Source organism: Primulina tabacum, chromosome 18, assembly GCF_025594145.1.
Source record: "Primulina tabacum isolate GXHZ01 chromosome 18, ASM2559414v2, whole genome shotgun sequence".
Lineage (NCBI taxonomy): Eukaryota > Viridiplantae > Streptophyta > Magnoliopsida > Lamiales > Gesneriaceae > Primulina > Primulina tabacum.
In genome coordinates this window covers 26,782,969-26,844,212 of record NC_134567.1, presented here as the reverse complement: position 1 = coordinate 26,844,212, position 61,244 = coordinate 26,782,969, and the positions used below count along the sequence as shown (strand labels likewise).

General features: G+C 34.2%; 7 protein-coding genes across 10 annotated transcripts; 5 read left to right on the top strand and 2 right to left on the bottom strand.

Moving 5' to 3' along the window:
- Positions 1 to 15,898: 15,898 nt before the first annotated feature.
- LOC142532652 (uncharacterized protein At2g33490-like) lies at positions 15,899 to 22,136 on the top strand. 2 transcript variants are annotated; one of them, XM_075638992.1, is made up of 10 exons: positions 15,899 to 16,212; positions 17,098 to 17,170; positions 17,923 to 17,988; positions 18,564 to 18,625; positions 18,709 to 18,777; positions 19,242 to 19,270; positions 19,362 to 19,569; positions 19,684 to 19,968; positions 20,779 to 21,756; positions 21,908 to 22,136. In XM_075638992.1, the coding sequence occupies exons 1-9, from the start codon at positions 16,102 to 16,104 to the stop codon at positions 21,727 to 21,729; spliced, it is 1,854 nt and encodes a 617-aa protein (XP_075495107.1). In that variant the 5' UTR covers positions 15,899 to 16,101; the 3' UTR covers positions 21,730 to 21,756; positions 21,908 to 22,136. The 2 variants fall into 2 exon arrangements, with proteins under 2 accessions (XP_075495107.1, XP_075495106.1); XM_075638991.1 differs by having other exon boundaries at positions 15,900 to 16,212; positions 17,914 to 17,988.
- Positions 22,137 to 24,178: 2,042 nt separating this feature from the next.
- LOC142533652 (GSH-induced LITAF domain protein) lies at positions 24,179 to 25,787 on the bottom strand. Its single transcript, XM_075640491.1, has 3 exons — positions 25,497 to 25,787; positions 24,641 to 24,767; positions 24,179 to 24,544 (listed from the first exon to the last, which is right to left on the bottom strand). Exons 1-3 carry the CDS (start codon positions 25,733 to 25,735, stop codon positions 24,461 to 24,463), a joined length of 450 nt encoding a protein of 149 aa, XP_075496606.1. The 5' UTR covers positions 25,736 to 25,787; the 3' UTR covers positions 24,179 to 24,460.
- Positions 25,788 to 31,348: 5,561 nt separating this feature from the next.
- Positions 31,349 to 32,639, top strand: LOC142532875 (protein CURLY FLAG LEAF 1). The gene is made up of 2 exons (XM_075639400.1): positions 31,349 to 31,738; positions 32,123 to 32,639. The coding sequence occupies exons 1-2, from the start codon at positions 31,502 to 31,504 to the stop codon at positions 32,504 to 32,506; spliced, it is 621 nt and encodes a 206-aa protein (XP_075495515.1). The 5' UTR covers positions 31,349 to 31,501; the 3' UTR covers positions 32,507 to 32,639.
- Positions 32,640 to 37,032: 4,393 nt separating this feature from the next.
- On the bottom strand, positions 37,033 to 38,646 carry LOC142532706 (GEM-like protein 5). Its single transcript, XM_075639082.1, is given in 3 exon segments — positions 37,033 to 37,568; positions 37,570 to 37,745; positions 37,896 to 38,646. Coding segments are annotated over 3 exon segments (1,035 nt in total). The 5' UTR covers positions 38,431 to 38,646; the 3' UTR covers positions 37,033 to 37,244.
- A 203-nt stretch (positions 38,647 to 38,849) lies between these two features.
- Positions 38,850 to 40,036, top strand: LOC142532707 (uncharacterized). Of its 2 annotated transcripts, none has more exons than XM_075639084.1 (3): positions 38,850 to 39,016; positions 39,107 to 39,314; positions 39,677 to 39,768. In XM_075639084.1, exons 1-3 carry the CDS (start codon positions 38,974 to 38,976, stop codon positions 39,714 to 39,716), a joined length of 291 nt encoding a protein of 96 aa, XP_075495199.1. In that variant the 5' UTR covers positions 38,850 to 38,973; the 3' UTR covers positions 39,717 to 39,768. The 2 variants fall into 2 exon arrangements, with proteins under 2 accessions (XP_075495199.1, XP_075495198.1); XM_075639083.1 differs by lacking the exon at positions 39,677 to 39,768 and adding an exon at positions 39,855 to 40,036 and having other exon boundaries at positions 38,858 to 39,016.
- An 11,391-nt stretch (positions 40,037 to 51,427) lies between these two features.
- LOC142532977 (protein TIFY 9-like) lies at positions 51,428 to 54,319 on the top strand. Of its 2 annotated transcripts, XM_075639547.1 has the most exons (7): positions 51,428 to 51,626; positions 51,723 to 51,891; positions 52,009 to 52,102; positions 52,176 to 52,281; positions 52,382 to 52,439; positions 52,681 to 52,722; positions 53,936 to 54,319. In XM_075639547.1, the coding sequence occupies exons 1-6, from the start codon at positions 51,539 to 51,541 to the stop codon at positions 52,694 to 52,696; spliced, it is 531 nt and encodes a 176-aa protein (XP_075495662.1). In that variant the 5' UTR covers positions 51,428 to 51,538; the 3' UTR covers positions 52,697 to 52,722; positions 53,936 to 54,319. The 2 variants fall into 2 exon arrangements, with proteins under 2 accessions (XP_075495662.1, XP_075495661.1); XM_075639546.1 differs by lacking the exon at positions 52,681 to 52,722 and having other exon boundaries at positions 52,382 to 52,440; positions 53,936 to 54,312.
- A 2,723-nt stretch (positions 54,320 to 57,042) lies between these two features.
- Positions 57,043 to 60,311, top strand: LOC142533095 (protein TIFY 9-like). The gene is made up of 6 exons (XM_075639717.1): positions 57,043 to 57,282; positions 57,381 to 57,534; positions 57,629 to 57,722; positions 57,815 to 57,920; positions 57,991 to 58,048; positions 60,023 to 60,311. The coding sequence occupies exons 1-6, from the start codon at positions 57,195 to 57,197 to the stop codon at positions 60,102 to 60,104; spliced, it is 582 nt and encodes a 193-aa protein (XP_075495832.1). The 5' UTR covers positions 57,043 to 57,194; the 3' UTR covers positions 60,105 to 60,311.
- The last annotated feature ends 933 nt before the right edge of the window (positions 60,312 to 61,244 follow it).

Here is a 61,244-nt window from a genome sequence, read left to right as displayed (position 1 = left end):
ACAAGGTATAGTAATCTAGTATGTGATTTGTGGGAAACTCAAACCAGATCTGATTCGAGTTATATCTCCCCAATCAAACATTGAATTATACCTTTCGTCGTACAGTCTTTGTTGTAGTCGTAGTCTCTATGTTGAAGCTTGTCAAGACTAATCTGAAATGACAATGTTGAGATGCATTCTATCAATCTTCAACTCAATTCAATACATGTACGTATCAATATTCAATCTCGATATATTTTGACGGCATAACGGCATAGTTTCTCGATACCAATCAACTCAAATATCAATACTCATAATTCTCATCAACATCAATCCACAAGACTCAAAATCTGTATAATTTCATACACACATATGCTGCAAAATCGTAGTATTCGCATACGATATCATTTCTTCGATCCGATTTCAAATATACGTTCACAATACTCATAAGAACACATAATCTCAATCATATCAGAATTTCTCCAATCTCTCAACTTCAAAACATGAAAGAAATTACTGAAACTTACACCCTTTCGTAACCCTCGATGAAAGGAGCATAAACCCGAAATCGGAATGAAAATATAGTGTCTAAATCTTGAGTAATCCCAATTCAAAGCTATGAAGAACTTGAAGACTTTCTGAAATTCTTCTCGGTGGTCTGGTGTTGAAACAATGAAGAATGAAGGAGAATACATGTTATATGCATGAGGAAGACATGTGGCTTAATTCTCATTCTGCACGTCGCATTGCAGGTGCGCTGGTTTTTCACCGCGGTTGCGCTAAGCTAACGGCATCCCATCCAATTTTCCATAATAAGCGACCGTGGGTGCGCTCTATTTTGTACCGCGGGTACGCTGGCCCTACTGTAGCATCAATGACCCTACTGCCCAACCACCGCAGGTGCGGTACAGATTGCAGTGCGGGTGCGGTGGCTTTTGCATTTCGGAATCTAACTTACTGCCACTACACCACGGGTGCAGTAGAAGCTAGGGTGCGGGTGCGGTCTCCCTTCTATGCAACACTTCATAATTTCATTTAACCAACCTACAATCTCGGGCATTACAGGGGAATTGTGATTTGACTGGTATTATGTGTTCTGGGTATACTGATCAGTATATAATTGAAGTCAGATCAGAGAACGGACTGTTTATGTAATTGTTATGATTTTCGGAAGTGATATGATTGAGATTGCGCAGATTTGATGTTATGACCTGTTATTATTGAAGATTATGATTCGTATTGCTATCGATTATGCGTTGTGGTATTATATCTGTGATGTTGAGATTGACGGGGCAATCAAGACTGTATTGTTATGCCGTCGAAACATCAGTAGATTGATTGTGATCAGATTCAGTATTGATTGAGATTGTATCATGATATCGTTGATATGGATCAGATTATGTTTGATTTGAGTATTGATCAAAACAGGTTTTGAATAGAGTTATACATTGATACAGTGTATTCGATATTGTTATTTCAGATTTGATATGGACGGGTTTGAATTCGAGACTTCGACTTCGTCAGACCGAGAAGAGAAAGGTATAAATTGATGTTGATGCGGGATTGCACAACTCGAGTTCGATTCGACTTGAGTTTCCCAAAATCACATACTTCATCTTATTGCATTGATTATTTGCAATTGATGTGATTGTTATTTTTGGTATATTGATTTATGCATTGAGTCATGGGCTGATACGCCTAGTCGTAGACGATTGATCTCGTGACAGAGGTACCCGATAGTGATGGAATCGTCACTGGGCCATTGCACATTGTCATAGAGGTTTGGCCGATATGCCAGGGCTGATGTGCCTAGTTTGTGGCTGATTCGTCAAGACACCGGACGTTTGGTTATATCGAAGTGGATAGAATTGGAGTTTCTTCTATTACTGATGTTCGATATGCAAAGAGCCAAAGTCCGTGAATAAGAACGTGCCACCACCCCAATCGGGAGTGTAGGTGGGTGTATGTTCTTATTCAGATCGGGATCCCTAGATTAGGATGAGTCGAGTCAGAGTCTGTGAGTCACGGAGTGTGATTCAGAGTTTGTATTGATTTATGTTTCTGATTTGATACATGTTATGAATATCGATTTCATGCTTGTATATATGTTTATATGAAATGCATGTATACATGATTTATACTGGGAATGTAATTCTCACCGGAGTTATCCAGCTGTTGTCTTGTTTGTATGTGTGCATGACAACAGGTGGGACAAGATCAGGATCAGAAAGAGGATGGGAGATGATAGTTAGCGTGGAGATCCGGGCCCAGAAGCAGAATAGGATTCAGCACTTGATGTATAGATGTTGAACCTAGTTGAAATAGAGACATGTAGTACATGACTTATACTTTTATACTGAAATGTATATTAGATAGATTATTATTACGTTTCCGCATTTATATTTAAAAAGAAAAAAAAATTTAGTCTCACTTTTCTTAATTGTTATATTTAACATTAATAATAATTAAGACATGAATTAGCGTCCGGGTCCCCACAGTTTGCGTGTGTACAATGTTTGAACATTGAATCTCTTCTAAAAATTATAAACCATAATTAAATTACATTTCAAATTTCAAATTCGAAAATTAAAATCCCTTATGAGATTTATAATTGTTATTCAAAATTTAATTATGAATTCTCGAAATTACTCACATTATTAAAAAAAAATTGCTTCGTTTAATTCACTATTAAATTAAAGTTAATGTTTTTGTATCTATATATACATAATTTGCATAATATATTATCACAATATATAACCTTCAGATATTAGTCTCCAGATTCTAAATACTCTGCTGCACATATAGCAAATAAATATTTCATACATTAATGATACTTTATTCAGTTATGTTCGTGCAGTTGAACCTTCAACTTGAAAGTGAGCATTGAAACTATGGTTGGTTTATTGTTACGGTGTACCCTCGTATGGAAACAATGGGCCTACTTTCGAATGCATTTTTCATGATTTGAAGGTAATAAATTTTCTTATATCTGATATTGAAATCATCTAATACATTAGACTACCAATTATTCTTACATATTCCAATTGAGGAACAAGTTCTCCTCGATTTTTGGTAAGTGTATGCCTAATTTTATAGGTGTTCTAGTGGACAGACTATTATAGACATTAAATCTTTTAATAACTTTTTAGATATATCGAGTTTGTGATAAGACAATTACATCACATATCCTAGAGATTTTAATCCCTAGTGTGACATCACATGACCCTATATCTTTCTTGTTAAAATCTTTTTTCAACATTTTTTTAAGTATTCATGATTACTTTTTCTAATTAGCATTTAATGTACATAAAGACAAAACAATTACATAAGCCCTAATTGTACCTTTGATGTAGAAATTTTTCACATTCGTTGATTTTTACATCATTTGACAACATTGTAGTGCCAAGTTTTACTCTCATTTTTTGGGTGTTTGTTTGACTACGTATATTGACTTGACAAGTTTACACATTTTTTATCTTGTTCTGGTGCAACAAATCCATCGGATTGTTCCACGTATATTTCTTTTTATAACTTTCCATTCAAGAAGGGTTTTTTTATATTCATTTACTGAATCTAAAGGTCATGTGATGTAGCAATAGCTATGAGAATACAAATGAATGTAATCTTAGTAATTGGATAATATCTATCGAATAAATCGTATCATTTTTTTGTTCGAATCATTTAGCTTCCAATCATTCTTTGTATATATCTATGAATCAATCTTCTTTATAATTCTTTTTAAAAATCCACTTGCTTCCTAAACCTCGGAGGGAAATCAATCAACTTTCAAGTATTAGTATACATGATGTATGCTATTTCATTGTTGATAGATTCTTTCTAGAGACGTGCTTATGGATTAGACAAAGTTTCTCGAATAGTTTTTGGTTCATTATCTAATATGTATATTAGAAAATCAGGATCAAAAGATTTTTTTACTCTCTCTTTTACTATGCATTGGTTCTTCATTTCTTAAAGGAGAACCGATTGTAGTCCCATAGGTTCTTCTGTTTGAAATTGATTCTTCGTTTCTTTAAAAAGAAATATGTTTTTAAATAAGCATTCCTTGATTCTATGGTCATTCCTTCATTTATATCAAAAATTGCTACCTTATGCACTAAGAAGTGATGTGCACTACTATGATATGCATATCCAGTGAAATGCAATCAATTATTTTATATCCAATTTTGATTTGTTTTGATTTAAGTATTTATATTTTAACCAAACACTCCCACACTTTGAATATTTGTAAGATTTTTTAGACACTTTTGATAGTTCATATGTAGTTTCATCTTTTTTTTTGTGTGGTATAGCGGTCCATTCGGGTGAAGTCGGGTCGGGTTGCCCCATGATAGTATTAAAAAATTGCTCAACCTGAATCCAACTTAAACCTGAACCAACCCGAAAACTCCCAACCTGAACTCGAACCCGACTAACTCCGATCAACTCGACTTAACCCGGTTTTTATTTTTAAATTTTTTTAAAAAATAATTAAATTAAAATTAAAAAATATTTTAATTTAGACACATAATAACAAAACATCTCTTATATATGATAAAAATTTGAAAGTCTAATTACATAAAAATAAACGTATATTTACAAAATCAAGTAAATAATGTTTAAAAAAATATATAAAATAAATATTAAAAGATGAAATTTTATTATATAAATATATAATAAAATTTTTCAAACATATTAAAAATAAAATTTTTGGGTCAACTCAAGTTACCCAAACTCGTTTATATTTTCGGGTCAAATATAGGGTCTAACACTATTTGACCCCACAGATTTCTGATCCGAGCCAAAAAAAACCCAAAACCTATTTTTCGTGCCGAACGAAGTTGGGTCCGATTTTGGCATCCCTATTATGATATTTTATTAAGAATTTAATTCACATAAAGGATTGTTTCCCCACATGTTTTGGGGTAAGCGTAGTTTGACGAATTATGCCAGAATTCAAGCATAATTCTTCAAATGAAGTAACATACTCTCCATCTTGATCAGTTCTAATCAATTTGACATTTGGTCTGAGTTGATTTTCGATCTCGTACTTATAAGTTTAGAAATCTTCTAAAACTTCATATTTGTTTTTCAATAAATAGACATAACTGAACCTTATTCAGTCATCGATAAATGTTGTGAAATATTTTTTTCCACCTCGAGTTTGCAGGATTTTAAATCAAATATATATGTCTTAATTAATTCAAGTGGTGATGTAATAGCCAAGCCTGGTGAACGGTACGGTTTAAGATTTCGTATGATTATTGATTATTTGGTTGAGTTTAGTATAGTTTTGATGTTAAGAGTTGTGTTTATGGGTTATAGTATTGCTGGTTATAATTGTTTTGTGGTGTTGTTGATATTAGTTTATGTGTAGTTGTATTGTATCAGCGTTGCGATTCGATCTTTGTTGCGTAGAGTTCGTTGTTGACTGCAGAGGTGACCGCACCCGCGGTCAAGAAGGCACCGCACCCGCGGTCTCATGCTTCAGAATTTCGGTTATTTTCCAGTAGCCTCAGCGCACCCGCGGTACAAGGTGTAGCGCACCTGCGGTGTTCGGGCAGAGACCAGAGCGCACCCGCGGTGAGATTTGTACCGCACCTGCGGTCGTCATTTTTGGATTTCTGGATAAGATGCCGAAGGCATAGCGCACCCGCGGTAGAAGAGGTACCGCACCCGCGGTCGATGAATAGTGAAAGCGTGTTTTCGAGATTTAAGTGATATAATACATGAGTTGGCTTCATTTTTCCTCATTTCTTTCCCATTCTTCTCGGTTTGCAGCTCAAGGGGAGGTTAGGGTTTCAATTCCTTTCATTTCCTTTCTTTGATTCAAGCTTGTGGTTGGATTGTTGGAGTGAGAGCAAGGTCATTATTGGTTCTAGGAGCTAAAGTAAGCTTTTGGTTTAGTTTATTCTTGGTTTTGGTGTTGGGAGAAATCATGGGTTTGGTGATTGTGTTGGTTTTATGGATTTAATGGTATGGGTTTATGATTATTGAGATGTTGATGGTTCAATATATGGTTTATTGTTGTAGGTTGTGTACCAAGAGATATATTCAATGGTTCTATTGGTTGTAAGTGGAATTTCATTCCTTGTGCTCACATGATAATATATGTATGGTGTTTCAATGGTTTTAACATGTTATTCCCTTCCATTTGATTCATATTATGTATTGATATACTTGGTTGCATATTAGAGACAATTGAACGTCTCAATTGTGAAAAAGGGAATACAAGAGAAAGAGTCTTCAAAGTGTTTGATGAAACGCCAAAGAGAGAGTTTGAAATGATTTATTGGATTGATAGATACAAAGTCAGAGATTGCATGCAATTAGTTGATCAACGACCATAGGCTTATATCCCTCAGAGTTATCGATTTATATCGATGGGATATAGGTACAGAGACAGAGATACTATACAGATATCAATCCAACAGAGAAATACCATCTTATTGTTATATTATGCTATGTTATTCATGTTTCAAGAGTTGATGGTATTTAATGATTTCAAAGCCATGTTTTCAGACTATGCTATGTATTCATTGTTATGTAAGAGTTCCACTTGCTGAGTTTTATACTCATTCCAGTTATTTCATGTGATGCAGATAAGAGCGACGAGCCGAGACGTTGATTGTGGGCCGGAGTCATATGCATATAGAGAAGGAAGGAAGAAGACTATTTTGTTAGCATTTTGGACATGATCACAAAAATGATATTTTGTATTTTGTTGTATCATTTGATTGATCATGTATATACATTTGTTTGTAAAGGTTTTATGTCAAGAATTTTAATCCTTCCTCCCTTCAAAAAAATTTTTAATTTCCGCTGCTTATTTATCAAAACCGGTAGTCAGAGGTGTCACATTTAGTGGTATCAGAGCACCGTTCTTCGGACCAATGCATATGACTTCGTCTACTTTCAACAGTCCGGGTATGTCTTCTTCTACATCTATTCATTGTTATCTATTGATATGTATTGTGTGAGCACATTGTAGGAGTTATGCCTCCTAAGAGAAAGGCTGCAGAAGGTGAGGATAGTTCTTCCTCTAGAGTTGTCGACGAGTTCGGCAAGTTGTTGAAAGAGCAAGCTAAGGTCCACAGTGAGCAGATCCAACAGTTGCTACGTTTGCAAGGTACAGGCCAAGGTAGAGGTCAAGGGAGAGGACAAGTGGTTCAAGCAGTTGGTACTGATGGGATCTTTACTGCTTTCAAAAGGATGGATCCGCCTGAATTTGCAGGAAGCACTGATCCGTTGGTGGCAGTAGAGTGGATCAAGGCACTTGAGGCTATTCTTGATCATCTCAACTATGCAGACAAAGACAGAGTGGGATGTGCAGTGTTCATGTTAGTCAAGGCTGCACGCATTTGGTGGAATGCTACCAAGGTTAGTGTTGATGTTCCAGCATTGAAGTGGCAAGAGTTCACTGATCTTTTCTATGACAAGTACTTCCCAGACGCACTTCGAGCTAGGAAGGTGACTGAGTTCTTGGAGCTTCGACATGGAGGTATGAATGTCGATGAGTATATTCTGAAGTTCGAGGAGGTCTGTCTGTTTGCCCCTTATATTGCTTCCAATGACAAAGATAAAGGTGCTCATTTCATTAGAGGCCTTAGAGCAGAAATCAAAAGGGACATTAACATGTCGAAGGCTGTAACATTCAAAGAGATTGTGGCTAAGGCTCTGTTGGCCGAGCAAGATGAGAAAGACATTGCTAGGGAAAGACAGGCGAGACAGCAGGCCATTGCTCAGAGAGGCCAGAGTTCAAGTCAAAGAGGAAAGGACAGTTTCAAAGGAAAAGGCAAGTTAGAGGCGAGTCCTAAACCACCGGCAGTTCCATTTGATCCCGAGAAACCATTGTGTCCCAAGTGCAGTAGACATCATCGGGGAGAGTGCAGATTTGGTACTCATACTTGTTATCGATGTGGCACTGCAGGCCATATTGCCAAGGATTATCCAAGAGGATCGGGTAAAGAGAAGGTGCAGGGACGCATCTTCACCATGACGAAGGAATGTATAAACCATGATTCTTCTGTGATCTCTAGCACTATTTTAATTTCAGGCAGAGTAGCTACGACATTGATTGATACAGGTGCTACTCATTCTTTTATGTCTGAACTATTTTTGAGATCTTTGGGTATAGTTCCTTCTGTTATTCCCCTCCAGTTTAATGTTGTTTTGCCTTCGGGGGATGTGTTATGCCCGACATCTATTGTGTATGCGTGCTCTGTTCAAATTGATGAGCGAGTGGTTTTTGCCGACTTGATTGTTATCCCGATGGTTGCATTTGATATTATACTTGGCATGGATTGGCTATCAACCTATCGTGCAGTGATTGATTGCGTTGCTAAGACGGTGATATTTGCAGATGATGGCAACAAGGAAGGTATGCTCGCCAGTGCATGTACTTCGCTGGTCCTTCCTTTTATTTCGTGTCTTGAGGCTAAGAAGTTGTTGTTTAGAGGTTGTGATGGGTTTTTGGCTTCGATTGTGGATGTGGATAGAATGGTTAAATTGAATGTGGATGATATTAATGTGGTGAGAGAGTTCCCTGATGTTTTTGAGGATGATGTGTCGGGTTTACCGCCGGACAGAGATGTAGAGTTTGTGATTGATCTAGTTCCAGGTACGGTTCCTATTTCTAAGGCTCCGTATAGAATGGCCCCAACAGAGATGAAAGAGTTGAAGACGCAGTTGCAGGATCTTTTGGATAAAGGTTTTATTCGACCGAGTTCTTCGCCTTGGGGAGCTCCGATTCTTTTCGTCAAGAAGAAAGATGGGTCTTTGCGGCTTTGCATTGATTACAGAGCGATCAACAAAGTGACTATCAAAAATAAGTATCCGTTGCCACGAATAGACGATCTTTTTGACCAACTGCAGGGGGCTACAGTGTTCTCGAAGATTGATCTGCGATCTGGCTATTATCAGTTGAAAGTTAGGGAGTCTGATATCCCTAAGACATCGTTCCGGACCAGGTACGGTCATTATGAATTTCTTGTTATGTCGTTTGGTCTGACTAATACTCCTTCAGTCTTCATGGATCTGATGAACCGGGTGTTCAAGCCGTATTTGGATAGCTTTGTCATTGTTTTCATCGATGACATTTTAATTTATTCCAAGACCAGAGAGCTTCATGCAGAGCATCTCAGAGTTGTTCTTCAGTTGTTGAGAGAGAAGAGGTTGTATGCTAAGTTGAAGAAATGTGATTTCTGGTTGGAGCAAATTTCTTTCTTAGGCCATGTTGTCTCGAAGGATGGTATAGCTGTTGATCCTGTGAAAATCGAGGTGATTCAGAAATGGCCTATCCCTACCACTGTATCAGAGGTACGCAGTTTTCTTGGTTTGACGGGTTATTATCGTCGTTTTATTTCAGATTTTTCCAAGATTGCCCTGCTGTTAACCAATTTGACGAGGAAGACTGTGAAGTTTGAGTGATCCAATGATTGCCAAAGTGGATTTCAAGAGTTGAAAGATAAGTTGACGACGGCTCCAGTACTTGCATTGCCCAGTGGTTCAGAGGATTTTGTTGTTTTTATCGATGCGTCGAAGAAGGGTCTTGGTGCAGTGCTGATGCAACGTGGAAAAGTTATAGCTTATGCTTCTCACCAGTTGAAGGACTACGAGAAGAATTATCCTACGCATGATCTGGAGCTGACAGCTGTGGTTTTCGCCCTGAAAATCTGGAGACATTACTTATATGGCAAAAAGTGTGAAATTTTCACGGACCACAAGAGTTTGAAGTATTTGATTTCTCAGAAAGAACTCAATATGTGTCAGAGACGGTGGTTAGAGCTTGTCAAAGACTATGATGTGACTATTAGTTACCACCCAGGGAAAGCGAATGTTGTAGCAGATGCATTGAGCCGTAAGTCGAGTTCTTCTTTGAGTTCTTTGATTCAGAAGCCGTTGTTGTTGGACTTGCAACGAGAGGAGATAGCTTTGGTTGTTCCGGGGACCATTGCTCGTTTTTCAGCGTTGGTTATTCGTGCTACATTGATGGACAGGATCCGTATAGAGCAGGCTGATGATGTTCAGTTGTCAGAGATGAGAGCTAGAGCCGAGGAGAGAGGTAATTCAGAGTTTGGGATGAACGGAGATGGTTTGGTGACCTTCAGAGGCCGTATTTGCGTTCCTGTTGGTGATGATATTCGGCAAGACATCTTGACAGAGGCATATACCGCGCCATATTCGATACATCCAGGTAGTACCAAGATGTATCAGGATCTTCGTAGACTCTACTGGTGGCCAGGTATGAAGAAGGATATTGCCATGTTCATTTCTCAGTGCCTAACTTGTCAGCAGGTAAAGATCGAGCACCAGAGACCTGCTGGGACATTGCTTTCATTGCCGATTCCTCAATGAAAATGGGAGCACATTACGATGGACTTCGTGACTGGTCTTCCCAGAACGCAGAAAGGTTTTAACTCTATTTGGGTTATTGTTGATCGGTTGACCAAGTCAGCGCATTTTCTTCCAGTCAAGACGACGTACTCTATGAACCAGTATGCCGAAGAGTACATAGCTGAGATTGTTAGACCTCATGGTGTTCCTGTGTCGATTGTGTCTGATCGTGACCCTAGATTTATTTCAGAGTTTTGGAAGAGTTTGCACAGAGCTGTGGGTACACGGTTAGCATTCAGTACAGCATATCACCCCCAGAGTGACGGTCAATCAGAGAGAGTTATTCAGATTCTAGAGGATATGCTCAGAGCTTGTACTATTGATTATCATGGTAGCTGGGATTCCAAATTGCCTTTGGTTGAGTTCACGTACAATAATAACTACCAAGCGACGATTGGCATGGCACCGTATGAAGCACTTTATGGCAGAAAGTGTAGATCTCCTTTGTATTGGGATGAGATTGGTGAGAGAAAGATGTTGGGTCCAGAGTTGGTCCAACAGACAGCTGAAGTTGTTGCTGTTATTCGAGAAAGGATGAAGACAGCACAGTCGAGACAGAAGAGCTATGCTGATGTGCGTCGTAGGCCGTTGCAGTTTGAGGTTGGCGACCATGTGTTCTTGAAGATATCACCTCTCAAGGGTGTAATGCGGTTTGGCAAGAAGGGAAAGTTGAGTCCGAGATTTATTGGCCCATTTGAGATTTTGGACAGAGTTGGTGATCGAGCTTACAGGTTAGCCCTACCGCCAGATCTTGACAGAGTTCATAATGTTTTTCATGTTTCAATGCTCAGGAAGTATATTGCGAATCCTTCCCATGTTCTTCGCCACGAGCCATTGGATTTGACGCCGAATTTAACGTACCAAGAGATTCCGGTCCAGATTCTGGATCGCAAAGTTAGAGTGTTGAGAAACAAAGAGATCGGCATTGTTAAAGTCCTTTGGAGGAACCATTTAATTGAAGAAGCCACGTGGGAACCAGATGATGAGATGAAAGAGAAGTATCCTGAGTTGTTTGCGCAGTGACGTCAATTTCGAGGACGAAATTCCCTTAAGGAGGGGAGATTGTAATAGCCAAGCTTGGTGAACGGTACGGTTTAAGATTTCGTATGATAATTGATTATTTGGTTGAGTTTAGTATAGTTTTGATGTTAAGAGTTGTGTTTATGGGTTATAGTATTGCTGGTTATAATTGTTTTGTGGTGTTGTTGATATTAGTTTATGTGTAGTTGTATTGTATCAGCGTTGCGATTCGATCTTTGTTGCGTAGAGTTCGTTGTTGACTGCAGAGGTGACCGCACCCGCGGTCAAGTAGCCTCAGCGCACCCGCGGTACAAGGTGTAGCGCACCTGCGGTGTTCGGGCAGAGACCAGAGCGCACCCGCGGTGAGATTTGTACCGCACCTGCGGTCGTCATTTTTGGATTTCTGGATAAGATGCCGAAGGCATAGCGCACCCGCGGTAGAAGAGGTACCGCACCCGCGGTCGATGAATAGTGAAAGCGTGTTTTCGAGATTTAAGTGATATAATACATGAGTTGGCTTCATTTTTCCTCATTTCTTTCCCATTCTTCTCGGTTTGCAGCTCAAGGGGAGGTTAGGGTTTCAATTCCTTTCATTTCCTTTCTTTGATTCAAGCTTGTGGTTGGATTGTTGGAGTGAGAGCAAGGTCATTATTGGTTCTAGGAGCTAAGGTAAGCTTTTGGTTTAGTTTATTCTTGGTTTTGGTGTTGGGAGAAATCATGGGTTTGGTGATTGTGTTGGTTTTATGGATTTAATGGTATGAGTTTATGATTATTGAGATGTTGATGGTTCAATATATGGTTTATTGTTGTAGGTTGTGTACCAAGAGATATATTCAAGGGTTCTATTGGTTGTAAGTGGAATTTCATTCCTTGTGCTCACATGATAATATATGTATGGTGTTTCAATGGTTTTAACATGTTATTCCCTTCCATTTGATTCATATTATGTATTGATATACTTGGTTGCATATTAGAGAATTGAATGTCTCAATTGTGAAAAAGGGAATACAAGAGAAAGAGTCTTCAAAGTGTTTGATGAAATGCCAAAGAGAGAGTTTGAAATGATTTATTGGATTGATAGATACAAAGTCAGAGATTGCATGCAATTAGTTGATCAACGACCATAGGCTTATATCCCTCAGAGTTATCGATTTATATCGATGGGATATAGGTACAGAGACAGAGATACTATACAGATATCAATCCAACAGAGAAAAGAGAAATACCATCTTTTTGTTATATTATGCTATGTTATTCATGTTTCAAGAGTTGATGATATTTAATGATTTCAAAGCCATGTTTTCAGACTATGCTATGTATTCATTGTTATGTAAGAGTTCCACTTGCTGAGTTTTATACTCATTCCAGTTATTTCATGTGATGCAGATAAGAGCGACGAGCCGGGACGTTGATTGTGGGCCGGAGTCATATGCATATAGAGAAGGAAGGAAGAAGACTATTTTGTTAGCATTTTGGACATGATCACAAAAATGATATTTTGTATTTTGTTGTATCATTTGATTGATCATGTATATACATTTGTTTGTAAAGGTTTTATGTCAAGAATTTTAATCCTTCCTCACTTCAAAGAAAATTTTTAATTTCCGCTGCTTATTTATCAAAACCGGTAGTCAGAGGTGTCACAAGTGAAGTACTTATTGTTACAAAATGGAAATATGTTTTGGTCATCTCTGACACAAATTTCACACTTGTCTTATGGATTTTTTAAAAATTAGGTATTATATTAAATTTACAAGTCTTTTTAATGTGTTGAAATTAATATATCCTAGTCTTTCATGCCACATATTAGAACATTAAATCAAATAAGCAAAATTAATTATTTTATTCTTCACTTCTTGACGAATAATATTAATTACATTCATTTTAAATAACTCGTTATTTTGATAACCTTTGCCTATACACACATGTAGTCGCTGAAGTACGTTCCACGCATAAATGCACATATTATATACGCATGAATTAATTTTTGTGTTTCATATTTTATATATAAAAAAATTAAATATTATAATTAATTAAATAAATTTATAGATTGTTTTTCTAATTTTTTTAAATTTAATTACTACTGTCATTTAAAGTAATATAATTTAGTTATCTGTAAAATTTATGTCGATTCATATCAACTTTTTAAATTAGAATTGGGTATTATCATTTAAATTTCTACGTCATTGATTCGTTTTATTTTGTGACTGAGGAATCAAATTTTGTTTATTTGAAATCTTATTAAGTCTATATACGAATTATATCCATAGTTTTACGTTGAAATTTGGAGTTTTTAATAGTCATTAAATTGATGGTTTTCTAATACTTCGCGGTCAAATACGAAGAGCCGACTATGAATTTTCACCGGACCAACCCAGAAGCCGTCAATGCGATATACTGTATGTTTCCTTACAACCGGCGGACACTTACTCTCCACGAAACACGTCTTTTATTTGTCATCTCATTGTGCATGTCCGATCCATTCTTTTGTGTGAAAAAATATTTTAAATTAAAATCGAAAAATAAGGAAACTTAAAAAAAATAAAAAAAATTGGAGCTTCCACAAAATTAAACCATAACTTTGTTTTGTCTTGTTATCCAATATATATTTCTGTCCTAATTATATAGGTATGTTTTTTATTTCACAAACTGAAAATAAATTCATTATGAATATCAATATCAAAAACTTGTGTGAGACGGTCTCACGGATCGTATTTTGTGACACGAATCTCTTATTCGGGTCATCAATGAAAAAGTATTATTTTTTATGGTAAGAATATTATTTTTTATTGTGAATATCGGTAGGGTTAACCCGTCTCACAAATAAAGATTCGTGAGACCGTCTCACAAGAGACCTACTCAATATCGATTAACAAAAAAAATCAGAAATAATTTCATTTAATGAGTGTTTATATAAACATTTTGTTATTTTTTCAATAGTTATTTAAATATAAGACTCCAAATTAAATAGAGATATATTAGTGCTAAATAAGATATATGTTTATATATTCGAAATAAAAAAATGATCTATATAATTATATATTATTCATTTGTTTAAAAATTTAGATAATGCGTGTAATAGTTTCCCATGGTGGTCAAACATCAAATTTGATAATCTTTCATGCACAGTCAACTCCGTGTTTATTTCAAAACGCATAACTAATTAATCACGTCCCTATTCCCTAAGACCTATATATTATTATCATCATCATTACTTTTTTTTAAAAAGAAACTATTGTCGACATACATGACATTTGAACTTGTAAAATTGAAGACCCGTTGATTATTCTTGATGGGAGCTTTAACTTTAGATTCGATTTATTATACCTCAATTTAATTTTTTAAATTGAAATAAATGAAGCCTAAACCTTTGTAAAGACATGATGATGTCGAGTAAATTGGGAGAGTTGAGTAGATAATTTACGGAGATGAGTCGTGTTCCTTCCTTGTGAATACTAGTGACCGGATAGAGGGAGTCTGTGCTGGATGATATTCACACTTAAAAAAAAAACGTTAGTGTGAAGTCAGAAGGGTTTTCGACGTAAGCACTTGACCCTCAAGTTAGTTGAATAATTTACCTGGAGGAAAGGAAAATGCTATATATAGTGAGTATATATGAAAATGTCAAGTGAACTTGAGTATCTATAGGGAAAAAAGTAATGATGACATTGTTTTCAGTGTTTTGTCAATTATTCGTGATCAGACAGAACTGCTCATGATTTGCTTCCTAACACTATTGCGACTGACAACTCATACCGCTTTTATTCTAGTTACATCATCCATACTTACGTTTGATTGATGTACTAATGATTTTGAAGCCTGACGACATGTGGGCATAAAATCGATAAATGTTCTGAGATGTTCGCGCAGTGGTCATGATGCGAGGACACAAAAGGGATCCCGGTCCCTGGACTATCCGTGTACAAGATCCCTTATCCATTATCTTGGCCTTCTTGGTCTTTCTTACTCTGCACAAGTTCAAGGAACACTGGAACTCTTTCTGGGGCATCAAGACATATACAAGATCGAGAAATGAGACATATAATATCATGAATTCTTGAACAAATAAACATGTATAGAGTTACACACATTCATTTCCTTACGTCGCATGAGAAAGATAAATGTAAGTGAATGCAAGAGAAAATATACATTACATCATGCATGTACAACATAATTTCCAAACATGTTTGAATATGTATATGTATGCTACATATCTACGTGCTCTTTCGTGTAATATCAATTTTCGACTGTGTATTTTTAAATCTGCCGTCAGTTTCTATACATTAATTTTGAAGGTTAAACAAAATAAATACAAATACTCTAATGGGATTGGGCTATAATCTAAGTTAATTAAGTGTTTATGGGCAAAAATAAAATTTATCTTAAACTCATTATCACAATTTTATCAAATAAACTATATAAATTATTATTATTCACAAAAAAATTATAAAATAATCTCACGGATAAATTTTGCATAAAATCGACGGGACTTGCGAACCTTTGACGCGACCACTACGGCCACCTTCGTTTGAACCAATTCAGGTCTTTTTTTTTTTTTTTTATCATTTCCCCCTCTCTCTCTTCAATTAATTGATCTAGGGCTTCATAATTACCCATTGAATCCACTAACAAAATCCTGTGTCCCTTAGATAAGCTTTCTGGCGTGATCAGACTTGTTATTTTTACAATCATAATTTTTTATTGAAAGAGATGAAGACGTCGCTGAAGAAATTGCAGAAATTTGCGGCCCTGAGGCATGAAAAAAGAGCGCAAAAGAAACATCAATCTCTAGCCGGCGACGAGCTCGCTCGAGCTACCCAGGTATATGTTTTTTGAGTTTTTTCGGAAGCAATTGGTTGGTTTCGTTTCAAATCTTCTTGCTTGATGTGTGATATTGTTTGGAGTTTGACAAGTTTACGGAACCCGAAGATTTATATTTTACATTTTTCGTGCTGGGTGTGGGTTCGATCGTTGTATATTTCAATATGGGACAAACTGAATGCGATGAAAAAAATGATCATGTATCATGTTTTTTTTTTACGATATATGCTTCGATTTAGACAGATTTGGGTTTCAAGTGAAATTGGTGATGGGTGATCTAATTTGCGACGTGATTGTAATTATATCAGTATGGGCAGCACGCTCGTTCATTTGATGATCGAACCACCTAAGAGAAACAGTTAAACTCGCGACAGAATGACAGAAGTTTGTTAATAAAATTGTTCTTTTGGTTCAAGACCCACGCATACACAAACGAGTAGCTCTTTAAATGGTAAATCTTAGTTTGCAATGGTTGTGGTTTTTAGAGGATAAGTTCATAAAACATTGTGAAAATATGCATGGAAATGCCATTATAACATCCTAAAGACTACATATGATCCCTGTTAGTTGCATCACAATACATGCAGAAAGTGTTGTCGGAAAGTTTATTTCTGGTGTAAGAGGTCGTGTTTTCAGTGGGAACAGGCGATGATAAATTTTATTGTATACATATAAGGGATCAGCTGGGAGGGATGGTTGGAAGATGCATCGTAATGAATATTGTGGTCACAGATCAATAGATACTTTTTGATAGCCAATTTTAATTTCTCGTTTACAATTTTGTTTGTGTCATAATATTTATGTTTTATCCATTAGTTCTGTTCTTTTGCTTTTTTACTTTCTGAGATGCTAACATATTGTTAAGCCAATTTTTCCCATTTTCAGGACATGATTGACATGAGAGAGTGCTATGATAGGTTACTTTCTGCAGCGGCAGCAACCGCAAACAGTGTATATGGTATACCATATACAAGAAGTAGTTTTTGTATTCTTCACCTTCCTTTTTGAAACTTCACTCTGAATGACGTATGCAATTTTTTTGACAGCTGAATAGCTTTGGCTAATCAAAGTATAATCTTTAATTATGAAAGCATGTTTCTTTGATTGGTGTTATTGGTGTCTACTGTGCTTGTTCTGATTAAGATTTTGTTGGTGGAGTTTTTTTCTTCATGAAAATAAGTGTTAGGAAGTTTTATTTTTATTTTTATCAATTTTAAACATAACCATAGCGAAGTCTATGTTTTTTAATTTTTCTCACCTCACTGTTTTTTGACGAATCAACTGAAGAACACTGATGCTTTGGCAAGACATTATCTTCGTCATATTAAAAGGAGCCATATATTTTCTACTAATCCTTTTTAATTTAATTTACTATTACCTTGTTCTTGACTGCTTGATGTTGTCTCACCTACAGCGAGCAAGAAGGTGCATCATCTACAGATAGTTATCCTAACATGACTATTAGTTTATTGGAACATGTCCCGTAAAACCTGTTAATTCTCTCTGCACACTTGCCTTGGTCTCAGTATGCAAGTGTAAGCTTGCTTTAAGAGCTGAACATATCAATATCTTACATTTCTTCCTTCTATTTTATTTTCCTAATTTGAATATTTTGCTTCTCCTCACATTTTGGAATGAATGTTATATTATTTTATTTCATGGAATACAATGGCACGCCCTCATAAATCCTTTCATTTTTAGAATTTTCAGAATCGTTAAGGGAAATGGGTGATTGTCTTTTGGAGAAAACAGCGTTAAGTGATGACGAAGAAAGCGGTAAGATGAAATATGGTTATGTATATGATTGTTTAAAATTATTCTTATAATGGACAGTTATACCCAGTCAAAAGTTAGAATTTATATAGCAATAACGCAGGTGATAATCTGTTCAGTGATCGTTACATTGAAGGTATTTGAAAAAGAAAATTCTTAACTCAAGCTCAATGATTGGTTATTTGAACAAAACTTTTGAAAATTTAGGGGCCCTACTTGTTGCTTCTTGCTACCTACCGACTCAATAAGGGTGCCTTTCTGGGATATCAATCATATCCTTTGCCTTTTGCGTTCTGTTTTCATTAACTTAAGGAATTTGTCGTGGGAATGGAGATAAATATAGGATTTTATGCCACATAAAGTATGAATAAAGTTTTCATCTTTCTTTCATGACCTATTCAACTTTTTACTTTGTGAGTAGGTCAACATGCAAGCTCGGCATATTATATTGATTTGTTGAAAAGCATAATTGAATTCAAGACCTCGATTTCAAATCTCTACCATACTTTTCTTTTTTGTGTGCGTAAAATGTTGATGTTTTATTTCATTTTCAGGACTAATTGTTCTTTGTTGTGCAGGAAAAGTTTTGTTAATGCTGGGTAAAGGACAGTTTGAACTCCAGAAACTTGTCGATAGTTATGTAAGTTAATTAGTGTTGCATATGATTAGTTTTTATATCCTGAATTATTGGTTTTTATTTTGATTGTTGGATTTGTATTCCAGCGCTCACACATAGTCCAGACAATAACTGTTCCTTCAGAATCTCTTCTGAATGAACTTCATATAGTAGAGGTGAGCTTACATTGATCATGAATAATAGTGTTTTCCTTTTGTTGTCACATGTCATGATCAACTTCACAAGTCATTGCATTTTAACAGAAGAGATGCTTGTTTTGTGAGGAAGACAAGGGGCGGTGTTATTCGGGGAGAGATGAATATTTCCTTTCTGCACCTATGCTCTTCTATTTTCCAGATTTAATATTTTTGTATTTTATTTAAGCACTGGAATCTGTAATTTGGTGCTCCCCCACATCCACCAAATGCATGACTGCCATTGGTTGTGCATGTTGTGAGGACTCGGTGCTAAAAAAATGCCATTTGCTTTTTTGTTGTGGTTTGTATGTCACGTGGCTTGCAGTTCCTGGATCCACTTTCAAAAATAAAAATTCCAGAGGAGACGTGTTATACATGTTGCTTCTTATTTCTTATTTATGCCCCAGTTAAGACTTTCTACTTTGCTTTTCTCCTTCGTGCAGGAGATGAAGAGGCAATGTGATGAAAAGAGGTGCAAGATTTACTTCTTTTTTTCTTTTTGTCTTTTCTGTAGCATCTGTCCTCTCGACTAAGCCTCTTTCTTATATATAATTAACTTCCAGAGAAATATATGAAGAACTGATGAAGAAACAAAAAGAAAAAGGGAAGTTAAGAAATAATAAGGGAGAATGTTATAATTCGCACCAGCTGCAGGAAGCCATTGATGAATACGATGAGGAAGCAAATATATTTGTATTCCGCATGAAATCTCTAAAACAAGGGCAATCTCGTAGTCTTCTAACACAGGCATCACGGCATCATGCTGCCCAGGTTTTTTCCCTGCTTTAAGAAGGCTACTGTCCCTCCCTATTTTGTTACTAACATTATATATGCATGATACATGTTCCCTTTTTATGTCACTTTTGAAGTTCTTTTTTGCAACAGTTATGTTTCTTCAAGAAGGCACTCAGATCTCTGGAAGCCATTGAGCCACATGTTAGATTGGTCGCTGAACAGCAACATATTGATTATCAGTTTAGTGCACTTAAAGATGATAGTGAGGTAATTTATGATGTTGATGTTGACGATGACGATGATGATGAAAGTGATAGTAATGGGGATAGTGACATGGAAAATGGTTCTAAAGGACGTGACAATGGAGAATTGAGTTTTGGATTTGTCAGAAGTGGCCCACTGCAAGAAGTCTCTGCTTCAAAAAACTCAATGGAGGTACATTTTTTACGTATCTTGATTATGAAACAGCCTTCCTACCTATTTTGTTCATGGAAAAAAGAATCTGGTGATATACTACTGCATGCCTTACGTGTTACCCAACTGGTCCAATTCACAGTTTTTTTGACACATCTGAGATTGAGAAATTTGTGTTTAATATTGCGGAAATTCATGGCATTTGGTTGTGTTGACGTAGGAGGTTCAAGGAGCAAACTTACATCACAGATTCGAAATGTTATCAGTTGACCAATCCATTAACAAATTATTTGCAACAGATTATCCAACTTTCCTGGATGAGTACCAGTGTACTAGGAAAATGATGAACCTGTTCACTTTAAATTTCTGAACAAATTCTATTAGTATTTTGTTGGGATGTTGATAGTTTCGGCTAAGACTTTCTTTCGTTGTTACTTGATATGGTTGCTATATCTGTAACACGACATGCTTATTGGAGCCTTCAACTAGGGATGATTTTGATTTATAAGCCAGGTCAACAATTTTTATGAAAGTAGGAAAATTTGTTTACCACGTTTAAAAATCACATTGCCCCCTTCAACTAGCTAGAGAGACAAATATGAGTATAATGCATTTTAATATCTGTTTATCTGGTATGAGCCCACAATGAAAGAGGTTTAGTAGGTTGAATAAATGTATGTTACCTAGGAAATAACTGATTTGGTCTAGCGTCATATTTCAATATACCTTTTGCATTATGAATCAGGTCCCTTCTGTTTTTATAGTTCTCCAACACCAGTTGCTTAAAAATTCTACTTCTTGAATAATACATTTTTCCATACGTGTTTGCAGGTAATTTTACAAAATCCAAGTCAAAATTCTTTTTCCTTCCAAGGGGAAGCAAGGGCAATCAGTAAATCTGCCCCTCTCTTTCCTGCTAAGAAATTTGACCAGGTCGAGCGGACACAATTACGACCTTCAGCATCCCGTAAGTTCATTTCTTATGTGCTTCCCACTCCTGACGAAGCAAAGAGTTCAGCTTCTAGGAAATTTGATAATGAAGCTTCCCAGACCAGAGAACCAACCATGAACCTGTGGCATTCGTCTCCTTTAGAGAAAAACAAGTACGAAAAATTTGGTGCAAATGAGAAATTATCTGGGCCAATCATTTTAGACACACATTCAGTACTCAAAGAGAGTAACAACAGAAAGCCAAGCCCGTTGCCCCCTCCATTATCAGAAGGCCTCTTGTTTAAACAGGATGATCCTAGTATTGCATCCTATGCTAAGAAAGTCAAAAGGCAAGCTTTCTCTGGTCCATTAACAAACAAACCTTGGACTGCCAGCGGCCCAAATCTCTCTGCCAGTGGTCCAATTGCCTCGTCAAGATATCCCCCGCCTTTTTCAGGTTCTTTACTGCGTACCCCATTCCCACTCCCAGCATCGACCCCTAAATTTTCTTCACGAGCTACACCTACTTTTGTATCATCCCCTAAAATTAGTGAGCTGCATGAGCTTCCTCGCCCCCCTTCTCATTTAGCTCCTAAAAGAACTGCAGACCGTATTACTCATTCGGGTCCCATAATGTCCAAAAGGTATGAACTGTCCAATGCACGATTAGTGACTACTTCAGCAGCATCAGCGCATCCAATGCCACCGCTAACACTACCTCGCAGCTACTCTATTCCTGCTGGAGGTTCAATGGAAATGGCATTGCGTGTTCCTTTAGAAGGTTCTCAAAACTCAAAGATAACAGATGTTTCTTCACCTCCTTTGACACCGGTCGACTCTCCGAGAATGTAGATTATTAGTCAGCGCCAATAGTTGAAGGTAATGCAATCAAATTATTGAGATTGAGCAAGTTAAAAATGAAAAAAGCTTTCTTAAGGCTTTTATTTATTTATTTTATGAAACTTGAGGATTTTTTTAAGGCTAATTTGGATGTGTTGTTAATGTACTCTGTACTTCATTTGTCGTGCAGCTGTGCGATTTGATGCTGATTCGAGACTAGATTTCCTAGGAAAGTTTCAAGTGGATAGATTAATATAGATTCATACTTGTAACCAGCTGACAAAACTGTAAATTGCGTCTTTAAATTTTGCGAGTGTTTGAGGTATTTATCTTGTTGTTTGTAGGAGCAATTTTAACAGTAACCTCAATTGTTCAGGTCAGGTCTCGTGATGTTATAATTATCTCACATCGATATATTATATTAATAAAAAATCATTTATAAATTCAAGGAGGTAACTCCACTTGACAAGAAAATTTTTTGGGATAGTATTTTATTTTTGATTTATAATCTAATATTGATGCTCTGGTTAAGAGTTGAAACGTCGGAAGAGATGATATAGAAAAGAGATATCATCGAAAAAGTTGAATGAAAATAGTCTAAAGTAGGACGTCTCGGATGTCCCCTTTTCAATGGATCGACAATGCGATAATTGTCCGACATCGAAATATAAAGCTAATATAGATTAGTTTATAAACTCAAGATGTTATCACCTAGTAGACAAGTTTTTTGTGATAGAACAGCTCTTGAGTTTATAACCTAACCTATGATGTACAAAATTTGAAGATCCAATTTTTTTGGATAAATTTGATATTTTTTGACACGATATCATTGTGTATTTTTTCTTAATGATATATGATTTTCGACATGATAGGGTGTGCCATCCCTACAAATTACAAATCCAGAACATAGAACATATCCAACTTACTGAAATTGTAATATTCCCTACTAGTAAACTAGACAGATTATGTAATCAGTGTGCATGAGATGTGCACTTAAAATATAGAATAAAAATATATATTTTTGCCAATAGTTTCAGTTTGCAAGAGATTGATATAGTTAACCTTTTACAAACATGAAAAGAATTTTGGAAAAACATTTTAAAAATATATACATGTTTGATTTATAAATGTGAAAAAATAAAATCATTATATTTTTAATTGATTGGATTTTAAATTTAATTTGTAATTTTTATATATTATTTTAGAATATTTAACATAATTTTATAATTGAAAAAACAAAGATAAAAAAACGAAATATTTGAAAAAATAGCACAGATTCTGAATTAATTATTAGTATAGATTAGTCTGCATAAATTGAATAACCAAACATATATCTGTTAAAAAAAACATATCTCAACTAGCTACGTGTCAAACAATTATTTATGTGGAACATTACCCAACACGAGGCCCGTTTTCTAACCAAGGTAATTTCACGTCTCATTTCTCTGAATTTATCGACTTAAACATAATTGCAACTCTTTACTATTGCAATATTGACATGTTTCCATTAATTCTTTAACTAGAGTAAAAATTCCACGAGCCAACTTAAGAACGTGGATTTGTACTTATGGATGTAATCGAATCGAATTAAGTCGAATATGATGGAATTTTGAAAGCTCGAATTAGTTATATTCGAATTCGAGTTCGAGTTCGAATTCGATTCGAAATTCGAAAATTCTAAGTTTTTTAGCTCGAATTCGATTTAATTAATTCGAATTAAAGCTCGAATTCGACTTGAAATATACGAACATGTTAGCGTAATATTCGAACTATTGTTCGAAAATAAATACTCGAAAGGCTCGAAATTAATTCATTTAATATATAATTATATGATATTAACAAAATATTAAGGCTCGAACGACTCGCGAACTATCGAACAAAATAATTTGAGCTCGAGTTCGACTCGAAAAAAGTTCGAACATGTTCGAGTTCTACAAGCTCGATTAAGAATCAAATATTTTTCGAACCATCTCGAAAAGTTCAAGTACCGGCTTAATTCGTTTACACTCCTACTTGTAATGCTATAAGTAACGAGATTTGACAATTTGAGACTGCGTTTATATGGATGCGGCTTTGTTTGATCAGCAAAGATCTCCCACTCATATAGCATCATTTACCTGTGGCAAAATCAATTTGTACTAAAAAGAAACTTTTCGTTTATACATTTATTTGCTCAATTTTTTTAAAAAAAATTTACATTGAAGGAAAATAAGGGTGAAAGTGGCGATCAGCAACTTTTAATCCAAAAGTTTGAGAAATTTGTAGTATTCTAGACAAATTAACTCTGATAACTTCAAAGATGTTGTGGCCTTCAATTTTCAAAAATGTAAGTATAGCTCCAATTTATGTCTTAAAAGGGTATCAGCAACAAAAAAATTATTTCAAATCTTCCAACCATCTGCGAAATCTTTGCTACAAGTTCCATACTCGGTTTGGATTATCGTCATGTACATCAAACATATAGTTGAAATAATGCATCCAATATACATCGCAAAAAGTACAAGTAGATTTGTACAAAAATAATCGACCGCTCAATGGAAAAGGTAATACGTACCCAGTATCCATAAGTATTACAAGCTCGTATCTTCTCGAACGATAGTTTCAAAAGGCTTCAGTCAATTACTCATGTTCACACTTGGATGCATGAACACACATTAGGATTAAATCTACATGAGATCGCCACACAAGTAAATATCATACATATAAGGAGAAGAATTACAAAGCAAATAATGGACACGTCAAGTCATGCAGGCAAAGCAAAGCTCTGTTGTGCCCATTGTGGTGGATCCATCACGAGACATGGATCTGATTTCTCAAATTCAGCAACCTGGCAAATCAAAGAAACAAGACACGTTCATTTTCCGTTTCCCTTTTCTTTTTTGATTATAGGATAACCATGTTTAGAGAAAAATAAGATTTTTACCTTCTCATTGCAGCTTGGACAGTAATGGTATTTGTGCCATAGACAATCCATAGAAGGGCACAGAAAACATACCCCAAGCATCATTGGCATCATACAACCAACAAAAGCCGCTAGACTTGGTTTTGACCTAGAGCACGAGAGAAAAGGTAGGATGAGGAATAGGAACCGTGATGGTAAAACGCAATCAAAACAAATGAAGTTCAGGCAGTACAAGAAATCCATCATCTTTATCATATTGAACTATAATCAAGTCTTATCCGGAATCAAATATCATTAAACTATCCCGTCATACAAAATATGAATCCCTTGAAGCCGAAATTCTTAAACTCGAGTGTTCTATGAGACACAGTTCATTGCGAAGCATGGGTATGGTTTTAGGCTGTAAGGTCATGCAAATAACTTCTGTCCTCGCTAAGACATTAGCTGGAGTGAAATTAAATCTGTAGATGATGTTTTATAGTTTCACCACTTAAAATTAGGCAACCCCCGTATAGTCATGCTTGGGCAACTGTTTTTTTATGTCACCAATCCCATATTGATTTTTGTATGGTCCCTGTTCTTGTTGTTGCAACTTAGATAAGAATTTTCTAGTATGTTAAGTTCCACCGACGTGATTGTAATGTGTAAATCAACTTAACGCATAATCCTTAACAATTTCAAGGGAAAATCAAATAGAAAAGTTTCAACATCAGCAACAATCAATACAGATCCAATTACAGCAAATTACACAACTAGATACGGAGAACAAAAGTTCCCAACTTTGACTCTCGTTCAAATTTCAAGTATCGGATCAAATTCCTCAAAAAAAAAAAAACTTTTGAGATCGTGGCTGTAAGAAGAAATTCGAGAATCTTACTTGACAGTGGTGATCCCGGAGCCACCGCAATAAACGCACTGAAATGGAGCAGGGGTATCTCGGTAAATAGTCTGTTGAATAGGAATGCCCTTGGGGTCTCCGACGAAGGCGTTAGGAGGGATCGCACCGGCCTGATAAGGATTTTCCCCGATGTAGTACTGCTGGGTCATCGGCGCCTGGTACGCCGCGTTGTAGGGAATCCCGACCGCCGGCTCATCGTTCTTTGATGGCTTATCCATGATCAACTCTCTGGTGATTCGATTTTCTGGTAAGAGTACATATACCGAGGAATGCGAGTTTATATATTTATATGCTAAGTCGTGTGACTATTCAAACGCGTTTAGTGTATCGTTGACGTTTGAATATCGAGTGGTTTCTAGGCCTTAGCACCCCGGGGTTGACCACAATTTTGGGCCAGCCCAATTATATTTATCATGAATGAGATTGTTCAGAGGCCCGAATTACTGGAACGAGTTCGATTAATAATTTTCCTCGTAACAGAGACAGGAATTGGGTGTGGTCTATTTTTGTTTTTTACTTTTTTTATTATTTTAAAATTACAATGTAATTTCTTACTATTTTTCATAAATTTTTTCGATAGTAAAGCTTGTAATTTTATTTAGAAAGCAATAAATCGTCTGTTACAAGATTCACCAACCAAAACAGAAAAACCCCATTAATTTCTTCCTATTTTTCATAATTATAGTATGACTTTCATTCAAAACTTCAGTTTAGTTTATCACTAATTTATATAATTATAATATGACCCTCGTTTAATATAAATCAAATTAGTTATAAAAAATTTCAATAGTTCATTTATACTATATTATTAAGGGCAAAAATTTGTGTGAGACGGTCTCACGGGGGGTCGTATTTGTGAGACGAATCTCTTATTTGGGACGGTCTCACATGAGAGATCCGTGAGACGATCTCACATGAGACTCACTCTATTATTAAGATCCGTGAGACGGTCTCACATGAGACTCACTCTATTATTAAGTGTGAGACACCATTAGAGTAACTTTCTTAGAGAATAGCAAAATATTTAATTTTATAATTATCTTTCTTGTCATATTAAAAACTTCTTCAATATCATTCCATATTTTACATTGAAAAAAATATAAACAAAACTTCATTTTCAAATCGAACCACTCTTCTAAATTGAAAATAATTTCATATTAATTATTTAATATTATTTGATTAAATTAAAAATAATAATAACACATACAACGCGTGTATATCTTTTATTAATATAAAGAATGTGTGCTCTCTGGTTATTTGTATTGTATTATTATTTCTCTGGTTAAATATAGTCAATTTTGTGTAAAATATGTAACGTCGGATATTTTTTTCAAGATTCAAAGATAATGTTTGGAATTTTATTTTCTCGGGTTTTCTTTTATTTTCTTTTAAAAGCATAGAAATATATTTCGAGAAAATAAAATTTAATGTATCATTGGAGATTTTTTTTTAAAAATGATTAGAAAAAATTTCTCAATTTTAAAATAACAAAATAGAATAGCACATATGATACATGATTTCAATGAACCATTCAGAGGAAATATTGTATTTGAGTTCTGATACAACGTGTCATTCCGATAAAAATAGCGACTTATTACATGATGTGCATACCCCCGAGTTCTTAAATGCAATAAGGTGTTCTGGAGTACCAAATCACGAGTTAAACTTGAAGGTAGGAACTCCGGTTATGTTGCTAAGAAACATAGATCATTCTCTTGGACTATGCAATGGTACTAGATTGATTTTGACAGGACTTGGAAATCATGTTTTGGAAGGAAATCTCATGTATAACTTCTTTTGAAAAAACCAATTTTTAGTCATGGTCAGTTGTATGTGGCTGTATCCAGAGTTACAAACCTAAAGGTCTAAAAATTTTGATATGTGATAATGATAGTAGCAAAAAAAATTCAACGACAAATGTTGTATTTAAAGAAATTTTTCATAATATGTGAATAAATTTGTTTCTTAATTATCTAATTCGTAAGCATTTTTTTTGTATTTTTAAATTCTATAAAATTTAGCATAGTAATTAATTTCATCCCGTGCATCGCACGGGTTAGATACTAGTAGTATTAAAATCAGAGTTAGTATGTCTTTTGGTAGACGTAGATAAGTAATATTTTTGAAAAATTAATATATTTTTATTAATAATATAAATAAGAGATCCGTATCACGTGAGACTATCTCACAGAACTTTTGTCAATTGGAGTAATGTGGAGGGAAATGGTAGCCTTAATTATGACAAAAACGAACAAGACACTACAAATTAAAAAAACATTAAGGCAGAGAACCGAAGAATGGGAAGCAGCAGCGACTGGTAGCCCACTTTCTTTCTGTACACATATATGTATGTGTGTGTGTGTATATATATATATGGGGTATTGCAGGTTATCGTGCTATGTGCGATAAAGGAATGAATGGGGAAGGCAAATATTAATTATATCTGAACATGCTCGTTGGGAGTATTTTATTCATTGTCTGCTGAAATGAAAAAAGCAAACGCAGAGGGAGTGAAATAAAAAGGACAACAAATCAAAGAGCGAAGGAATAAAATACAGTAGTGTGTGTATGTGAGAAATATTGTGAATCGGGTACCCAGATGGACACGGTTAGTTCTGGGTATTAATACCCACTCATTGTATCCACTTTCTTTTATACCAATGAAACGACACTCGTTAATAAAATACAGTAGAGTGTGTGTGTGTGAGATAAATATGGTGAATCGGGTATCAAGATAGACACGGTGAGTTGTCAGTATTGATACTCACTCACTGTACCCACCACATTCTTTTATGAGTACGCGGTCTCACGAATTTTTATTTATGAGACAGGATCAATCCTACCCATATTCACAATGAAAAGTAATACTTTTCATGGACGACTCAAATAAGATATCTGTCTCATAAAATACGACCCGTGAGACCATCTCACACTAGTTTCTGCCTTCTTTTATATCAATGAAGCTACACTCATCAATTAAATATATAATTTAGATATGTTTCATCAAATCTAACACATGAATGTCACTTTATCGATACATACGATATGATATATCATCACGTATGACATCGTTTGGTTCGTGTGATAGCATAAGTAAATGATATGTAGAAAGAGTGATTATAAAATAAAAAATAAGGATAACTAACACATTATGATAAATTATATGATATTTGCCATGATTTTAACTTACTTCATTATTTTTATTAATTATATTATGCTTACTAAAATGTCATCATCATATATTAATTAGTAATATATTGTTAAAATGATTAAATAAATAAATAAAATTTTTAGCATTAATTTATTTAAAAAATTATAAATAAAATTAAAATATTATATTAATTATTAAACTTTTGTAAACAACTAAAAAACGATTAATATTATAGAAAATAATTAAAATTTGATAATAATATAAATATGCATTTATTGTGATAATTAAAATATTAATAAAAATTTGAATATTAAATAATTGTTAAAAACAATTATTATATTATGGTTAAAAATAATATAATAATTAAAACAAGATCAATGATAATTAAATTATTTATAATATTAGTCAAATTAAAAACTATATTTAAATATTATTAAATTTGTTGAATTTATAATTATTTTAAACTTTAGGATCTCAAATAAAAATTTAAATTAATCAAACGCAATCTCTTCTAGGATTATATAACCATGAATAAGAAGATAATAATGCTTACAGTGCGGATCGAGTGCAGACTAAACGAAGTCTATTATAATTTTAATCATACACATGACTAAACACGTTAAAAATCAATAATCATTTATCATACATACCCAACAATACCTTATATATAAAGATGGGTATTTGGTGGCAGACATTTTCAGTCCAATAATTCAGAATAGATTCCAGCAAGTTCATTGTTTAATCACACAAACGTTTAAAAAAATAAAAATAAAAAGCAGTACGGTCCTTTTGCTTGCGATAAATGATGAAACCCGACACCAGTCATGTCTATAATGTTACGATTAATTTTTAATAATATTTCTTTTAGATTAATCTCACGTACAGCTACACTATTTGATGTGACTAATTATTATTTAATTAAGGTTCCTTAAATTAATACTCCAATTGTTGTTATTTTAATTTGTTATTTTTCGATTCGATACTAACAACAAAATTGCTAAACCATGCAAAACCCAGGAAGTTAGATGAAAGCCAAATCAACCATTATATAGTAATCATAAAACAAATTTCACCAAAGTTTTCAAGCTTGGGCGTCACTTCTTTGAAGAACGAAGATAATGATAATTCTAGTAGAGCTTTAAATGGAGCAAGATCAAGGGTTGTTCAACAGCAACACATGAAATATGAATACATAATCGATCGAGTGAACCTGTTGGTTTGTGGCCAAGGACAACCGTTGAATCGGGGCGTTACATAAATCATTTTTGTATAAAAATATATAGAGATAATAATTTATATGCTAAGAGTAATATGATTTTTTGAACATTTAAAAGTACAATTACAGATAAATATATATTTTGTTAGGATGTGGTGGTTATAATTTAGATACAAATTTAATAAGATAATATGAAGTTTGATATGAAAATTACTAATAAATCAACACTATCAAAGTTACATAATAACAAATATCACAAAAATTCTTTTGAAACTGTCTCACGGATCAATTTTATGAGACGAATATCTGATCCGGCCAAATTAACGAAAAAATATTATTTTTTATGCTAAAAACTATTACTTTTCATGATTAGATGTGAAACGAGTTGACTCGTATCACATATATAAATATGTGAGAATGTCTAACAAGATATCAACTCAATAAATATTAAGCAAGATACAACTGTAAAGAAACTTTTATTGCACATTAATACATTAAATTAGTTAGCATAATGCACTCAAGTTAATATAGTAAATAGTAAGTATAGATATAGCTATCGCTAACTGATCAAATATATAACTGGTACTAAAGTTTATTCATTCATCAAATCTAAATTGAAATAAATATAATACTCACCATATACTAGATCTATGTATCAAATTATTTGGAAAAGTTTAATGCGACTATATATACATAGTGACAAAAATTTGTGTGAGACGGTCTCACGGGTCGTATTTTGTGAGACAGATATCTTATTTGGGTCATTCATGAAAAAATATTACTTTTTATGCTAAGAATATTAATTTTTATTGTGAATATCGGTAGGATTGACCCGTCTCATAGATAAAAATCCGTGAGATTGTCTCACAAGAGACTTACTCATATATAGTTTTGTAGAATAACAATGATTATAAGATAATTATTAAGCAACATGCCTCATTATACAAGTCTAAGTAACCAAGTCCAAAGAGCACGTACAATCAGGGGTGGAGGTACAATTTCTTGTATCCGGGCTTTAGCTCGAGTGGTCTAAATTTTTTTATTTAGCTCGAGTGGTCTAAATTTTTTTAAAAAAATTTATATGTAAATTTTTGTATAATTTTGAATAAATTTGATATTAGCCCAAGTAGATCAATTTAAAATATTAAAAGATGTTAGAGTTTAAAATTCTATTCCGGATAAGGCCAGATTCTTGGCTCCGTCATTGCATACAAGGATCGATCAAGCCGCGGGATGGAGCGTGTGCTCCATTGACCCTTACAAATCCTCGGCTTCCAAGGACCGACATGGTTTTCGTTCCACTAACCTACATGGTTTTTGTTCGCATTAAATATTAATTTACTCTAATTTTTTTTAATAAAAAACATAACAATGAATATTAATATATAATGAAATGAATTATAAGTTAAAAAAATAAAGAACATTGGGAAAAAAATATTTGGTGTTCAAACCCCAATATTATTCCCTTGCACCACCTTTTGTTTTTACCCTCATCCACTTTCCCCATTTTGCAACACAAATCTCTTTTTTCCCCCTCTCTCCATTTTTCTTACTCTCTTTCATTTGTTTCTTGATGTGAATATTTGCGATCGATTTCTTTTGTGGGACTTGATTGAAATGGCAACACCAAACATGGATACAATCACAGCATCTTTGGAGAGATCCCTTCAAAATTGTTCCTTGAATCACCAACAGAGCAGCAGCGGCGGCGGCGGCGGCGGTGGTCCGCCGCGCGGCTCAGATTCTCTGGGAGATCCCTCTTCGGACGCCGCCTCGGCTTTGGCGACCGCCGCGTTAGAACTCAATTCACAAACCTCGCTGCCTACCCATTGGGAACAATGTCTCGACTTAAAGGTGAGAAAAAATTTAAGATCCCCTATCATTATTGTGATGTTATTTTGTCTTTTATTGGCTTTTGTACGACATTTAATGCACAAACCTTAACAGATCTTAATTTATTTCACATCTGTTATCTGTTTCTTGTGCCGAAAAGCTTCGATTCTTTAATGGTAGTTATTTATGATGCTCTTTGTTCATTTATTCCTCATTCACTGCACTTTTTTTCCCAAAATAACATATATTTAGCGGCACCAACCCTTTTTCTTTCGTAAAAAGCTCACATTTTTCCCTAAAAAAAAAGCCTGGAGAGGAGACAAGTTTTTTCTTGCTCAGAGGTCATTTTACATGCATTTTCTTGAAAAGATTGATGGTGCTAGTCTTCTTGGTTCTGCAATACAGACAGGCGAAATATACTTCATAAATTGGAGGACAGGCATGAAATCAACGGAAGATCCCCGGTCAACGGCGGAGTACGGCGGCGGTTACTACTCGGAAGACGACTGCAGCTCGTATGACAGTGACGGGTCTTCCTCAGAATCATCTCCTTCGAGAGGGAAATGGAGTGGTAAAAACAATGATAAACAAGATTTCTACTGTCAAGAAAATCTTGAAAAAGAGAAGAAAAATAATAGTAGTAGTAATATCAACTCGAATAATGTGCTTGTGGTGGCCGGATGCAAGAGCTGTTTAATGTACTACATGGTACCCAAACAACTCGAAATCTGCCCAAAGTGCTGTGGTCAACTCCTGCACTTTGATCGATCCGAAAATGGCTCCCCGTGAATCGTTTATGTTATTTGTTCTTTTCTCAAAACATTTTTTTTCTTCTTCTTCTTCGAAAGAAACTTTGGTGGAGTGCTAATCAAGCATATTGGATGACGAAAATTTACCATTTCTTTCAACTTTTCTATCACTATTTTCCTGTCACCATGTTGTTTTTTATGATATATTTTTGTGCATTTAAAGATTAATATTTACCTCCTTTTTTAAGATTAGCTTAAAACAGCCCAGCTATAGTCAACTGCTAGACAGGCGGAATCACAAGAGAGAGAGAATGATTTTTGTTTCCATGATTAACAAAAACCATATCATCCATGAATCTGAAATATGTGTTGTTTTTTTACATTTTATTTTTATTATAAAAGGTGATATTTTGCGCACACACCCTAGATTTTCAGGAAAAATGGGATGTTTACTGGATAAAAATTAGATGTTTAAACGAGATTAACTCGAAATTATAAAGATTGTTATTAGGTTATGTTAGTCTCACTTGATGACAGCATAACTAGTATTGAATAAATCATAAAAATTCAGTCTGCATTGTACATTGTTTTTTAAGACTAAAAGTTTTAGTTTTTATAAAAAAAAATACAAGATTTGTCAATTCTAATTGAAGATAAGAGATTGTGAAATTACCAAAGTTAACTTTGGTATCATATATAGGAGTAGGTTTCTTCTGAGACGGTATCACGAAACTTTATATGTGAGATGTGTCAACCCTATCGAAATTCACTATAAAAAGTAATACTCTTAGCATAAAAAGTAATAATTTTTCATTGATGACCCAAATAAGATATCCATCTCATAAAATACGACATTTGTGAGACTGTCTCACACAAGTTTTTGTCCATATATAGTTACACAATGCTAGCTAAGTCATTGCTGACCTCAGCAGAACATTGGACTGGGCAATAATCTGGCTTATAATGAAGAAGCCTGGAAATAGAGGAATCAAATTCAGCCCACTGAAGGCCCAAGTTTGAACTAGGAAAGCCCCAGCCTGGTGAGATGAGAAAACAAATGGAATTGCTTCAAAAAGTGATGCATGGACATGGTTTCTTACTCTTTGACTTTTTTAATCGATTTTTAAAATAATATCAATTTTTATATGGACTTTAATATTTTTCTTGTATAAGTTTTTCTATTAAATTTTTTTCGAAAATTAAGTTGCAGACGAAATTAACTGATTTTAATTCGATTTTGATAAGTTTTTGTAAACATTCGGCCGATTTGGTTAATAAAAAAATATAGCAGTGATTAATTTTAGAATAGGTCTCTTGTTAGACGGTCTCACGAATCTTTATCGGGTCAACTCTATCGATATTCACAATAAAAAATAATATTTTTTCATGGATGACCAAAATAAGATATTCGTCTCACAAAATACGACCGTACGACCGTCTCACACAAGTTTTTACCTTATTTTTAACCGGTTGAACGCTCACTCTTACTTTGACAATTTACAAAAGTCTTGTCTTGGATAAGATCCGCGTTCAAATTTGATCACGATTTGAGGTGATTTTCCACCGAATTGTTAGGATTTGACTTACCATAAAACGATCAACATAACATATTAATTTCACGCGAATGTCTGTCATTCTTGAAAATTTCCACCCTTTTTTCCCATATCTCAACTCCAACTAATAATTTTATCTCTAACTACTTTCGCTCAAAAGTTTCTTCTCAAAACTTGGAATAAAAAAAATACATTTATTTTAATTTCAATTCTAGCATTGGAAACATGTAAAAATTACAATTTTTCCTCTCATTATAAAATAATATTTAGTTATCGTAAATTTTCAAAATTAATAAATGAACCAATTTAAAGAGAAAAAAAGCACGATTAAAGTTTTTCACAACTCTCAAATCAACCAAAGCCGAAAATTCAGCCATATCCCAAGTAAACATTGGAAAGCTGACAGTAGGTGAAAGGTTGGAGCCGAGGAAGCTAAGCTAATTTTTTTATTTGAGTAGGTCGCTTGTGAGCCGATTTCACGAATCTTTATCTGTGAGACATGTCAATCCCTACCGATATTCACAATAAAAAGTAATATTCTTAGCTACATTGATAACTCAAAATAGAGATTCGTCTCACAAAATACGAGCCGTGTGACTGTCTCACATAAATTTTTGGCTTTCATTTTATATGATGTGATTCAAATACCGTTGAGTTCAAGTATTGCCTTATGCGAGGAACTAAAGTATGTGAAAATAAATGAAGATATTTCGATACAATTTTAGCGTAATATCTTAAAAGTAGCATCTCATTGACCTCATATACTAAAAAATCCGTAACGAAAAACCAATTATTTGTTATTTAAAAAAACATAATTGAGTTTAATTTTTTAAATTTCTTTCACGTTGATTTGTTCTATGTTATTAGGGATATAACATGGGTCAAATTTGTCCAAACAAACTTGAGCACACATTAAATACTTGAGATTTAAAATTTTGAATTTCGACGATTACAGTTGAAATGAAAGAAGATTATGCCGGAGAAAATAAAGGAGAATTAGTTATTAATTCGATCAAGTTGTTTCCTTCGTCGTAATAAAAGCTATATAAAGAACAAAAGGTGCTTTAAAAATCACATAATTCGTTTCACTAGAAATAATTTTATGATCAAGTTCTTATCTTCTGCTGCAATAAAATCAAGAGAAAGAACAAAAGGCACTTTCAGAGATTACCCAATTGGATTTACAAAATATAATTTTTAACCGATGCAGAAGTTTCACGGATAATAGTTAAAATTGTCCGGTAAGTGGTCTTATAAATATTCAATTTTGAATTTTTCTCATGTTAAATTAGGTTGTGTTTTGGTTTATGTTCTTATTTTTACGGAGCGATGACGTTGACGTGACATCAGACACATCAGTATTATATATATAAAAAAAAATCAAAAGCCAAAACATAGAGTAACTTACATGACCAAAACCCAAAACTAGAAACTCACATGACCAAAACACAGTTTTTTTTACTATTTTTCCGAAGTTATCATCAGTAATGCACATAATAAATTCTTCATGTTTATATCAAAGTTTTTTTTTTTTTGATACCCCAAATGTCACCAGACTAATAATGGAAGAATACGGTGTTCAAAATTTGAGAGGGTTATATATTAAAATCTTGGTAAAAAAACAAATATATGTCACAACCGATGCAACTAACAATGCTCAACATTTTATAAAATTCAAGATCATGTGAAACAAAATGTATTAAATTATCTAGATATTGGAATTGAAACGTTACAGTGACAAAAAGCCCGATCTTCCAAAAGGAATTGACATTTCAGCAATGGCAGACAGGTAATGGAGAATATTAATGGTCCACCACCAGCCTCATGAAGAAAAGAGAACAAAGCAACCTTTTGCTTCAAAAACAGACAAAGGAATCTTGGCCAGAAAGGTCTGAAAATATTGTTCAATATCCAAGGACGACAGATAATACTGGGGAAGAGACTGTACACAGGCAAAACAAGGAGGAACTTGAGACATTTTTTTCTTTATTTTTTTACCATGGAATCTGCTTTCACTGTCCTTTAATGTTTACCGAGTAAATTCTTAAACCAACGTAATAGTCTACAAAGTCATGTTAGTCAAGTAAACCGCACTTGTCATCAGACTTGTCCAAAAAATTGTTAGTAAGAGAAATAATCGAACTCCTGAACATCAATCAAACACTAAATAAGAAGTCGTTTCAAAATTTTTTTGGATGTCTCAGTGTTTTAAACCTCTTCCTAATTCCTCTCACAGTGAGCTGAAGATTATGCTACTGGCCAAGAGGCATGTGTCACTGTCACAATATTAATTTTTATGCTGAGCTTAATATATCAACTATTTAAATTTTTTTGTTATTATATAGTTACGTATCACTTTGTATTTTATATTTGACAATTTAAGTTTAAAATTACATTTTTAAAGTTTTATTAAATCGAACAATTAATCGTAGGATAGTGATGTTGCATGTACAATTTTAGATAAAAATAACCTTTGACAGTGGGTGATTGCAGACGTAGGGTAGGTGGGGGACTGATTTTGTTATTTGTAGGAGAATTGGATTAATTTAACTGAAAATGTAACTTGGGCTGAATGAGATCCATAACCCCCCGAAGACAAAACATGTCCAGATATCCACATAGTTCGAGCCCATAGCTTGTTTGTTTCGGCCCAGTTTAGATACATGGCTCATAGAAAATTGGTCCATATAAAAGGTGATCCACTCCGTAGAGAGGGCGAAGATTTTTAATTTACCGTTTACGCACGACACAAATAATTTATTTCTTCATAATTACCAGTTTGATTAAAAATTTAGGGAGGTAAACGAGTCTAATCAGATCGAACACTGACTAGTTTGAGTTCGGTTTGATTTTAGATACGTATAAGCTCGAGCTCGGCTCATTTGAAAATTAAAAAGCTCGCAAACAACTCGAACCGTTTATCATATTTAACGAATTTGACTCGATATCAACTCGCTAAGAAAACTAATTTTCAAGTTGGTTAAGTAAATTTATGCATAGTAAATTTACTCCATAAACCAAATCTTAAAATATAATATATAAACAATGATGATAAACATAATATCAGCCACAGTATAGGCAATTTATTTACGCACAAACGTATGCTTCGTCCCTATTCCAAAATTACAGCACAAAACACACATAAGAAAATTACTCAGAACTGTATCAGAATGCATATAACCGAAACCGTGAAGTGCAAATGATGTGCGATATATAGAGAGTGATTTAGCTTCTTGGCTCGTGACCGGCCGAATGCGCTACGTTCCCCGTGCTCGCTCTAGAATCCGAAACAGCGTCCAACAGGTGATTGATCGCTTTCTCAAAACTCACAAATCCCATGAACCAAAACTCGTGGCGGTCAATAGTTATCGTCTGAATATACTTCTCTGGCGGATTCTGTTTCGTGACCACAGGATTCACACCTTCTATGTTTCCAATGGGTACTGATATCTTATAGTAAGTCCAGGAATCCTGCCCCGATGGAGCTCTGAAAGTTAAGGGACGATCACTGCAGAAGGCTACGCGAGCTGTGGAGAGATAGAGGGTTCCCTGCGACAGGTCCTGTTGTTGTGGAGAGATAACAAGCGAAAGTCTTCTTCAGCTTCTCATTGGGATCAGCAGAAAAAATCTGCCTGAAAAGTGGCTCAAATCCTCCTCCTGTAATGGCCTTTGCCGTCAAATTAACCTTCCCCCACGCAGTTTCTGATAAAGATGGCCCAGTTTTTACTGAAAACAAGCATACATCGAGCATAATTAACATGTCATCAATCAGAATATCGAATATGTTCACTAGGCCAAAGTAAACGACAACGGAAGAAATTTAAATTCAATCAATTAAGATTGATGGGAAAATGTGAATTAAAGAAATGAACTCACAATGTTTCCAGATATTGCCTCCTATGCCTTCTGCCCCGTGACTCCAAGAATTGAACATATTAACAACATATTCATAAGGGCTGTCGGCGGGCTTATCAACAGGGGAATGCACTACGTAAGGCTGTTGGTTATCGTGATACTGTTGGACGGAGCCTTGTGCCTGCCAATGAGCCGCCTGCTGATTGTCCGGGTGAACATTTGGGGCCGCTGGAGCGCCCATCTCGTGAGTACCCCACTTCTTCACATCTTCCTCCGGTGGTGGCTGTGACTGTGACTGTGACTGTGACTGTGAGTGTGGCTGTGGCTGTGGCTGTGGCTGTGGGTCATGGTGTGGCTGTGGGTGAGGGTGTGGCTGTGCGTGTGGCTGTGGCGTGGATGAGCCGGAGGATTCACGATGTTCGAAATCTGTAGCTTTCTGATCTTCCCCCTTCCTGACTTCTCCTCCCGCAGGCAGCGTAGTTTCAGTGGCAGATGAGACGGTGGCTTCACGAGGTTGTGATTCTTTAGCTACGCGATCTTCATTTGTGCTAGACATGGTCTAAAACTCACAGGGACCGAATCGAGTTCGATGAATATTGGTTGTCTGATGACCGACAGAGATTATACAACAATACGAATAATCAAAGAGACAAAGAAGTTCTCTGTTTATATACGTTTCTTGCTTAAGCAGGAAGAGGTTGATACTTAGCCGTGTTAACTTTTCAACAATTAAATAATAATTAATGATATATGGACCGACACTTCAACATGTACACCTGCTCCAATTGCGGATATGATGAATTCTATATACTGCTAGAGAAACGTACTCGTCACGGAACCATATAGCTGAAAATGTGACACGTATTTAAATTCAACGCGATGCCCACACGTGCCGCTGGGCTCTGGATGCCAACCCAGTGGGCTACGTGTATAAAAATATCTTAACTTGGCGCCTCTCGAATAGACTGGAAGCTTATCCTCTTTCCATGAAGAAAATTAGGTGTCATTTCATTTTGTCGTCTTTATATATTTAATAAATATTGGGTCAAAGTTTGGGCCGTTCTCTTGTGAATTCACACAGCTCCACAATCCGTGAATTATGAGTTACCAGCACGTCCATCATGGTCCCTATTCTCCACCAGGCAAGTTTTCATCTGTGGCTTTGCTAATTATAGCCGCGACATTTATAATAAAGGTCGGTTAATTTTTTGTGGAATACGGGTTGAATTCAGGGTTGCCACATCCGCCGCCGCCGTGGGGACACCCATCGGCGGAGCCACCACCGCCAGGGTATTTCAGGGAGGGGTACCCACCTCCGCCACCCCCTCCTCCTGGTTATCAGGGCTACTTCAACAATGACTATCCTCCTCCGCTGCCACCTCGGCACAATCATCATCATCACCATGAGGACTCTGGCTGCTCTTCATTTCTCAAAGGCTGGTATGTGTTCCGTCGTTTATGGAATTTTAATCTGACGGGCACTACGAATTTAAATCTTGATCACCGTTTATATACCCCACCCCACCTTAAAATTTTGCTAGATCACCAAATATCCTTCAATTTTCGTTGTTTCCTTTCCTTTTGGTCGACGCTGAGTATTGAGTGAAGGATGTGTTTGAAACATTGATTCTTGTATTTTTGAGTTTGCGTTGCCCTTCTGTTTGTGTTTAGCTGTAAATGGTGTGTAAAATCTATTAGCAAATTGCCCCAATTCAGTGGTTGCTTCAGTTCTATTTCCTCTCCTATCATCATCATTCATGTGCTTGTTATTGTCTTTTTAACTTGATGTCCGAAAAAACTAGGAACAGGTCTGCAGTTATCCCTGCTCTAATCCTTTTTTGAGATACCAAATCAATCTGAACAACATGGATACCGTCTCCGGTTCTTTGAAATTTTTGTTCTTCTGTCACTATATCTGTCGTATATATTTATGCTTGTTTTATTATTTATGATGTGATTTTTTTGAAATTTGTGTTGCAGTTTGGGCCTTCTTTGTTGCTGTTGCTTGTTCGAACAATGCTGCCATTGCTTTTGAGCTAAAGGCTTCGTATATAAAATAAGAAATCAAATGAAGGTGAAGATTCGATTCATCAGTGAGTTGTCTGTTGTGGAAACACTTCTTTTTACTGATTACGGATTAAATAATCTATTGTTATGCTCAATCAGCGGGAATTATACCCTTCTTGTTTGTTATTATCTCCAAAGTTCGATTATCAAATTCCAGATATATAGAAACTTAAATATGCTGAAAGTTTACTCGGGTTAAAACGGAACGGGCCTGAGATTTATGCTCACACACACACACACAAAACAATTTGGTGTTGACTTTGGGGTTAATTGATGGACTTGCAGTCCCATCATAATCTCCAGGCATGAATATCACGTTTAGCAACGAGCATAATTCATAAGCATAACAAAATGTGGCAAACGTTCGACGATTGACAATTAGGACGCAAGTCTTCGTCTTATGTCAGGCGCTACATTCGTGACAAAACCAAGCATAGGCAAAATCAACAAAAATGGTCGCGTAGACTTGCATACCATATCTTGATATTTTGGGTTCAAATCTGCTTTGTCGCCTAAACTCCAGCGTGCCGTGTCCTTGTTCTGTTCTTTCACTACAAAAAAAAAGAGGCTAATCCGTCGCTAAAACCGTCGCCTAAAGGGTCAGGCGACGGTTTGGTGGTCCGTAACCGGAGGCCGCGTCGCCTTCTATTAACGACGGTTTCTCAATAACTGTAACAAAATAGCGACGGTTTTAATGATAAACACCGTCGCTATAGCGACGGTTACATGATTATCGTCGCTACGTTAAGCGACAGTAGTTTAACAAAAGAACCGTCGTTATATTAAGCAACGGTTTTTATTCAGCGACGGGTTTAAAAATAAACGTCGCTATATTAAGCGACGGGTTTAAGCGGAACCGTCGCTATATTAAGCGACGGTTAATAATAGAACCGTCGCTTTTATTAAGCGACGGTTATTGTGAAACCCGTCATTATATTAAGTGACGGTTTCTTAAACCGTCGCTATTTACCGACGGTTTATGAAATAACCGTCGCTATTTTAGATTTATTTTTTTTTAAATTTCTTTAGATATTTAAAAATAGTGTCCCGTAAAAATGAAAAAAAATTAACAAAATAATTTGAGAAATGTAATCATTTAATTAATCTACAAATAATAATACAAGTGTTTGGTACAAATGTTATAAAAAAAATCAGAAAAAACGTGGTTACGGTGACTAGAGATGTCAATGGGGCGGCAATGGGGCGGGTATGGCTAAACCCAAGACCCTCCCAATGAAAAAAACTTTGACCCATTACCCGTCCCACCCCGGTTAAATATTCTTCGGACCCACCCCACATCGAATACGAAATGGGGCCGGGTAGACCCATGAGACCCGAATTTTTTTAAAATAAAAAGTAATTTTTTTTTTCACATGACTGAATTATGAAATAGACAAGCCTCTAAATACAACATTGTGGAAAATTAATTCATGTCTTCGATCACACTTAATAATAACAAACAAAGTATTTTCACGACATAAATAATTACATAAAAAAAAGAGTTACTAGCTCTCTAAAAAAATCTTGACATCCCCAAAAATAAGTCATAACATAATTTAAACAAATCAATATAAAATCAATGACTAGACAATATTTAATATACTAATATGAGGATCAACTATTCTTCAACTATTACTAAAACCAGATTCAAATGCAACAGTTGACATAGAAATAGCTAAGATCGTTATGGTTGGAGTGAGCTACTAAAAAAATGAAAATTAATAAAACTAAAACCTAGAATATTTATATATCCACATATATATGGAACGGGTATTATAGGACTCATGACCCGCCCATATCTGGGCGAGTCTGAAAAATTGAACCCGAGACCCACCCCATGACCCATTTAGTATGCCCAAACCCATCCTATACACGCGGGTTCATTGCGGGTCTGGGTAAAACCCGAACCCATTGACATCCCTAACGGTGACTGGGTCTCGTCATCGTCGTCCTCGTACCCCTGCGTCGGAGGAACATAACTCTGTGATAATCTGTGGATACGAGATGAAAAAGCAACTGCTGCACCACGGGATCGACCCCTGTGAGAAGTGCCTGATCCAAGCAGCGTGCGACCCTGATGTATGCGCAGTAGCTCCCTGTGACATGCCTGCAACAAGGACTCGGACCTGATCCTCTAGTGACGCCATGCGATCTCTCAGCATGGCGTTCTCCGCCTCTGTAGCCTGCATCCTCTCGCAAAGCTCATCGTTACGTCGTAACGATGAGTCTAGAGTCTGTCGCATGTCTGCCATCTGCTGGGACTGAGACGACTGACTGACACCCGATGACCCACCACGTCGACCCGGAGCCATCTCATCTGGATATAAGGTGCTGGCCATCGACCCACAACCGTACATCCGCCCCTTTTTCTTCCCCCCAACAACAGTCTTGAACATGCTGTTCACCGACTGTGGGCTGGGGACAGCAGGCTCTGATCCATCATCTGTGGGAGTCATCGACTTAGCCATGTATCGCTCCATCTCCTCCTGTGATTTTGATAAAAATTAATCAAATCGATTTTTCTTAAAGTAACGTTATTGTGAACCTCGTACGAAGGTCTGAATCCGTATTCGTCCAACTCGTTCATTAACTCATCACCTTGTTTGACAACTGGCGATGTGCCCATAACTCGTCTTCCACGAATAAACATAACTCTATTTCGACGCAATGGATGATCCACATGCAGGAATTTTCTGTGGTTGTCAAACCAACTTGTTTTGCCACTGCATGGTAGTGTAAAAGCGTTTGAATCAGACATGCAATGAGGACAAGCCTGCTTCCCTGCAGTGCTCCACCCGGATAACATTGTGTAGGCTGGAAAATCACTTATGGTCCAGAGTAAAGCAACTCTTAGATTAAAGTTTTGTTTCAGATGGATGTCGTATGTCTGCACACCTGAACACCACAGTGATTGTAGTTCTGCATTTAACGGCTGAAGAAATACGTCGAGTTTGTCTTTCAGGTTATTTGGCCCAGGTACAATCACCGTCAAGAACATGTATTCCTCTTTCATGCACATCCAAGTTGTATGGCGTGACAATGACAGGCCATGATGAATATTGCTGACCACTTTGACCAAAAGGTTGAAATCCATCGGTTGACATTCCTAACCTAACATTTCGAATCTCAGATGCGAATGATGGATGCAACACGTCGAAATGACGCCACGTTGGAGAATCCGAAGGATGTGTCATTGTGTCACCATCGAAATGATGTTCCTTGTGCCAACGCATATGTGAGGCTGTAGCTGTTGACGCATATAATCGTTGCAAACATTGAGTGATTGGAAAGTAATACATCTTTTTGTACGGAGTTTGAGTTTTACGATTAGTAGATCGACGTCTGCTACGTTTGAACCGAGGATGTTGACAAATCTTACACTCTGTCAACGAGTCGTCTTCCCCCCAATATATCATGCAGTTATTTTGACATACATCTATTTTCTCGACTGGAAGTCCAAGATCTTTAATAAGTTTCTTTGTCGCATAAAATCTCTCTGGCACTGAGTTATCGGAAGGACATAGCTCAGACATTAACTGACACATATCATTGTAATTTCGCTCAGACATGTTATACTCTTGTTTCATCTTCAATAACCGAGCTAACACAGACAACAAAGAATGACCGTGTGGATTTCCATCCCAAATTTCTTTCTCAGCAGACTTAATCATTTCGTACAGAGATTTTATAGGACTGTTCGGACTTTGAGGATCATCATTGCCAGAGTCTGTACGAGGATTTTCTTCCGCAAATTCATTTGTTTCATTTTGATTTGTGTTTTCGAAGTATTGGTTTTCATGTTCAGTATTACAGAAGTATTAATTAGATTGAATCGGGTCAATGAATTCTTGTTGAGTTGATCTGTGTACGAAACAAGAAGATGAAGAAGGAGCCTCCATATTGAAGTTTGGAAACATAGGAGGGACGTACTGATCACCATGAAACTGCCAACAATAATAGTTCGGTACAAAACCATATCTACCTAAATGAAACTTTACAGTCTCGGCATCCTCAAAACATTTGTTTTGACACTTCTTACAGTTGCATGGACATCGTAATTTTCCATCTAATAAACACTCTGGATGACTTAGTGCAAATGACACAAATGTCTCAAGTCTCAACACCAACACAAAATTCACTACTTAAGAACCCATTCTCCAACCTACGATACATCCAACTTCTATCTGTGTTAGCCATTGAAGCCTACAAATGTTTAAATATTAACTTGTTTAAAATCTATTATCAAAAATTGTACAATAATTATATACTAAGCTAACATTCTTAAAGAAAATATTACGCTAAAATTCTTAAATAAACTACTACGCAAAATTGAATATTAAACTTTCTGTAAATAAAACGCATAAATAACCCGACGTGCGCGAAGATCTTAGCCGACCCTGTAAGATAACCAAGACTGAGGAAGAGAGCTGCTGGACGATCAAACCGAAGAACAAATCTACAAAATTAATACGAAAAAAGTGTTGCTCTTTAAAAAAAACCGTCGCCTGGAGCGACGGTTTTCCCCGTTATGGACGACGGTAGTTAAAACCGTCGCTCTTAGCGACGGTTGGAAATAAACCGTCGCCGACTATTGCGACGGTGTTCTGTTATACTGTCGCACATGGCGACAGGTAAAAAACCCGTCGCCTAATATGGCGACGGGCTTCAATATAAACGTCGCCAAAGGCGACAGTCAAAAAACCCGTCGCACAATTTGGCGACGGTTATTCTTAAACCGTCGCAATTTGAGGGACGGTTATATGAGAAATCGTCGCTATACAAACCGTCGCTTTAATAGCGACGGTTTAAGAAAAACCGTCGCTATATTAACGACGGTTTTTCCTATTGCCGTCGCTAACACAACTGTTTTTTGTAGTGTTTTAGCTAGGTTCAAATGTACTCCGTCGAAAAGAAATGTTTTACAAACATATCTTTTGTTTCGTTCGGTTTCTCGATTTGCGAAGGAGTGGACTGAATCGTCGGGATTCTTTTTCGGATTATATCTCGTACATATAATGGTGGCTGTTTGAATTATTATCAAAGAGTTGGTAGGAATAAGCAAAGATGATAGAATGATCACTTTCGAAATTTAATTTACTCGTGTAATTTTCTACCACAATGTTTTGTTGAATTAGTTTAATTTTTAAATTATCAATTACGCAGTTTTCTTCCTTGAGGGAAAATTGCCATATTAGTATTATATATGTGTCGTCACAAACTTCGTCACATAATTATTGAGCTATCGTTTTTCTTGTGTCTAAATCACAGCAGAAGTTTTAAATATTTTATTTTGATATTTAAAATATTTGGACACTCGTATGGTTTAAGTTAAGTATAAACATACAAAGGATGTTCAATATATACCTTTAGTGAACAATTTTTACTTGACTTCAACTATTTCGGTATTATGGGATATAACTCTTGTTGTAAATCTCTACGAACTTTCTTTCGAAACTCTTTCTTCGATCTCCGAATCAGGTCTACGATCGGATTACTTGTTTTTCTTCTAATTTGCACTAGAAAATTAGAAGATGTTTTTGCGTAGATATAGAACACAAAAAAGAAATAGATTCAATACTATTAATTAGGATTGCCGAAAACTTCTTGCAAAATATCATGTCGAGAGCAGCACCCCTTTTCTCTTTTTTTTTTAAACTTTCGGATGCAATTTGTAAAATAAGACACAAAATCCTTATTATTAATTTTTTAATCTTTTATTTACTTAATTAATCTAATTAATCAAGTTAATTAAGAATTCTAAATGCATCTCATAATTAATGCATATATTTTTTAGAATATTATGTATTAATATTATTTTAATTTGTTTGTAAATTTTAAAATTATGATATCATGAATATTTTCATATTACAGAAATCAATATCATATTTTATAAAAACTTAATGAGCTATATTTTAACTCAATTAAAATATAATTTAATTAGTAAAGCTCATTTGAACTTTAATAAATTAGCACGATAGCCTGATACTCTTACAAGCTCATGATGCAAAACTCATTACATTAATCTCATCATAATCTCGATCAATGATCAAATATCATCGATGTGACAATTTGCAACTTGTTTGTTATTATGATACACACTTTAATTTCGAGATGATCAATGTTTAAATAAGGTAGATGTACTTTCTTTGACTGTCTTTAGCAGTCATGGTCTCAAAATCTCTATAAGCTTTCATAAACTTTATTTATAAACTTATCGATTGATCATATCAAACTTATTTCTTATAAATTCAACTCATCTAAATTCAACTCATCGAATTTATTATATCAACTGAGAACAAGTAAACCAGTGATTGTGTGACCTTCAATGGTTCAGGGATACAGCCAGCCGTGAATTCACAACTCTTTGTGATTCATGACAATTTTCTTTATTCGGACTTATCTTAATTTGCCCACATTCCATACACCAACATTTAATCATGAGAATGTCAGAAATCATTTTCTGATTAAACCCATCAAATCATGGTAAGAGCGTATAGTAGCATCGCCCCATGATTCCCTATGTATCACTGATAGAGCATGCAAGAATCAGTCGGTTATAAATAACGTACAGTACGGTCCCTTCATGTCATATATCCCGATAGAATCTGGAATCATTGGTTCATCGAATGTTGCATATTAATTCGATAGCTATGTGATACAATCATAAAACATTAGTAGTTGTGTTAAAAGTTTCTCAAACAACTTACATTTCTCAAACATTGAAAAGTCGTGTTAATAACAATGTTCTAACTGGTCCTTCCCCGCTTATTTTTCTTGCAAAATCATACCCATTTATACCGTCAGACAGTGAAGAAGAGAAAAAATTAACAAATTTGTTCCATAAGTTGTCTTATTTTCTTTTTTTTCCTGACTTGTTAGAGTTAAGGTTTAGTCTTTCAATTTTTTTTTTTGTTTTTTTAGTTCTATTTTGTACAATACTTCTCATAAAATGTTGATATAATAGTGAAAAATATTGATGTGTTTAGTATAATATAAGTACTCTGATGAATATATCATAAATAAAAAAAATTACATGATTAAAATTAAAGATGATGAAAAATGTAAAACCCAAAATTTTGCAATCGTGATAATATTTTTGTAATTTAAGTGTGCTATGATTATTCAATCTTTGGGTATTTATCTCATTATTTTATTTAAGAGGTAAAATTTGCAAAATATCGTGTACAATATTTTTGGAGCTCATGATTTAAGATAATATTGTGCATATATTTTGAACTTGAGACAATAAATAAGTCAATAACAATCCAAGAATTAAATAAGGAATTTGGATATAAACAGATAAAGTTGGAAATATAGATTCAAAGTTGGAAAGATTTTTATCAGATGAACATATAAGATTTGAGATGATATTGAGATACATGGATAAAGAAGCAAAAGATAATACAACTCTTAAATTTCAAAATTAAGGATATATAGATTTCAAAATATTATCCAAGATCACGGATAAAAGATGATAATTATCCTAGATTAGAAGTTTGATTCAAAAGTTCAAACGCGAGAATAATACGCGATCAGGATAGCAGCTACTTCCCTATAAATAGGAGAAGCTCCCATTCAGAATTTACATCTCATTTACACATCAAATTTTCGAGTTTTTGCTCTCATATTTTCGAAATTCCTCTTCAAAAATTCTGCACGAGTCATCAAATTTCTGTCCAAGTTCAGAAATTCGTTTATATCGCTCGAGTACTCGGAATCCGACCTCCATAGTTTAGAATATGCCTTAATATGTTTCGAATAACATTTCCAAATTTCACCCAAATCCAACTGTTAATTTTTTGTTTATATCATTCGCAAGAAAACTGCTCAGATTTTATGCGGTAACAGCCTACCTACGGTTTTTCGTTCATAACCAGGTTAAAACGACTTCCAAACCCGATCTTCACCGTTCATAATTTATTTGACGTACTTTTGAACATACTGTAAAATTTTATGCCCGATCCAACGTTTCAATAAGGCGCAAAGAATTTTCAAGACGGGTGATTTTTCGGTCGATGTGCTGCTGCGTTTTCGAAGTGCCAGTTACATGATTCTTCTATGATTTTCGAATTCTTCATGTTTTCTTATAGGTCTAAGGTAAGTGTGCTTGTTTTAAAGATTTAATTTCGGTTATATGCATTTTCGTTTTCGAAAATTCTGTCGAGTACAAATTCTTCTATTACCCCTTCTTGTTACGATTGTCGCATGATGTATATGTTGGCACTATGAGGATTCAAATTGATATGAGTGTGAATCCCAACCATGATATGACCCTTACGCGGTGGTGATGTAACTGCTATATGACCTCGTCCCCTTAGAGGAGTAAAAATTAGGGACTGATATCAGTAAACCATAGAAAGTAGAAGAATCTTAGTGTATGGTCAATGATATGCATGTGGTATGAGTCATGTTATGTATGGTATGTATTTCGAATTTTTATGCATTTTGTTATGTTGTGATCGAACGTCCTTATTTGCTGAGTGACGACCATATCACTCATCCCTTACTCCACATTCCTAGATAAATCAGGAGAAGAAATAGAGAAATAAGAATCAGACACAAGTTTTCGAGCTGTTAGTGGATGCATGAAGAGTTTTAATGAATAATATGTTTTTGTGAGTTTTTAATACAAATTATAAACACTTCCACATATTTTTATAATTTTCGGAGTTAACATTGTAAAGACGATTCCATTTTATGATATTATATAAACTGGTTTTGGTTTATACTATAATGTTTGTTGTTTAGCAATTATATGATTGTTGAATAACGTCGGTGTCGATTAACCCCATCTCAAGACGTGACAAAAAAAAGAATAAAACAATTTAAACGACTAAATGTATTATTTTCCCAATTACGAAGCCATGTAAGGCGTGAGCCACGGGCCAAGTTCGTTAATATCCACACGTTGACAATATTTAGACAAATTGTAAACATTTGTAAAGAACCGCAAATAATTAATTAGGTGCATCTGTCATATCATTACTATATAATATTTGGTAAAGACATGTTCAAAAAATAGGTGGAAAAAATATTATGAATCAAAATCAATTTTTCAAAAATAACAAAAAAGTATTATGCTTAAATAATTATCCGTCCCCTCTTAACATTTCTATTTCATCTATAATTTCTGATCTTTTTCACACAAAAATCACTTAACATTAAAAATAATATTATAATATAAATTCAAGATATATAAATTCATTTGGAGGAATTCGGAGCGGTGGGTCTTTTTCTGGTGTAAAGTAGACGGTGGGTACAGTCAAAGCACCGAAACGGGAGTAAAATAATCACGTGAAATTTGAGTTGCTCATTTATTTAAGCGTTGCGTGGCCGACAATCGAAAGGGTGTGCGGTGTGCCCAATCTTCAGGCAATATCCCATGCAAAAAACGAGGTCTCATACATAATACATTATAAACAAAAAAACGAGGTCTCATACATAATACATTATAAACAGTCGGGTAATCACATCATCAACACCAAACAGATCTTATTTTTTATTTGAGTATGGTTCGTTCGAGACGATCTAATGAATGATTAAGTCTTTTGTAAGATGATATTACAAATATTTATTTGTAAGACTGGTCAATCTTACCGATATTCACAATAAAAATTAATACTCTTAGCATAACAAGTAATACTTTTTCATGGATGATCCAAATAAGAGATCTGTCTCACAAAATACGACCCGTGACACCGTCTCACACAAATTTTTGTCCTAATGAATATATACACGTGAGTTATGTCGATTACTTTCGACATGAAAAATAATATTTTTTTCTTAACATGCATAAAAAAAAACAATTTTATTTATAATTGACACGAGAAAAGTATTTATGTTCATCTATATTTTCATAAAAGAAGAACATTTCTTTAGAATACAGTTAAATTGAAATTTAACGAAAGTGTCAAAAGTCTCAACCTAAATCTTTATACCAAATAAAGAGACTTGATATTTTTTGGTCTTCGCCAAGTTGCCAACAATCATAATTTTAAATATAAAAGCATAATGTTTTAAAAATTGTTACAGTCAATTAGTATAAACAATATTTACAAAGTTGCTAATTTTAATATAATCTCTAATATTTCACAACAAAATCAATTAAACATCGGTTCGGATGGATTTAGATCATCTACTGTGTTTACTTGCACTTTTGACACGAAATGATAACATGATCATCTCGTTAAATCTGACAAATTTTTAAATCTATCTCATATTGTGTGATGTCCACAAGATGATCATGTGATCATCTCGTGTAAAAAATTCACAACATCAAATGCTGTATTTTCAACATAGTAGAAGATCCAAATCCGGTTCGGATGGATTTAGATCCTCTACTGTGTTTACTTGCACTTTTTACACTTAATCTGAAATTTTTTTAAATTTATCTCATATGGTGTGATGTCCACAAGATATCACGTGATCATCTCGTGTAAACAGTGCACATCATCAAATGCTGTATTTTCAATACAGTAGATGATCCAAATTCGGTTCGGATACTATATCAAATATAGGAATGTAAATGAATCAAACCGTTTGCGAGCTATTCGAAGCTCGGCTCGATAAAAATTTCGTTTGAGTTTGTTTGTTAATCATATCAAACCAAGTCCAAACTCGATTTTGAGCTCGAAAATTTAATCAAACCAAGCTCAAGCCTAAGGATATTCGGCTCGTGAGCTCGCAAACATGTTCGATATTAGGCTCGCGAGCTCGAGCTCGAGTTCGGCTCATTTAGGTGGCTCATACTCGAGCTCGAGCTCGGCTCGTTTAGGTGGCTCGCAAACATGATTTTGGAATGTTCAATAATATACTGATTTATGTTTTTTTTTAGCTCTTATTTGTGTCGTTTTGGTTATTTATGAATGAATTTACATTTTTATGTCTGATTTAAAATTAGTTTATAGATATATTTAATTTTTAACAAGCTCGATTCAAACTCAAACTCGAGCTCAATTCTATGCTTATCGAGCTCGAAAACGAGACGAGCTCAAGCCAGACTTGTTAAACATGCTAAACGAGCTATTAATGAATCAAGCCCGAGCCTGACTTGATTAACATGCTAAACGAGCTTTTAACGAGTCGAGCTCGAGCTTTTCTCGAGCTCAGTAATTTCAATACAAATCGAGCTCGAGCCTGATAATAGAAGCTCGAATCGAGCTCGAGCTCGAACCTCAAACAATTTTAAACAAACCAAGCTCAAACCTGATACTGTTTGATTTAGCTTGATCGTTTACATCTCTAATCAAATAGGATCGACCTAATTACAGTAAAAGCTCTCTTCTTATATCTTTTTTTTGCAAAGGATAAAATCTAATTTTTTTTTAAACAGGACTTAGAATCGAGTGGATAATCCCAAATTGAAGAGTCAAATTATGTGAAGTAGTAGGTTGGGATTGGCCCACAACTGCTAATACGCAAAATGTTGTGTAAATAAGGTTCCTCGCCCTCATGAATTACGTGCTTCAATATACTACTTCACTCGACAGGTCTGGAAAAGACCCCACCACCAGTATCATTCATAGCCATAAATACACGCTGGGACATCACTTCTGATAAACCAAACCAAAGAATCAAACACAATTAGCTGGCTATACATGGCAAAATCGGGCCTCGAACTCGATTTCTTAAACACGGGCAACCGCTCCGATCCTCGCACTTTCGAGCGAAAAACCAGCTTTCGTGGTTCGAATATGATCTCTATTTGTAGTTTCATGTGTGCAAATATTCTATATTTAGTTGAGTTCGTGTCTTGATATATATATGGTATGTGTTTTCCAGAAATACAAGGTCTGATATCAAAGATAAATCCAGAGGTACTGAAGAGTGTGATTGCTAATGGACGTCTGGATGCGAAGAAATCCACTTTTTGTATTCCTCCGACTGCCACTCCGATGTCGGAGCCAAAACATAACATCCCTTCGTCGCCAGTTTGCGATCCTACTCTAAGGTATACAAAACAATTCGAGCATCAATATATACATACCTCCTAAATGAAATTTATATACTGTTTACGAAACATGAAATCCTTGTTTCCCTCTTTTTTGTTGCTGTTGGGTGTGTATAGGCTGAGTACTTGGTTTGGAGAAAAAACTGAAACTGCCCCGATGACGATTTTCTACAACGGAAAGGTTGCTGTTTTTGAGGTGTCTCCACATAAGGTTTTGTTCTTCTTCTTCTTCTTCATTCCAAAATCTTTAAAATATCTTGTAAATGAATGAACTGCACGTTCAGGCACAAGATATTATGAAACTTGCTGCGAAAGATGGGCTCCATAAATCTGCTGAATCCTCCGAATCTAGACCGACTGCACAATATCTCCTAAAATCTCTCAACGATGGTATGTTTCGGTAAAAATAATTCAGACTTTTTTTTATCTTTATTAAAAATTTTGAATATTAAAAGGCATTTTCATAATGGTGCGGTGCTTGTTTACATAGATTTGCCCATTCCAAGGAAAAAATCACTGCAGAGCTTTCTGGAGAAACGCAAAGAGAGGTAACTACACACTAACACACACATGTGTGTGTATATATATATATATTCAAGCTAGTTTGATTTTTTTTTTTTTAATCTAAACGTACGAATCCTGAAATATTTTAGCAGAATAAATTGGAACGTTATGTGTCAAACTTGTAGTTTCGGAATAGTTATAATTAGATTACTAGAATTCAAATTCATTGATGGGGAAAAGAAACTATTTTATTTAATCTGATTATTATTAATTAATTAATTCCAGCTTTAATTTGGACTAGGCATGCACCATTTACCACCATGGCAGTAAGTCTCTCTTTTTTTTTTTTTTTTTTTTCATGGAAGATTTGGTTTATACAATAGCTCTCTGTCTCACTATCTAGTTATTTGTCACGATTTTTCCTCTAGTAAATGACTAAATATACTTATTTTTGTAATATATGTATTCAGTATTCTTCCAACAAAACCGGGTTCTAGGCATCTTCTTCAATTGGCTCTTGATCATCCTATGTTTGACAAAAACTTGTGTGAGACGGTCTCACGGGTCATATATTGTGAGACAGATCTCTTATTTGGGTCCTCCATGGAAAATTATTACTTTTTATGCTAAGATTATTATTTTTTATTATTAATATTGGTAGGATTGACTCGTGTCACAGATAAAGATTCGTGAGACCGTCTCATAAGAGACTTCATATATTTTTGTGAATGAAACATATGTGAAAATCTTTATCACCTATTTTTCGACTAATAAAAGATCGTTTACGATCTAAGCACGCAGGATTTAATCAATTTCTTTTTTTACAAAAAAGGATAGAAAATAAATCAGAAATTGGCATGTTTTTATTTTTTATTTTTATGGGGATAACATTTTCCTTCATTGATTTTGATCCTAATTTATCTATATGACTATCAAAATTAATTCTAACAGTCTATTGAATTTGAATCATTCTTTATTTAACCATACATTGGGTGTGATCGAGGTCCATGTATTTTGTTGGGTTCAATTCCGACTTAACCGTAGATGTTACGTCGGCTGAAATTCATCAAATAGAGAATGAATCGTACGAGATGATGTTGGATTGTATGTTTTATGGCATCCACAAACACCCAACAACTCATCAAAAAGCGTGGGATCCACTGTCACATACTGATTATAACAAGATATCTCTTTTACTAACCTCACTTTTAACATTCAACTCATTATATATGGGTCCCACAGTTCACTCATTACATAAATATGTTTTAAATATATTTTTACATTATTTATATCATTATTCTAGTTTTAACGAGCATCTTAATTTTTAATAAAATAAATTTATTAAATTTAATAAATAATATTAACTTTTTAAAAACATATGAGATTGAAATAGCAAAAATATATGAAATTGAAATCCAAAAAAAGTCAAAATTTAAAAATTTAAAAACAAAATTAAAATAATTCAAAACAGGAGCGGCCGGCGTGTCAGCAAAGTAGCGACGGACGTCAAAAATTCATCGCTAATAGCGACGGTTTTTCGCTGGTAAAAGAATCCCCGTATTGGTGCGCCTCTGGCAGAAGAGGCTAGCAGAATAAATATTGCGCCGATGAATTGTACTTTTTGGTGGGACGGTAATTTAATAGTATTTAGTGATGATCCATGGTTCATAGAAACGTGTCACGACTTTACGACGAAGCACGTTTTTATGCCTTACTTTGGGTACGACTTTACTTTCGTCGCAATGTCCTCGTAGGTTTTTGTTTGCGTCAAGTTATGGTCTGCTCTTTTTCATGGATTAGTTATGTGTAACAGTTAATGTTGGAGACTTGATAGTGGTTTTTATCTGTGCTTGTTATATTTGTTTAAAATTATTCTCTTGATATAGGGTTAGATTTAGTAGAATATGTGAGCGTTTAATTAATAGAAAGAAGTTCGATTCTCTATATGACATCTTCTTTGACAAGCCTGTTATTCATGATTTCTCCGATATAGTTTAACTGACTAATATTATTTGAATGTTATTATGTAAGTCGGCGACTGCGCATCGAAAGATAACATCGATTGTTTCTCAAGTCATCCAAAAAATGTGAAATTATTAATGCTGGCAGCACACACATTGAATGGAAGCATGTTTCTGATAATTGGTGGAATATCTGGACAAAAATAGCAAAAAGTAATTTTTAATTAAACTATGGAACAAAAATATGTATCGAATTCAAAATTTCTCTTAAACTTGAACGATTACTCGGCTGTTCCTTTTGTTTGTTTGGGGGAAAAAACCACAACTGAATCGAGTCAATTGACGCAATCATGAATTAGAAAATGAATTTTCAAATAATCAAACTTATGAACTAATTTGACCAAGTCGATTTGATTGTGAAAGCAATAAGGCATAGTTTCGTACACATGATATGATAAATATGTGATATATAATATAAAAATAAGTTAATGATAAATAAGATGTAGGATATTATATTTAATGTTTGGTATGATTTTAATTAATAAGATTGATTAAATTTATATATTAGATTATAATGACAAACTTAACATTATCATAATAAGTTTTATAATTTCAAATTTGTTGTTTGAGTTCATATTTTTTATCTGTTCATGCGTCAATAATGCTTGCATGATTTATTTATTTTTACATAATTTTTTATATTATATAATATGATAATTGAGCCCTTGATTTTGTGAGTCAAGTCAAATATCAATTTTTAAAGTTAATCGAGTGATACTAATAATTTTATTTATATTTATAAAAATTATTTATATAATTATCTCGAATTCATTTATATAATTATCATATTATATAATATATAAAAATAAATAAAAATATTTATTTGATTTTAATTTCTACCTACTAGCATAGCTTTATAAAAATCATTTATAAATTGAAGGCAATTAAGTCATTTGTAGTGTATTTTATCATTAAATTAAAATTATCACACATAATTGAAGAGACATTTTATCCTTCTAAAAAATTATTTATCAAGGGCCCATGATATTATCATGAACTTTTTAAAAATGTATCAAACATGGGATAAGGAGGATTATTTATAAATCTTTCTCTTATCTCATGTACCCAACTATGCCTAACAAAATTGTTTATTTCAATTACTATTTAGCTGAACAAAAATAATGAAAAATACCAACATAAGAAAAGCAAAAAAATAATGTTTATAAGAAATTAATTTAATAAAAAAAACCTATCGAAAACCATAATTTCAAATTCAAGTAAGATAATGAATGTGTTGTTTACATATCGTTAAATAATAAAGCACACGGTTAGCGGGCCAGCACGGTTTTTCACAAAATAAAATGACCGCGTCATAATATACTTTGTGGTTTATTTTCTTTTTTTTTAATCATGATTTTTTGAAAATAAATAATAAATTTCCAGTTAAATAATAAAAATAAAAATGACAGAATGGGAAGATTTTATTGATTGATTGATAATAGTAAATAATATTAAAGTTGAAACAATAAATCTGCTACGAACTAAATTATCCCGTTTAATTTTGAATTTTATAAATTAAATCTAATACCTTATTTTAAAATAAAAATAAAAATAAAAATAAAAATAAAAATTATTTTGTAATTGTTGACTCAAGAAAATGTGAATGGAATCCACACAACAAAATAAGAAATATTTTCGATGCTTTAGGACAACTAGAAATCGCATGCTGAGTTTAAGAGTAGGTCTCATGTGAGACGGTTTCACGAATTTTTATTTGTGAGACATGTCAATTCTACCGATATTCATAATAAAAAGTAATACTCTTAGCCTAAAAAGTAATATTTTTTATGGATGATCCAAATAAGATATATGTCTCATAAAATACGATCTGTGAGATCGTCTCAGACAAGTTTTCGTTGAGCTTTAAGACAAGGAAGAATTGACCGAGTCATGAGCTTTTGTACGACCCACTATGCCACGTACAAGATCGTGCAAAAACCCGCATCAGCTGCTGGAGGATTGAACAAAATCAAGGCGGAAGAACTAGAGGAAGACGACTCAACTCTATCACAAGCAGGACGAACACTTGCAAGCATTTTAGCTTTCATATTTCTGTATATTTGTTCATATTTTTCAGTTTATTTCCAGCTTTCAAATTTCTTTTCGTTTTTGTTACGAAAAAAATATTATTTTATAATTTAGATATGCATCAAATCGATTCATCTCATGGATATAAAATTAAGAGCCTATATCAAGAAAAATTTACCGCATTTCTAAATTTTTGTCTATATATTTTTATTATTAAAAATATCTATATATCTATATTATTTTATTAAGTTTGAGACATTTAGAGTAACTAATTTTGATGTCATAGTCTGTTTTAATTATTATATATATTAATAAAAATTTAATGCAAGTTACATGTAGTTCATTAAATAGAATCATTGTTTCTTGGGTTTAGGTTATATGTTCAATTCTCATTGAGATCATTTTTTTATTCTTTTATTTTTCAATTTATATATCAAAATTACAGTGTAGTCTCTCACTATTTCTTATAATTATATTTTTATTTTTATTTAAATATAAATCAAATTAATTATAAAAAATATTATACAAGTACACACAAACGTGTACGTGGGTTCATTAATATTTTTGTATGGGATCGGGTCTCATTCTCTGTTTCGTAAATTACGTCTTTCTGTACAACACACAACCCACAAGAAGAGAATCCCACCCACCACCATCCATATAACCACTGCGTTTCGTCTCTAAAAAAATCATCACTGCTGGGACTGGGAGTTCTCATCAATCGAAGCTAATAAGCAAGCAATAAGCTATATGGCAAAATCAGGCCTCGAACTAGATCTCTTGAACATGGACAAATCCTCCCACTCTCCCACTTTCAATCGAAAAAGAAGCTTTCGTGGTTCGTGCATATTATTTAGATCTATTCAAAGTTTCATATACTTCTGCATGTACTATAATTTAATTAGCTCTTATGTTTATAAACAATACGGGTTTCAGATATACAAGGTCTGATATCGAAGATAAATCCAGAGATACTGAAGAGTGTGATTGCCAATGGATGTGTGCTGGATTCGAAGAAATCATCGCTTTGTATTCCTCCGGAGACGCAACAAAAAGTTCCCTCGGTTCCAGTTTGTGATCCTACTCTAAGGTATTCAACACTACAAAATAAAAATGTGGGTTTTCTTCGATTCAAGCATCGACATATATTCGAAAATTTTTTGTTGCTTTTTGGTTGTGTATAGGCTGAGTAATTGGTGTGGAGAAAATGCTGAAACTGCTCCGATGACGATTTTCTACAACGGAACGGTTGCCGTTTTCGATGTTTCTTCCCATAAGGTTTTTAATTTCTTCTTCTTCTTTCTCCCAATATTCTTGTCCCAGATCTTTTTTGTGTTTGAACTTGTTGAATCAGTGAAGCGTGTGTGCAGGCACAAGATATCCTGAAACTTGCCGAGGAAGGTGGGCTCCCAAAATCTGCTGAATGCTCCAAATCTAAACAGACTGCACAATATCTCCTACATGCTCTCAACGGAGGTTTGTTTGTTTCGATAATTACTATTATTGGATATTAATTCCATTTTCACTCTGGTTCGTCTTGATTTAGATTTACCGATCGCAAGGAGGAAATCACTCCATAGCTTTCTGGAAAAGCGGAAAGAAAGGTACTGCATTGGTACACGTAGTATTTTTTTTAAAAAAAATATTTTTATTGTGAAATATATTCACTTTTTATCATTAAAATAATCACTTATCACTTTAAACGAGAAATTTGTCATTTTTTCAATGGCATTCTTAATCTACTTGGAAAAAAAACCCTGTTTAATTTTAGAATTGGTTTCTTGTGAGACGGTCTCACGAATCTTTATCTGTGAGATGAGTCAATTCTACCGATATTTAAAATAAAAAATAATACTCTTAGCATAAAAAGTAATACTTTTTATATTACTAAGCTTATGAGTCTCTATATCCAAATAAAAGATCTGTTTCACAAAATACGACCCATAAGATCGTCTCACATAAATTTATTTTAAGACTAAGCTTATGAGTCCTCTTTCTAAGAAAAGTGTTTTTTTATATTTATAATTTTATATGCATTTGGATGAGCATTTTAGTACTTTAAAAAACAATTAATTAATCTAACACTTATAATACTTTTGTAAATAAATGCTTAAAAAAACACTCATTTCATTAAATTTTATATTTTCAATTTTTTTTATCTATGCATCTAAATACAAATATATCACAACTTTACTAAAAAAAATACTTTTAGAAGTTTAACTTAAAAATTTTTTTTTGAAACAAAATACTTATATAACCAAACGAACTCCATGATAAATATATTCGGACGTTATTATTCTTTTTTTATCTGAAATAGTTACAGAAATTTTTGCCAGATTACAATCAATCATTAATGTATTGTTTTTGCTTTTAAAAAAAGTGATCATAGATTTTTTTTTTTACAAAGTTTCGTAACTGTACAAAAAAATAATATTTTTTAAATATTTGCAATAATTACTTAAATAAATTTTTTTTCCTAGTTGATATTTGTAGTCTTCCAGCAACCCACGTTTTTAGGATTTATATGTGAATGAAAACACACGTGCCTTTACTTTAATCAACCCTTTTTTTTTGACGAAAAAATTATATAGAAATTCTGTGTGCGACTTCGTCATTTTGACATCTGATTTCGTGCTTTGAATGAATACTAACACGATCCTCCATCCGTTTGAATATCAAAATTGATCATTCGGAACTTTAAGTCTAGCCAAATTAAATCTTTGGCAAAAATTTATATGAAACGATTTCACAGGTCGTATTTTATGAGACAGATCTCTTATTTGGGTCATCCATGAAAAAATATTATTTTTTATGCTAAGAATATTACTTTTTATTGTGAATATCGGTAAGGTTGAACCGTCTAACAGATAAAGATTCGTGAGATCGTCTCACAAGACACTTGCTCTAAGTCTTTTTCTTTCCCAATGTTTTGTTTTTATTTTTTCTTGCTATAACATTTAAATTATCCAAACAAAGAAAATAGCTTCTTATTTTTCTAACCCTTTTTACCCAATTCATGACGTTTTATCGTTTGTTTTGGTGGCCTGATTGAGTAGCAGTTGAAGTTGGTGGCTAAATTTTAAATGACATTTCATTATGATTTTCACGTGATATAGTAAAGAATTTAGGTTTTTATATTTTCATGGAAGTTGATATATATTTCGAAAGTCTAAAACCTAACCATTATAGGAGGAACTAAAAGTAAAGATATATAGATGATTATAGTACTAATTTTGATTTAAATAGATAAATTTCCAATTAAAGTTGATCGTCCAAGCAAATAATAATAATAAATAATCTAAAGGCTTGCTCATCCGATTTATAATTAAGAGTATGTCTCTTGTGACACGATCTCACTAATCAATCTTCATCTATGAGACGAGTCAACTCTAGCGATATTCATAATAAAAAGTAATACTCTTAGCATAAAAAAATAATATTTTTCATGGATGATCCAAATAAAATATCCGTCTCACAAAATACGACCCGTGAGACCGTCTCATATAAGTTTTTGTCTATAATTAATTGCTAAGTTATATGATAATTAATTATCAATTAGTTTGTCGAATTATTTGTAGGCTGGTAATGGAATCCCCATATTTGTGGCCTACGAATGGGACAAACCCCCGCAAAAGCAGCGTGCCTGCGGCAAGAGATTAGCAGACGAAGAATTTCCAGGAAAGGCGTTAATTGATCAGTAGTTGCTAATGGTCCATTATTTCTTACAAGCACGTTTTTATGCTTTACTTTTGTGCACGACTTTTCTACTTCCGTCGCAGTTTCCTCTTAGGTTTTTGTTTGCGTCAAGTTATGATCCGCCTTTTCATGGATTAGTTGTGTATACAAAGGGGAAAATAATTTCTTCGTTTCATCAATTTGTCAAATTTTGGATTTTCACACTTTTCAAAGTTTTATTTTGATACAGTAATTTTTAATTTTTTATTATTTGTTTCAATTGGTGACGTGATATTTGATAGATTTTTTTAACGTCATATCTATATTTTTTAATGTTATATTAGTATTTTCGGTATATGTCAGTAATTAGACCGAAATATCTAAATATTAAAAGTTATTTAACGTAAAAAAAAACAAAAATTTGAAATTTAATTGATAGATTAAAATCCAAAATCAAAGGAGTTAATGGACAACAAATTTTTTTTGTCCGCATAAAATCTTCATGTTGTGCATTTTATTCACATTTTTTCCATGGGTAATGAATTATGTGATTATATAACATTCACTATTGGATTGTGTTGATAAGACTTGTTTCCATTACGAATAATCTAGTTTTTTTCGTTTTTGATTTTGTTTTATGACGGGGAAAAAACGTCAGGCTTTCGCCTGTATTACAACATGTTCTGCGTGGGAAAAGATTATTTATCTCATATGGTACATGGCTATACAAATTTGAGATGATGTTGTAGATATAATGTTAGAATTTTTTTTTTATTTTGAAATATTAATTTTTTATTTGATTAAAAATTATAATCAACAATAAATACAAATTGCAAATAATTTTAAAAACTAAAGTTACGTATAATTAAAAAACATAAACTTGTGTGAGACGATCTCAAGGGTCGTATTTTATGAGACGGATCTCTTATTTTGGTCATCCATGAAAAAGTATTATTTTTTATGTTAAGAGTAATACTTTTTATTGTGAATATTGGTAGGGTTGACCCGTCTCACAGATAAAGATTCGTGAGACCGTCTCACAAAAGACATACTTTAATTAAAATATAAAAGCTTATGGAAAAAGATACGATAAAGAAAATAAAGTTTTTTTTATAAAAATTAAAG

Excerpts from the sequence above, each read along its gene's own strand:
- LOC142533095 (XM_075639717.1), top strand. The coding sequence starts at position 57,195 with ATGGCAAAATCAGGCCTCGAACTAGATCTCTTGAACATGGACAAATCC. Across the intron at positions 57,723-57,814 it reads TCGATGTTTCTTCCCATAAG|GCACAAGATATCCTGAAACT; the intron begins GTTTTTAATTTC and ends GCGTGTGTGCAG. Across the intron at positions 57,921-57,990 it reads CCTACATGCTCTCAACGGAG|ATTTACCGATCGCAAGGAGG; the intron begins GTTTGTTTGTTT and ends GTCTTGATTTAG.
- LOC142532707 (XM_075639083.1), top strand. The coding sequence starts at position 38,974 with ATGAGTTACCAGCACGTCCATCATGGTCCCTATTCTCCACCAG. Across the intron at positions 39,017-39,106 it reads TGGTCCCTATTCTCCACCAG|GGTTGCCACATCCGCCGCCG; the intron begins GCAAGTTTTCAT and ends GGTTGAATTCAG. Across the intron at positions 39,315-39,854 it reads TCTTCATTTCTCAAAGGCTG|TTTGGGCCTTCTTTGTTGCT; the intron begins GTATGTGTTCCG and ends TTTGTGTTGCAG.
- LOC142532875 (XM_075639400.1), top strand. The coding sequence starts at position 31,502 with ATGGCAACACCAAACATGGATACAATCACAGCATCTTTGGAGAGATCC. Across the intron at positions 31,739-32,122 it reads AACAATGTCTCGACTTAAAG|ACAGGCGAAATATACTTCAT; the intron begins GTGAGAAAAAAT and ends TCTGCAATACAG.
- LOC142532652 (XM_075638991.1), top strand. The coding sequence starts at position 16,102 with ATGAAGACGTCGCTGAAGAAATTGCAGAAATTTGCGGCCCTGAGGCAT. Across the intron at positions 16,213-17,097 it reads AGCTCGCTCGAGCTACCCAG|GACATGATTGACATGAGAGA; the intron begins GTATATGTTTTT and ends TCCCATTTTCAG. Across the intron at positions 18,778-19,241 it reads ATGAACTTCATATAGTAGAG|GAGATGAAGAGGCAATGTGA; the intron begins GTGAGCTTACAT and ends TCCTTCGTGCAG.
- LOC142533652 (XM_075640491.1), bottom strand. The coding sequence starts at position 25,735 with ATGGATAAGCCATCAAAGAACGATGAGCCGGCGGTCGGGATTCCCTAC. Across the intron at positions 24,768-25,496 it reads TCCGGGATCACCACTGTCAA|GTCAAAACCAAGTCTAGCGG; the intron begins GTAAGATTCTCG and ends CTCGTGCTCTAG. Across the intron at positions 24,545-24,640 it reads GTCCAAGCTGCAATGAGAAG|GTTGCTGAATTTGAGAAATC; the intron begins GTAAAAATCTTA and ends TTGATTTGCCAG.
- LOC142532977 (XM_075639546.1), top strand. The coding sequence starts at position 51,539 with ATGGCAAAATCGGGCCTCGAACTCGATTTCTTAAACACGGGCAACCGC. Across the intron at positions 51,627-51,722 it reads GCGAAAAACCAGCTTTCGTG|AAATACAAGGTCTGATATCA; the intron begins GTTCGAATATGA and ends TGTGTTTTCCAG. Across the intron at positions 52,282-52,381 it reads CCTAAAATCTCTCAACGATG|ATTTGCCCATTCCAAGGAAA; the intron begins GTATGTTTCGGT and ends TTGTTTACATAG.